Source organism: Aspergillus japonicus (assembly GCF_003184785.1).
Source record: "Aspergillus japonicus CBS 114.51 unplaced genomic scaffold BO86scaffold_29, whole genome shotgun sequence".
Lineage (NCBI taxonomy): Eukaryota > Fungi > Ascomycota > Eurotiomycetes > Eurotiales > Aspergillaceae > Aspergillus > Aspergillus japonicus.
This window is the reverse complement of record NW_020291666.1, coordinates 275,761-338,388: the sequence shown is the minus strand read 5'-3', so window position 1 is coordinate 338,388 and position 62,628 is coordinate 275,761. Positions and strand designations below refer to the sequence as shown.

Genomic DNA, 62,628 nt, shown 5'->3' with positions numbered 1-62,628 from the left:
TGTGTGTATCATGGCTGGAGTGTTGCATAGTGTGGGATATGGTATCGTGGTTTGTAGGGATGCTCGTTTATGGAAGGGTAAGATACATCACACATACTTCATTTCGTACTTCATTTTCATACTTCATATACCATCGTCCATCGTCCATCGTCATGAGCTAACGCCTATCATTTTTACTCTTCTTCCCTAAACTCCCTCCCCACCTAAGCAGCAGCACGACCCTTGGTCTCAGGCACCCCCATCCAAGCCGCACCCATCACCACCCAGACCGCACCGGAGAACCACACCGCCGCGCCGCCGGCAGCACCGCTCTGGAACGTCGTCACGACCGACGCAATCAGCCCGAACAGCCCACCCAGGAAACCCATCACGCCCAGACCGAAACCACGGAAGGGCGCGGCGAACAGCTCCACCGTGTACGTGGTGAGCACGGCCAGGTTGGCGGCCCCCAGGAACGAGAGGATGCACTCGAACGCCAAGAGCGCGTCGCGGGAGCGAGACACCGTCGCCAGGAGCATGAACAGACCCGTCAGGACCGCAATGCTGGCCCCCGTGCGCTTGCGTCCGAGACCCGTGGCCTCGATCAGGAAGCCGGCGAGGATCGGGCCGGGGATGGCGCAGATGGCCACGTACAGGTACCGGCTGTAGAGATACTCCGTGGTCACGGTGGTGGCGGTGACGGAGGCCACGCCCTTGGTGGCGAGGTACGTGCTGATGTAGGTCTTGTGGAGGATGAAGGTCAGGCCGGTGACGGACCAGAGGAGGCACAGTGCCGCAAAGCCGAGAGGGCCGGCGGACGACACCAGGGCTTTGAGGCGCGATTGCCGGCGCGACCCGGGCGTGCGGGCGTCCACGGTCGAGTCGATGCGCGCGAACGACGACTCGTCGAGCCACGTGCGCCGCTTGTTATAGGTGGCCATGTCCTTGACCAGCTGGGTCGCTTCGGCGTCCCGGCGTTTCGAGAGCAGGTATTTCGGTGTCTCGCGGAGCGGGAAGGCGAAGCGGCAGAGGTACAGGAACAGCGTCATGCAGCCGAAGGTCCACCACACGTAGCGCCAGCCCTTGTTGCTAACATGGTGGCAGGAGCTGCTGCTGCTGCTGCTGCTGGTACCGGATTGGGTGGCGCGCGACTGGTGGGAGAGTGCTGTCGCCGTGCTGACTTCGTCGGGGCCAGTGCCGCATGTGTACTCCGCGATGAACGCCCTATACTCGGTTAAACTAGTCTTCATACCAGAAAGAAGCACACTCACCAGCCAACCGCTGACGCCACAAGCTGTCCCAACCCCCAAAAGGCACCTTGGATGGTGACCAAGAACTGGTGCGAGGCAGGAACTGACTCCAGCAGGATCATCGCATCCACGACTTGGTTTCCCGCCACCGCAAAGCCAACAACGAACCCCACCACACAAAGACCCGTAAAGGCGGGCATTCCAGCTCCCACAAGCCCTCCCATGCCCATGAGGACGACAGTGCTGGTAAAGATCCACTTGCGGCCGAGGAAGTCGGACATCCAAGGCCAGGCCGTCGCACCGGTGGTGATCCCAACAAACAAGCTGATGAACAGGTAAGCCTCTTTGTTGTACGAGTAGAAGAATTGCGCCTCGTTGGCAGCGGACGGGGCGATGATGAAGAACGACATCAGCCAGAACTAGAATGTCAGTACCCTTCAACCTTTCACTCATGGTTCAGTGTCTGACTTACACTGTCCAGGAACCATCCGACACTGGTGATCACAAAAAGTAACCACTGGTACAGACCCATGCCCATGTCCAGCAAGGCCTGGTTCAAGAGCGCCGCCTTGGCCGCATAGACCGCGTCCGTTCCCGCCTGGGAAGTCGGGGTGTCGATCGTCGATCCGTAGACATTGGTGTGCGGTCGATCCGAAGGAGACTCCTTGGGGTGCGGCGCTTTCTCGACATCGGCCACCAGCGTGGAGGCAAAGGCACTCTGGGCCTCGATGTTACGCTCATGAGTCACCGGCAGGACCTGTTCCGTCGCCATGTCTGAGTTTTGTCGTGCTCTAACTGACCAAAAAGACGAGCAGAGCACAAGGAAACGGGGAAAACCACCCCGCTTTATGTAGACTGAGGGGCAGGTGTCGACCGGAGCCGGGCCCGACGAGTCACAGGCCCTCAATATCGAAGCATGCCTTATCTGCGGCCCAGTACGTAAAGCTCGACCGCGGAGATCTGTGGCTTGCTGCTCATGGTGACTTTGAGGGATTGGTCAAGCAGTAACTTACAGCCCGTTATCAAGGGCAAGCCAAAAAGCGCCGAGGAGATCTCCAGCCGATTGACCCTTCTTGTGTTCCACACGTTGCTTCCAATCCTCAGACGCAGGGAATCTTTAGAGATTAGTCCCATTGCCCTACAGAAACGCACAAATTCTCAACATTGCCCCGGTCAAGAGGGTAAAACTTCATCCCGCGAGCGGAGATCGGACACAAAAACGGCCCACACCCCCGAGCGGATGGAGCTGGCCCCAGCTGTCAAATAGGAATCGGGCTGCGAGTGGAGGAGTTGCTGCACGTCGGGAACACCATTGGCTGGCGATGCTTGTCTCTGCTGCCAAGATTTGCTGGGTGCTGAGGGTTGCGTTGCCTCTCGACGCTCGTGAGCCGTGGAGCTCGAGGGTCGTGCGATGGTGGTCGAGCAGTGGCCCACAAGTTCAAGTGAGTCCAAAGCTCTAAGTGCGTTAAAGTGTGGGCGGGGCAGACGCGATCCATCGCATGAGCACCGTCCGCAGACATGACTGTCCACATTTCTGAAGGCCCCGATTCATTGTCCATATCCGAGTCGAAGCACAAGCAGGCCAGATGAGTTGAGGTGCAGATGCGATGCGGAATCTAAACCCAGGCCGTTATCGGCGGTAACCGCCATCGGCCGAGATTGCCGTATCAGGCAACCACACCCCTCAGCCTGGAAGCCTCAGGCTTCAACCTCAAGATACATTATTAATCAACACTGTAGAAAACATCACGTCATGGGCCTATCATCTCTTTTACATACTATATCAAGGCCTCATTCGCACCATCCGTAGAGACAGACATGCCTCCCAAACACAACCACTGAATACAACATAGCACCCAAAATGACGCACATCCCCAACATCTTCATGCAAGTCCACCCATCCCATCAGCTACAATCCAACTAACCAACCCCCCCACAGCACCGGCGCAACCGGCTACATCGGCGGCGACGCCCTCTACGCCCTGGTCCAGAAACACCCGGAGTACCAGTACACGGTGCTAGTGCGCAGCGCCGAGAAAGCCCAGGCCGTGCAGGAGCAATACCCCTCCGCGCGGGTGGTCATCGGCGACCTCGATAACTCCGCGCTGCTGGAGAAGGAGAGCGCTGACGCCGATATTGTTCTCCGTACGCTTGTCCAATCCCAATCCCAATCCCTATCCCTATCGCTTATCCCCAGCTCCGGGCTTCCGGCTGCTATGCTAAACCCATAGCGAACCACCAACCAACCCACCCGTCCCCTCCAGCTAACAGGGTGTTGTAACAGATACCGCAGACGCCTCCGACCACGCCGGCGCAGCGAACGCCATCGCTACCGGTCTGGCCAAGGGCCACACCCCACAGAGCCCGGGGTACTGGCTGCACACGGGGGGAACGGGGATCCTGACGTACGCGGACACGGACCGGGACGTGTTCGGCGAGGGGAGCGACAAGGTGTACGACGACTGGGACGGGGTGGACGAGCTACTGCACCTGCCGGCGCATGCGTTCCACCGCAACGTGGACGAGATCGTGCTGGAGACGGGGGCGAAGCGGGGGGACGTCGTGAAGACGGCGTTGGTGTGTCCGCCGACCATCTACGGTACGTATCCACTCCTTTCCCTTCCCTTCCCTTGGGAGCCTCAGCTTTGACTTTATTCTCAACGTGTGTTGTGGAATTCTTGATGACAATTGACAACACCGACAGGAAGAGGGAGAGGCCCCCTCTCCCGCCGCGGCCGGCAAGTCTACGAGCTCGCGCGCGTGACGCTCGAGCTCCAGAAAGCCCCGATCATCGGCGCGGGCAAATCCATCTGGAACAACGTGCACGTGCACGATCTGAGCGATCTGTACGTCTTGCTGGTCGAGGCGGCCGTGGCCGAACGGGAGGGTCGTCAACGCGACGACAATAACAGCAACGAAGAGAACGAACGCTGGGGCGCGCGCGCCTACTACCTCGCCGAGAACGGCGAGCATGTCTGGGGCGAGCTGTCGCGGGCGGTGGCCAAGTATGCGGCCGAGCTGGGGTTCATCGGGCAGTCGAGGGCCGAGCAGATTAGCTTGGAGGATGGGAAGAAATTCGCGGGGTTTGAGTCGCTGAGCTGGGGGTTGAACTCGCGCGGGCGGGCGAGGAGGGCGGCTAAGGTGCTGGGGTGGACACCGGCGCGGCCGAGTCTCGAGGCGACGCTGCCGGAGATCTTGGAGGATGAGCAGCGGAGGTTGCTGAAGTGAAGATCTCCTCGGTGGAGATGTTGATATTGCTGAAGTTGAGAGAGCTCGACGTTTGGTTCAGACGGCGTGCGTGCGATGAGCTTTCAGGCATATAGTGCGGAAAGAAGATACACAGCAACTCTTACAGGTCGACCACGCTTGACATTACTCTGACAGGCAGTCTTACACATCTACAGATTACCAGGCACACTCGATGATCGATGTTATATGCTAGTATTATACGCAGCCGAAGCTCCATGCATGCAATAACAGCACCGCTCAGAAAAATAGACTAACCACAGACGCAGACCGGCAAACAGCCAGTAGATATGCAAGCCTGGACCCGATAACACAAGGAAAGAGAAGCGAGCGCAATCATTCGTAACATCGTAAACAATGGCAAACGGCCCGGATAGGGCCTACGTTGGTACTCCCAGCATCCGAAGACGCTCCCGTAGCGCTTCGACCTCCTCTTCGACCTCCCCCTCGCCCTTCTTATCCTTCAAGGAGATGGACCGATACTCTCCATCTCCGCCTGGCGCGCCGACGGTCACCCAAACAAACTTGCTGCCGCTGCTGCCTGCGTGGGCGCGTTCCTGGGAGCCCTCCCAGAAGATTTCAAGCGCACTGAGACCCTCAGAAGATGACGGCCGCCCTCCTAGCCGCCCTTGCTTAATCCAACCCTTCATGACCTCTTTGATGAAGATGATCTTTTGCATGAATAGATTCGCGTCAAGAACGTCGCGGATTCGGTCGTCCGCCGCACCGGCACTACCGCCATAGGCGATGCTGAGGAACGTCGAAACTTCGTCCGACGCTACAGCCCGTGTGTCAAACCCAGAGGGGTGCATTCTTCCTTTGGCGCTCAGGTACCGCGCAGCCGAAGGTGAAAGGTGATAGAAGTCAACCCACGGTGACGAACTTCTTGTACGCCCTGGAGAGATGACGAGTTTGGTGTGATCCGGGAAGTTGAACTAAAAAGCTGTCAATACGTGGCTCTGCTCGCTCGTGTGATAAGTGCTTACCTGAAATGCGCCGTCTCCAAATCCCCAGACGCCCACATTGCCCAGCCTCTGATAAAACTTGATGAACTGGCCTGGGTTGTCGGTGGCCAATTCATCTTCGACAAGGGTTTCGTCGCCATGTCGACCAAGAGACCCGATCATGTACTTGCCAAACTGATCAACCAACTTGACACGTTTGATCTTCTCCGCATCCGCACGCGCACAGTCAATGCCCGAGTTCGTGCGGACTTTGATACCAGAACCTGACGAGCCACTGGAGGAGCTCTTCACTTCGAATAGTGACGGCGAAATGGACGCTTTCCGAATCCCACCGCGGCATTCGGAAAAGTGCAGATCACAGTTCTCGTAGAATTCCACCGGCTTCCCGTGTCGTGGAATCAGTTGATCGGCTTCCGGGTAGACGTAGTGCCCATCCTCCTGGCTACGGGCTTTGCGGCGAATATGTCTTTCGCCGTCCCGTACCACGACGCCACTCGCTTGCTGGCTGTGCTCAGCCTTGAATAGACACCCAACGCTGCCATCATCCAGCACATAGCCGATGCCGTACCGATTGGTGTAATCTACCCATTTGATGACATACGAGTGAGGCGTTCTACGCAGCCCTGCCCTTCTTCGAGCCGCGGAATGGGGTATCATGTTCGCTAGCATATGTCTCAGGTCGGCATTCACGTCTTCCAGCGATGTCCTTGGAAGTACCTCGCAGGGGTCACTCGAGTGGAAGAGAGGATGAACCCCTAGCGTCGATCGTGGCTTGCTACCCGATGAGGTGGTTGCCTTGCTGCTAGAGCTGCTGGTCGACTGTGAAGACTGTGTCTCAGAACGCACAAGTTTTCGCTCCCCGGTCGAGCCTTCACTGGAGGACTCCTTAGGTTCTGACCTTGGCTTTGGTGCTTCAGTGGGCTCCGCCTTTGGGGCTGAACGGAGTGATGGCTGGCGTGCTTTCACAGGTTTGCTGTCTGCTGTTGCGGACACAGCGCGCTCTTTCACAACCGGCATCGTCTGGGTGCTTTCTTGGCTAGCAGCCTCCAGTCTACGGGACTGTGACCGCGTTTTGCCGATAGTGAGTATGCCGGGCCCATTGCTCGGCAACGCTTGCGGTGGAATATTTCGATCCAAGTCGCGCAACGAGCCAGAATAGGAGGCCGCCACGCCACGCCGCGCTCGGATAGGGCGTTCAGCCAGTCCACCCGTGGGAATCGACGTTGCAGCTGGAACGTGAGACTCAGCACCTCTTCCGTCAGAGACAGCCCGTGCTGTTGCAGCTGGAGGTTCGCAGATCGCGGGTATTTTCCGGACAGATCCTCTGCCAGTAGCAGCCTGCTGCCGGAGCGTCGCCGCGTGGCTCTGAGATTCCTTCCGTCGCTGCTGGGCAGCGGCCAGTGCTGCTTGAGTGCGGGTAAGTGAAGCTGCATTAGCATGTACAGATCCACTGCTTTTCCTGGAGAGCACACTGTCGTCGAATGAGGAACCGTCCTTTCGGGCCAAGAGAGCAGATACCGGGTCGCTCCAATCCCCGTCTGGAACATTGGGATATTTGTACACAATGTCTTCCGGCAACGGAATGACCGGCTGGAAACCTCTTTCCTCCTCAATCAGACACTCAGCATAAGCAGACTTCGCGCAGTTTCTGCCCGCAGCCTTGCGCGCAGAGCCATCCGGTTTTCGGCCCACTCCGCATAGCGTGTAGAACGCGGCTCTACATATGGCATATCGCTGACTTGGGTCGTCCACGTGTTCTATATATCCAGAAAGCTTGTCGTCGTACTCCAAACTATAACCCATCATCATGTGATCGCCACGAGGCTCGTCCGGTCTCAACCAGACAGGCCTGTTGAGACAGCTTCTCGGATCTAGACGTTTCGGTATACAGCCTTCGTACATGCTGAAAAACGGATGCTCAACCAGGTCATCCGGTTCGGGGCGTTCATCTTCTGACAGATTGAGACACGAGCTCACGAGGGTCTTAGCCTCTTCGGGAATGTGGTTGGCGCACTCGGCCCCTTTGGGCCAGACATATGTCAGGTTTCGAACTTTCTTGTAAATCTCTTCTTGCGTTTTAGATTGAAACGGTGGGTAACCTGTAAGCATAGCAAAGCTGCGCACACTTAGCCGGGGGGTTGTTCAACGTAGTTCAGGTTGCTTACCAAATAACACCCAATGACCAGATATCCACCTTCTGAGTGTGTCCACCCTTGCTCCGATCCAGAACCTCCGGCGCAATATAGTTTGGTGTACCGCATAACGTTCTTCTTCGCTTTTCGTCCTTCTCTGATACGATCATCGCTGCCAGGCCGAAGTCGCCGACCTTGATGTCCATGTTCTTGTCCAGAAAGAGGTTCCCCATCTTCAAGTCTCGGTGTGCGACATTCCGCTTGTGCAGATATTTCACTGCACCGCAGAGCTGGACCATAAACCGTCGGACCTCGGGTAGACTCAAGCATTTCCTCTTCCGGACCATATCCATGACCGATCCATTGGGGCATAATTCCAGGATGACATAGATGCAGCTGTCGAAGGCGAAGGCGCGATGGAACTCGACGATATGGGGGTGGCGCATTTTCGAATGAATCTGAAGCTCTGTTCGGAACTGCGCGGCAATGTCAGTTGCCATTCGACAATCAAGCAGCACGCGTTTGGTGTAATACCTTCTCTTGCATCTTCTTCTGGGCCATTTCAGACCGGACCACTTTCATAGCGAAGACGCGGCCATTGCGCAACAGGGTTCCCTCATAGCAGATCGCGAATCCCCCTTTCCCCAGAAACGCACCGGTCGAGTATTGCTCTCCATCCTCCTCGGGCTCAACGACTAACGACGGCGGTGGTGGCGCATGGTTCTTCGACGACGAGGATTTCTGAGCGGCGGCGGCGGCGGCGGCAGCGTTCTTATCCAGCACTTTCCGCTCCATCGACACCTTGGGCCTGATCACTTGGTTGGTGGATCGCGGTGACAATGCGTCCAACATGTTGCACTCACAAGACGTCGCGTCTTATAGTTGGGTATCAATGCTTGCGACCAGAGACAGACCAGCAGCTTCGGGCAAGTAAGTCGGGCGTAGCGAACATCAGATGGGGCGGTCGGAGTAGACGAGGAGGGGTGACTGGGACAACAAGGGGGGTATGGTGAATCGATTGATGCCTGAGTATCTTTGTAGAGGGTTAGTAACGTGAAGCGATAAGATGATATGCGCGTCGCCACTCGGGGAGCTTCAACGCCGGTTCATTGATCAACGGGTCGAGGGACTCTTTCAAGACAGCAGCGGCAGAACCACCGACAAGCAGAGCACGAGGACGGCAAAGACTTCAGGTCAACAACAAGACCTACCTACCGGGAGTCAACAAAATTATGAAACAATGACAATGACGCTCAAAAATACAAAGCCATGTATGTAACGCCGCACAACCCAAAGAGTTTTCGTGTTTGAGGGGGATGGGGGGGGGGGGGGGGGGGGGGGAGGGGGGGGCGACGGTTCAGCAGGTGTCCGGTAGGGATAAGTAAGTATTCAAGGAAGACCAAGGAGAAAGTTCCCCCGGCCGGCTGGGCTTGCCAAACGGATTACCCGAAACGGCAATCGATAAACATTGATCCGACTGCCGCAACAACGGCCACATTGCTGACATCAGCAGGTATTGTCTCGGCAATTATGCACCAGTAATGCTTACTTACTGAAGTGCGGGCACATGCTTGTCGATGCCTGATAATCCAGACCGATTTCCATCAATATGTGACCCATCCAAGCCGATAGCCAGCCGCAATGCATGAAGATCTCCAAACCACACCTCATTAACCACACCCTGCATGGATTCTATTCATACCAATCCCTTTGACTATTTCTAATCCTTCTTTCCCTATTGGATTTTCATCATGTCTCTCACTCTCAAACTCTCCTCCCTGGTCATCCGCACACTCTCGAAGCCGATTGCCGTAAGCTCCTCTCCTCTCCTCTCCCCATCTGACTCCGCCTCGCCGACCTATCCTCGACTGAATGACTACTTGACTGACCACCTGCGAAGAACCAACTCAAAGCACAGGCTCGCGAACATGAACGCTTCCGCCGGATCTGCGTCTCCATGGCGCAAGGGCTGCACCGCATCGACATGCGCCTCCGCCTAGGCAGCCTGCGCGACACGGCCGCATCGCAGAAACGGGCGGCGGCCGAGGCGGAGCTTCGCAAGCTCAAACCCACCTCCCCGACGGCCAAGACCGAGGCCGAGACCAAGGCGGAAGAGGCGGCGCTCGCCAAGGTCCAGGAGGCGGCCAAACCGGCGCCCAAGCCGCACATCCGGCCGCTGTCAGAGTCCAAGGCCATCGAATCCGGTGCGACGTTCATCAGCGAGACGTTCCTGTTCCTGGTGGCGGGCGGCTTGATCGTGTTCGAATCGTGGCGGTCGCGCCGGAAGGAGACAACGCGCCGGGAGGACGTGGAGAGCCGGCTGGCGGAGCTGGAGCAGACGGAGAAGGCGACGCGGGAGGCGCTGATCGCGCTGGAGAAGGAGCTGCTGCAGCTGAAGGCCAAGCATGGGGAGCTGTCCAAGTCTTCGAAGCGAATCCTGCCGCGCTGGGTGTGGGAAGAGCCGGAGGAGACGGCTGAGGAGGTCGAGACTCCAGGGTTGCTCACCCGTGTTGCGTCGTTGTTCTCGTTCGGGGAGAGCGCGGAACAGCAAGCTGAAGCGGTAGTCAGTGAGAGCAAGAGTGTCGGCCCGACATCGACCAGTGATGCGCAACAGTCTGCACCAGTGGCGTTGGCCACTCCGGTGGGCCGTGAGGGGAATGCAGCAGAGTCGAGAAAGGCTTAGTGGGCGCCTGGTTGTCTTGATGACGGTTCTGTATATATAATGAGATAGATATTGGGGAGATATATCGGGGAGAGTACATGGTTTGGTGTTACTTCTGGATACCCTTTGTATATTACCGCGTGGAAGGGAGGAGGTTGGACTGGTGCCGGTTCTAGATATATAGAAGCGGGATGCTGTCCCGCCTAGACTTAATCAACTCCTCTCTGATACAAACACACTGCTCACTGGCAGTCATCTATGTCTGACGGCTGCTCACGAATAATGGAAAATTTCACCGGCATTCCAGGGATTTTCAGCTCCTCTCTCCGCGAGCAGCCCATGTGGAAAGTCATAGGGCCGATCTTGTCCACTTCGACGGTTATGAGAGGTCTGCTACCATCATCAAGGACGAATCAGCAACTGATTGAGATCGAGATCAGACTCCACACTACGAGACATAGATTTCCAGTTCCCATTGCGACACAGTTCAGGGTCTCTCGCAATCCTTCTTCTAACTCCTACATCCCTTGAACCGTGCAATCGGCAGGACACTCTATATCGCTTGAATCAACTCGCACAGCACAGAGATCGCTGCTCTCGAAGAATTGCCGTAGCTTATCTGCTGTCAGATACACCATTCATCAGCGCAAGCGGTGTTTCCAGTCTCAATGGATGGGTGGCACTGGAAATAATGTGATTGATTCTCCCCGCACCAGAACCTCACCATGAATCTGAATATATATCTCGGTAGAATGTTCGAATCCCTCCCCGCTATGATGCCCATCATCCCGATCGCAGACGCTTCATGCCTCCTGTCCTCGATCCAGGAATACATCAGCAATCTCCAAGATATGCCTGGTCCACGTGCGAGCCCTGCACCGGTGCAGGGTATATGACGTTGGCCGTGGACGACGGCTCCACTTGCATTGAATGTCATCCAGGGTACGGAGCAGAGGAATGTTGTTGTCTAAAAGGCTACGCAACCCGCAGTCGGCTGGATTTCGTGTTTTGGGCACGTTTCTACTAGGTCTTGTTATGAGTGTAAGTACTGTCCATCCCTTCTTTCCAGAAGACAACCCTGAATGGTGCAAGTCTCTTGTGGTGGCCCAATGTCTGCGACAAGACTATTGATCCAGGGGTAGGATGAGGGATATATCCGAGCAGTGGGGCACGGCGAGATTGCTCCGACGGTGGTCAGGGTGGCCCGAAGGACGGTGTCCCAATGGTGATGGAGAATACACTTCGTGAATCGGACTGGCAATTTACAAGGAATTGACCCTTTCTGACTCCTTATCGGGCATTGTCAATGGGTAGAGAAAAAGTCCCAGAGACTGGCTAGAACGGCGAGGTGAGACGGACTGCAGGCGTGACGTAGTGAGGGGGAAGTAATCCCGCACTTGGGCAGGAAAACAAAAATAGTTCCAGCCACATATACTCAGTAGATGTGATCTGGGCTATCGCAGCTTGTATCCTTGAATAGTCCCGAATTTCACGACCTAGGAGGGAGACAAGATGGAAGAGTTTAGCGTCAGGGTCCGAGGCAAGCGGTTTGCGATGTGCGATTTGCCTCTAGGCAGAATCCACTTCCTAGAAGGACGTTTTGTTGTCCAAGACAGACAGAAAGAGGAAATGAATCCATAGTTGGAGATTGATTGCGCGTATTCGGCTGAGTAAGAAAGGCCCCGAGAGAAAAGTTAACTAATCCTAGTGTGGCGCAGGCCCCATCGGCAGCGAGGAACCGCCCATCAACTGTACTAGTTAATTCGTCCTCGACGGTCCGCAGTCAGTCAGTCGGTCATCTCCTCCTCCTCCTCCACACAGGCACCATTCGTCATTCTTCCTCCCTCTCTCCTCCGTATAGACCCTCTTTCTCTTTCCCCTCCCCCTCTCTCCTATCTTCTAGATCTACTCTTTACAATCATCTCTCCTTGAATTTCTGGAATGAACCATCCCCCTCATTGCGTTCATTCCTGATTCACTCCCAAACACGATACACTCTATACCACCGTCCGCACTGATAGGACAGATATCTTGACGCTTGGGCGCAAGTTCCGGGCTGATCGGAACCCACAAAACTCACAACAAATATGGTGAGTTGGATGCCTCCAGCCATCTATCACCGACGGACACCCTCACATTACCAATCCACTCGAACTCCGCTGACCCCGATCCTCCATTAGGGACACTCGCGACGTCCGGCCGGCGGGGAGAAGAAGAGGTTCGGTCGCTCCAAGGCGGCGGATGTGGGCGACGGACGACAAGCGGGCAAGCCGCAGGTCAAGAAGGCCACCTTCGAGAGCACAAAGAAGAAGGAAATTGGCGTTTCCGATCTCACGCTGCTCAGTAAGATCTCCAATGAGGCGATCAACGATAACCTGAAGCTCCGCTTCGAACACGATGAAATCTACGTAAGCCGGCCACCACTTCCCCTCCCCCTCCCCATCCCCCTCCCCCAGCCCAGTCGCACAGCCAAGCGCTGCGAGCATGTCTCACTAACCATGCGTCTCAATGCTCAAATAGACTTATATCGGACATGTGTTGGTGTCCGTCAACCCTTTCCGCGATTGTAAGTGCCGTTGCCCCTGAAACCTACCCTCCCCGCCCCCGCCGGTCGCGTGCCTGACCCTTTCCGCATAGTGGGGATCTATACCGATCAAGTACTCGACTCCTACCGGGGCAAGAACCGACTCGAAGTCCCGCCCCATGTATTCGCCGTCGCCGAATCCGCCTACTACAACATGAAGTCATACAAGGATAATCAGTGTGTGATTATTTCAGGAGAGTCGGGTGCCGGAAAGACGGAGGCGGCTAAGCGCCTGATGCAGTACATCGCCAACGTATCGGGGGGTACCGACTCGTCGATCCAGCAGACGAAAGACATGGTTTTGGCCACCAACCCGTTACTGGAATCTTTTGGTAATGCAAAGACGCTGCGCAACAACAACTCGTCGCGGTTCGGAAAGTACTTGGAGTTGGAATTCAACGCCCAGGGAGAGCCCGTGGGTGCCAACATTACGAACTACTTGCTGGAGAAATCGAGAGTTGTGGGTCAGATCACCAATGAGCGAAACTTCCACATCTTCTACCAATTCACCAAAGCTGCGCCGCAAAAATACAGAGGTATGTTGCAGTGGGGAGGAATCGGGTGGAACGCAGCTGACACATTGGGTAGACAATTTCGGTGTACAACAACCCCAGTCCTACGTATATACGAGTCGCTCGAAGTGTTTCGATGTGCCAGGGGTTGATGATGCGGCGGAGTTCCGGGATACTTTGAACGCAATGGGTGTCATTGGTATGAGCGAACCCGAACAAGACAACGTGTTCCGAATGTTGGCTGCCATTCTGTGGATCGGAAATGTCACATTCGCCGAAGATGATGCAGGAAACGCCGCCATCACGGATCAGTCGGTTGTCGATTTCGTCGCATATCTGCTAGAGGTTGATGCTGCCCAGGTCAACAAGGCGCTCACCATCCGTCTGATGGAGACTGCCCGTGGCGGCCGCAGAGGGTCGGTCTACGAGGTTCCCTTGAACACGGTACAAGCCGTGGCTGTCCGCGATGCATTGGCCAAAGCCATCTACTTCAACTTGTTTGACTGGATTGTGGGACGTGTCAACTCGTCGCTGACCGCCCGAGGTGCGATCACCAACTCGATCGGTATCTTGGATATTTATGGGTTCGAGATTTTCGAGAAGAATTCGTTCGAACAGCTGTGCATCAACTACGTCAACGAAAAGCTGCAGCAGATTTTCATTCAGTTGACCTTGAAGGCGGAGCAGGATGAATATGCGCGCGAGCAGATTCAATGGACTCCGATCAAGTACTTCGACAACAAGGTCGTGTGTTCGCTGATCGAAGACAAGCGGCCCCCCGGTGTCTTTGCTGCGCTCAACGACGCTTGCGCTACCGCACACGCCGATTCGAGCGCGGCGGACAACACCTTTGTTGGAAGACTCAACTTCTTGGGTCAGAACCCGAACTTTGAGAGCCGCCAAGGTCAATTTATTGTTAAGCACTATGCGGGTGATGTCAGCTACGCTGTGGAAGGAATGACCGACAAGAACAAGGATCAACTGCTCAAGGATCTGTTGAACCTTGTGGGTTCCAGTGGCAACCAGTTCGTCCACACATTGTTCCCCAATCAGGTCAACCAGGACGACAAGAGACGCCCACCGACTGCAAGCGATAAGATCAAGGCTTCTGCTAACGATCTCGTGGCAACTCTGATGAAGGCTCAGCCGTCGTATATCCGCACGATCAAGCCGAACGATAACAAGGCCCCCAGGGAGTATAATGTGGGCAATGTTCTGCATCAGATCAAATATCTGGGATTGCAGGAGAACGTTCGGATTCGTCGTGCAGGTTTCGCCTACCGTCAAACCTTTGACAAATTCGTGGAGCGGTTCTACCTTTTGTCGCCCAAGACATCGTACGCTGGTGACTACACGTGGACAGGCGATGCCGAGTCTGGTGCTCGTCAGATCCTGAAGGATACCAGCATTCCCACCGAAGAGTACCAGATGGGTATCACCAAGGTCTTCGTCAAGACTCCGGAGACATTGTTCGCGCTGGAGGCCATGCGCGACCGCTACTGGCACAACATGGCGATCCGGATCCAGCGCGCTTGGCGCAATTACCTGCGCTACCGGACCGAGTGCGCTATTCGCATCCAGCGCTTCTGGCGTCGGATGACCGGTGGGCTTGAGTTCATCAAGCTGCGTGACCAGGGTCACCAGGTGCTGCAGGGCCGTAAAGAGCGTCGGAGGATGAGTCTGCTCGGCTCGCGTCGGTTCTTGGGCGATTACGTCGGGATCGGCAACAAGGGTGGACCCGGGGAGATGATCCGTAACGGTGCAGGCATTAGCGGTATGTGTGGTGCGCTTTGCACTCGGCATGAACTCGGCTGACGAATCCAGGATCGGAGAATATTCTTTTCTCGTGTCGTGGAGAGGTTTTGGTGTCCAAGTTCGGACGGTCCAGCAAGCCTTCACCTCGCATTCTCGTTTTGGTACGTTGCACCTCCCAGATTTCTGAGCGTGGACTAACCAAAGCAGACAAACCGACATGTATATATTGTAGCGCAAACGTTTGTCAACAACCAGCTCCAGATCTCGTCGGAGACGACGGTACCAATTGGTGCTATCAAGTCCGTCAGCACGTCCAATTGCCGGGATGACTGGTTCTCTCTGGTGGTGGGCGGACAGGAGCCCGATCCTCTGGTGAACTGCGTTTTCAAGACGGAATTCTTCACCCATCTCAGCAACGCGCTCCGTGGCCAGCTCAACCTGAAGATCGCCGACCAGTAAGTGACTTCCTGAGTTGCGATGATGGCAGTTACTGACGCCGTGTAGCATCGAATACAACAAGAAACCCGGCAAGCTGGCCACCGTGAAGGTGGTCAAGGATCCAGGATCGTCGAACGTGGACAGCTACAAGAGTAGCACGATCCACACCAGTGCCGGCGAGCCCGCCACTTCGGTCTCCAAGCCCACCCCCCGCCCGAAGCAGGTCGCCGCACGACCCGTCACGACAGGCAAGTTGCTGCGGCCTGGCGGACCGGGCGGTGGCCCGTCGAAGCTGGCGTCGCGACCTGCCCCGGCGCGCCAGCCCCTACCTCAGCAGCCAGCAGCAGCAGCAGCAGCAGCAGCCGTGCAACCACCCCCACCAGCGCCTCAACCTGCCGCTCAGGCCCGCCCGGTGCCTCAGCCTGTGGCCGCCGTAGCCGCCGCGTCGCATGCCCGCACTGCATCATCCGGATCAGTACGAGCCCCCCCACCTCCTCCGCCCGCGGGCCCCCCCGCCCCGAAGAAGGCCACAGCCAAGGTCCTGTACGACTTCAACAGCGACCGGTCGAACGAGCTGTCCATCCGCGCCGGCGAGATCGTGCAGATCGTGTCCAAAGAGGGCAACGGTAAGCCAACCTCCATTTCGATAACCACAGCCCCATACTAACAAGACACCCCCCAGGCTGGTGGCTCTGCATGAACATGACCACCGCCGTCCAAGGCTGGACCCCAGAAGCCTACCTCGAAGAACAAGTCGTCGCCGCCGCTCCGACGCCCAAACCCGCGCCCCCGCCCCCTCCCCCGGCCTCCGCACGCGCCAGCCCCATCCCCGCGACCAACGGCGCCGCCGCGGCCGCAAAAGCCAAAGCCAAGCCCGCGCCCCCCGCGCCGCCGATGAAACGGCCCAACATGGCCGGCCGCAAGATGGCGCCGGCCCCGCCCCCGGCCCCCCGCGATAGCGCGGTGAGCATGAACTCGGCGCACGACTCGTCTGGGGGCAGCGGTCGGGCGACGCCGAATAGCGCGTCCAACGCCAGTCTGGCGGGTGGGTTGGCGGAGGCGCTGAAAGCGAGGCAGAATGCGATGCAGGGACATCATCAGGACGATGATGATGATTGGTAGGTCGTTTTGTCTCGGTTGGTGCGGTTACGATGAGTGGGAGATGCTGGTTGAAGAGAAGGGGGTAGTGGGGCAAAGTGTTGGTTGGTTGGTTGGTTGGTTGGTTGGTTGATTTCTTTTATACCCGGATAGCTGGGAGAAGTTCAATAGATGCGTTTTCTTTTCTTTTTTTTGTGCTGTTGATTGTGTGAGGTGAGTCGGGGTTTAGAAAATGGGACAGTAGATACGCATATGCATGTCTAGGAATACATACAGTACATATAACTGCAGATTCCCAAACCAGACGATCATCGATCGACTAGAAGGCTTTATCTGAACTACTTACTATGTTATGTGTATATGAGTGGCCCGGTGGGGGCGCGGCGGACGAGCCGACGTCCAGAAATTATCAGGATACCCCCAACCCCAAGCTTCTAGAAACCTTTAGCAGCAGAATGGCCAGTCGTGGTGGAATGGGTCGCTTCGCGTCGTGCGGCGCGGCTCTCCCGCAGGATCAAAATGATATTCGAGCCGGCTCGACCCAAGCACCTCCTCCACATCCACATCGAGATAATGCGCGTGTCCGTGCAGCAACGCCTCAAAGAAACGGACGGTACGGGCAAGGCCCAGAGTCTTCGGTAAGACTCTCGATGATTGCGGAATTGGTTGGTCTTTGGGTCTTTGGGTCTTTGATCTGAAGGGCTTGAAGTGAACAGAAAGGAAAGCTGGGAAGGAACCACCCGGCCGGCAACATCATCTACTATAGGAGGGAGGAACTTCACGTTAGTAGCCTCTAAGTTGACCTAACCTTGAAACGGATGGTGTGGTTCCTCCTGTGAGAAGTTTATGGTCGGAGATCTGAGATGTTGCAACCGCTGGCTGACTTCCTTGGAGCATATCAAGCACGAATCACGCAGGATCACGTCTGTCTTTGTAATTGGTCACTCACTATATGCGTGAAAATCCCAAGGCAAAATGACGCTCTCCATCCTCGTGGGCAGGCAGGAATTGAATCATACCACTGAGCTACATCACCCAGAAAGTAACAAGATACTAGAAAACAACAAAATGGGAAACCAAAAATCGGGTTCATAAATCATCAGGACCAGGTAGGATACGATATATAGGTACAACACCCCAACCAAGCTTATCCCACAAGCTCTCGCTGCCTGCTCCCCCCCCTCACATTACTCTCCTTTCTCCACCACCTCGTTTGGATCAATGACATCTGCAACATAAAAGATTATATCCAAGAAAAAAAAGTGAACTTCGCTTGCGCATGATTTCCGAGGGAGTTGTCCTCTGCCTCAACACACACCCCAAAAAAAAAAGCCAAAATGTACAACACAATAAACAATCATCTTAGCACGCATCGACTTATTTACCCAGAATATGGATTATGCTGATGGTGGTAAGGAGGATAGCTGGCTTGCATTTGCATGCGGAGGCGACGGTCTATTAAGAAGCGACGTTAGTACGCCCGGGCTCAAGGCAATAATAAATGAAATGGAAAAGGCGGAAGAAGTGGGGTATAGCAGGAAAGCCATGCTTGGGAACGCACCTTTTTCGAAGTCCCGCCACCGTTTCATCGTGATCTGACTGCTGTCAAACTCGCCCTCGCCCGCCTCGTGGCCCTTGTCTTTGCCGCCCGCCGTCTGCCGCGTGTCGCCCCAGCTGAAATCGTCGAACTTCCAATACGAGTACGTCGGCAGCACGAAATTCCACACGGGCAGCGACAGCAGATAGATCAGCATCCACAGCACGTACACCATCCGGTGGGCGGTTACCACCACCAACACACCCGGTAGTCCCAAGATCAAAGCCAACAGAACCAAGGGCAACACCTGGACGGGCCGGTGGACGATCGAGTTGATAACAACATAGAAGGTGAAGGCAATGGCGGCCGGAAGCACGAGTGTACCCACCAATTCGATGAAAATGACGAATTGCATGCTGAAACAGAAGGTGCCGCAGAGATCGCGCACCAACACCAACTCCATCAGGTTGTGCACGGTACTGTTGATCCACCGGCGGCGCTGGGAGAGCAGCACCATGAACTTGTCGGGGACCTGGGTCTTGCACACGGCCTGCGGCACGAAGATCTGCTTGCGCTTGGGGAAGGTTCGGAGCATGAGTGTCGACAGATAGCGGTCCTCGCCCAGGAGAAGCAGGTTCTTCTTGTGGAGGGTGTCCACGACGTTCTCCGAGTAGTGCTCGACCACGTCCGGGTTGGCGAGAATTGGGACCCAGTAGTTTTGCCCGCCCTTGGGCGCCTTGATACGATACATCGAGAAACATCCGGGAAGACAGGTCACACCGCCAAAGACCGACTCGAATGACTTGGCCTGATGGTGAGACACGAAGTATCTAGATGATTGCTTAGTTTGATCCCACAATAAGAGCTGAATCATAAAAAGAAGAGAAGCTTACTCGAAAACCTGGATCATTGTAACCCAACTGTCAGTCTTGTTGGCGATCTTCGTCTCCCCACACAATCCCATAACATCCGGATCTTTCACCATGGCCGAGATCATGTGCGTCAGACTGTCCGGAAACACCTTGGTGTCTGCATCCACACACAGAAGAACCTCGTAGAAGTCCGGCGGAATCCCGGTGACCAGCCAAAGCCCGTTGAACATCTCAAACTCCAGCTCCGTCATCCGTTCATCGAACATGACCTTCTGCAGAAAAGACATCAAAATGATCTGACTATCTCTCTTACCACGGTTACCGGGCTTGGACTGGTTCGCTTCGGCCGGTGTTCCACACTTCACAACAATCATCATGGGCACGCGCTGCTGCTTTTCCTCGGGAATGATCGAGTTTGTGCCGTAGTCGTAGAAACCAGCGTACACCTTGGCCATGTTGTGCCGCTTGGATCCGGTGGCCACGGCAACATAAGAGAAGGGCTGGACCTCGTCCATCGGGACGATCGGATCACGCATCATGCGCAGAACAATCTCTGGGGTGGAAAACTCCTCGCCTTTACCCTTAATCATTCCATCACAGATCACGATGATGGTTTTGTGGCTGTTCGGATAGTCGGTCATGGCAATTGAGTCCAGCGTGGAGCGGATACCCTCTTCACCTTCCGAGTAACAAGTCACCAGACATAGAGAATGAGCCAAGGGGAAGCCATACGGCTGCCACTCGGGAGGGGGCTGAGGAATGACCGCTTCATGAACGAAGCCACCTAGTCCAGCAGACTCCGATTCCGGCATCGCAGTTGAATATCGGGAGTCCTGAAGTGCCAAGCTAGATCGACTCGCCGAATTGGCATGGCGCGAACCATCAGCCGTCAAACTACCCCCGCTTTCGTTGTAGTTCTGCCTGTACACGGAGTTGCTCCCACCGGGCACCAAGCGGGTGGTCGAGTTCTGACTGGCCATCGTCACGTACTGGTATTTCTGCTTGCCCCCGTTGCTCACGGTGTAGGGACTAGAGAAGCGAGACGTGGTCGGCAAGAAGCTGGCCCTCTTACCGGGCCGCTCCAGCATAGTCTGGTCTGCGACTCGTGGGCCCGGGCGGTAGATGTCGTTTGACCAGTCCTCGATTTGCTGGTTTCGCGTCTTGGAGTCAGCTGCCATACTCGTCCGAGCCGGGGCGTATTGCTTGGCCAGGAACCACTGGAAAAGTAAGGCAAAGATGAACTTCACCACCACAATCGAGAGGATGAAGATCAGTGATACGTAAAGCACCACCTTGGACGCAATGCAGCCAACCGTGTCGGTGTCGATGCTGCCGACCTTGATGATCTGAGACAAACACTTGCCGATCTTTTTCTCTTCGCCAGTCTGCAGGTAGTACGTGAGATCGACCCCGCGCACGGCCGAGTTCTCACGAAGCTCATCAAATTTCTTCGGGTATTTGACTTGCGTTGTGTCGAACCACCGTATAAGGTCCAGATCCAAGACATTGCCAGAGTAGACGGCAAGATTCCTGCTCTTATTCTTGGTATCCTCCCACGTATAATACACATCACCGGAGCTTTTCAAGTTATAGAACGACTTGCGAGCCGACCCGGAAGTGTGGCAGGCCCAGCCGAGGTAGTAAGACTCCGTCATGTTCGGCTCGGACGAACCGTCCTGGTTGAACGCATGACACGGGAAGTACCACGCAAGGTCGCCATCCGAGTTTGTAGGCACATCAGATCCATCGGCAAGAGTGATCAAGCCCTTGCACTCTCCATTGACCTCTTGAAAGAAGAAGCTACCGTCTTGGCCTCCGTATTTATGCGATAAATCCCAGAGTACGTTAGTCCCAGCCGGGATGCCCGCGGCCGCTGGGTGCGTCGAGTGCGACAAGTCGTATGCCTGACCGTGGAAGATCATGTAGCTACTGCTGACTTCATTGACCCTAAGCCGAGTCGGGGGAGTGCCGCAAACGGTAGCCGTGAAACCGAAGGTGAGGAAACCGACGAATGCCCCAATCAGCAAGATGATACTGATCAATCCGATCTTCTCCCGCCAGGCGCTTCTCTGGGCCTTCTGCGGCATGCCGAAGCACCTCAGGATAAAATCGGGGGCCCAGAAGGTGATGATGGCGCAATAGGTGGTCCAAGGACTGGGTGGACGGACCTGCTCCAGCGCTTTCTGGCGTTCTCTTTCTGCAGCAGCGGCTGTCTTCTTGATTCTGCGAGATGATCTTCTCTTCTTGATGCGACGTTTCTTGGGGACTCTTTCCATCGGCTGATTGACATTTCCCTGAGTGACGTATACCCCTGTCTTCCCTTTGGACTCCGAGCTTCGTGAGCTGTTTGTGTCTGCTTCCTGTTCGCGACCCATCGTCGGCCCGTCCCCCGTCTGGGACGGGTAGGTTGGCATGTTCTGCGACTTCTGGCGATAGTGGTAATGAGGATGGTTCTGGTCCACTCGGGTGCGTTCCGGTTTCACAAAGCTCTTTCGATTCCTCGAGTCTGTCCCCCAGTCGCCCCTCTCCACATCCGCATCACTTCGTCTCCTGGAGCTGCGTGAGCGATGGTGCCGGTGGTGGCGATGTCCCGACGGGGAGCTGTCTTCGTGATCATGGTGGCCTGTCGACTCGCGGGTACGATGGCGCCTCCGCGAAGATTCGCGATACGAGTCAAATGTTTCTTCTCGTCGCGGGGAAGCCTTCCCCGGACGTTGAGGTAAGGACATGGCCCTGGTCTGGTGCCTGAGATTGGGGATTTAGATTAGTGATTCATTGCCATCGGTCGCAAAGGCGCAGGAGACTTCTGGAATGCATGCGAACAAGGCAGAACTGCCCACATGTTGGTTTTGCGCGTGGTTTGCATGTGAAATGCAGACAGTTGGGGAAGACATGATAAGATAGCATCAAGGAAAGACCTTACCCACCTTCACCTTAGCATAAACAACAGTTGTGAGTAATGGCTTTACGACAATTTATTCCGAATTTAGGTTCTTCGTAGGCAGAAGACGCTTCTCCCCGGAAATGCAGGCGATGCGCGCAGAGCGGGATACAGCTGCTGGCAGCTCCGTAGTTGGATGCTCGAAAATCCTCCGTGGACCAGCAATCCAGGAATGAATGTGGAGAAACAGGGAGAGATTTCTGGACAGAAAGCGAGTGCGGATGCGGATACAACAGGCGGGAGTTTTGCTGCCAAGGAACGAGTGACTGGAGCACACCAGTGAGGTGATCGAGCGAGCGCAATGGATGAAGAGTAAGTGGTGGAAAAGGAAAGGGGAGATGGGCGAAACCACGGCGCTGCGGGCGATAGTGCGGAGTAACCAGCAATGTGAAAGAGTCTAGTCCCTGTAGGCTAGATAACTTAGAGGTTAGTCGAGGAAATACGGGCACCCAAGATTGTTCAACCAAAGGTACCGCCCGTATCCAAATATTGAATCTTACTCTTACGCCGGGTCTCTTTCCCACGTTGCTTCAAAAGATCACGGGGGACCCGTTTCTTATCGTTGCCAAGCCAGTCGAGTCGGGCCCATCCGATCAGCGAAGGAAGGCGAGAAAGAAAGAATGCTGGTGGGGTTAAAAAATGGCAGGCAGCGGTGACAGATGATGGGAGGAATGTGGACGATGATTGATGTCTTTGGAGAAGAAGAATAAGAATAGGAGGAAATTGATGGATGAGATATGACGATGACTGGCCTGTGGCATGAAATCAGATGAATGAGATAAATCCTGCGTACGGAGGGAGTACTGTATGTTGTACGTACGTATGTACACAAACAGTCTTCCGATACTGTGCTGCTGCTGCTGCGGGCGGTCGCTAGGGGCAATGGATGGCCTGAGGCGTGTGCCCCGCTAAGCAAGTTAACAAGTAACTAACTTAACAGGTAACTTGTCAGCCAGACCAGTAAACAGCGAATCTTACCGGCCCACGCAAATCGCTGGGGGGCATAGCATCTGAAGAAAAAAAGTGAATGTCTATCAAAGCCCACTTTCTGCATTCTGTTCCTTTTCCAATTCTGAGACAATCAGGCAGAGACTGGTAGAGAAGAGAGAGAATGGAGAAGCATGCAGTCCAAGCTGAGGGATCCAAGGTCGAGAGCAAGACCCTGGCTTGATTGGGTTCTGTGCTCCGGCCGGACAGGCCACCGGGCTCGATCGGGTTTAGTGGGTTTCACACAAGAAGCTCCGCCCCTCTCGTTAGATAATCAACTGATCAATCATTCAATGCACTAATACTGTTACTAGTTAACTCGGTAAAGAATCAATTTCTGATTAGCTATTGTCACAACCAGAATCACTGGCTTTTTCTAGTATCTCCCGGTCTATTCTCATGTTGTTCTCATGTTGTTCTCAAGTGTCAGTGTCCAGTGTCAACCGTGTCAACATCGGTCAACCTGCAGATCTTACGGTCGGTCGATGACACATTGTCTCAGCATGTCGTCCGTACAGTACATACAGTACCTCATGGATAACTAAACTACCCGACCATACACATGCATCGTTCTATTTTTGAAGGCGAATCGGGTGGACTCGTCGCCACACTGCACCCTACCCGCAGGGTCCAGTGACTCTCAGGTTTTTTTCGGCTCCCGTTTTTTTTTGGTTGACATTATCGACGAGCAACGTCTTGCCGGTTAAAAATGGTCTCATCGTACCTGGTTACACCTGATAGGTCATACGCTGTCGCTCACCGTTTGCTCAGCCCGATGGGACGCAAAGTGGTTTCCTGGCTCCAAAGGCCTTGTCCGTGGGTGGCCTGTGCGTGGAGTGGTAATTTATCGATGGCTCCTGTCGTTGGGCTGACAGTCAGCTCGAGCATAAGAAGCCTCGAATTAAGGGGGGCAAAAGGCAAAAAATAACCAGGCTAAAGGACACTAGGAGTCTTGTTCATTGTCTGCGAACCACCAAGCAGACCGTCAGTGCTAGTGTGGATCCATCAACTTATACTTCCTCGCAACCCAGTCTCGAAGGCTAGGCCGCGACCCCCCGGCCGAACCAATTCTTCTGCTGCAAGTGTGATGGATCACCTAAGCGTCGCATCTGATGGACCCTGATCTTCGACGACAGGCCTGCATGTCGGCGTTCGGCCCTGTACTGGGATAAAGCACCCGGCAAACCGACCAACGCGCATCGAGGGTGGTTATCAGTTGTTATCTGGATTCGACCCTATAGTCCCTTCAGTTATGATGTCAACTCGACAGTTATCTTTAAATTGACGACCTCCCACTAGCAAACGGTCACTGCCCGAAAACCTGTGCGGATTGTTGTCTGGAAAACACAGCAGACTGACTTTTTCTTGGCTGTTACTACGCGATTGGTGTTATTCTGCTACTCTGCTCATCAGGGGTTTGCTACACCGCTTTGTGCGTATCGCGAACAAAAGCTTCTCTCGACAGTTTGAATATGCCTTGGGACTGTCTCTGGGGTCGATGCTTTTCTTGCCTTGTTACCGCTTTAAGGCGAACCGTGCACCACCGCCTTATCAAACACGCCCAACGCGCCATTGTCGAAGGGTTATATGCATTGCATGAGTACACACTCAGATCATGTTGTGTAAGAGGCAGTCTATCGCATCGACATCGTCAGCTTGGGCGAGTCGACCGATCGGCTAGCGATACGAGATGCGCGGAAGTATAGCATTCAATAGTTAACTATGTGCTTGCCGCTGACGAAATTGTGATTACTCCGATCTCCCCGGGAAACCTACGACCTACCCAGGAACAGGTCTCCAAGTTTTCATGAACGATTCGGCCAGATTTTGATACGTCCTAGCCGATGACACACATGTAGTCACTCTGCTGCGGGAGCCACCCGAAGAGCAGGTTCGACAACCTCCGTCGTTTTGCTGACTGGCGCTCAGGAGCAACCCGATGAACTTTGTCGTCGCGATCAAGCCTGGAAGCAGCCGGCAAGCGGGAGAATCACTACAGAGGTACTGGACCACGGTCACGCCAACAGGGCCGTCGGGGCTTTCCCAGCTGACTATACCCGGTGCGAATCGTGACTGTTAGCGATGGAGTGGCCGCCGTAGCCTAGCGCTGAGCTGCAGTAGTCATTTCCGGGAGGCATCTCATGACCCCGCGGCTGAACAGGCTAAAAGAGTTGTCACCGTCAATGCGATGCGAAAAGGGCTTGCTGGAGGGCTGGAAGCGCCTGCGATCTTCGTCCGAGGATCCTTTGCAATGGCGATGCCCCGTGGGGAAAAGGAAGCGGTTATTGGCACTCTTGGCAGGAATGCTTTGATAGGCTGTAGCGCCATGGTCCTAATATCGACCATTTTAAGGGGTATTAATAGTTGCTGACGTGGTAGTCTTTGGACGCCGTGACTTGCTCGGCAAGTGCGAAAAACTCGTTTGAGAGTCAGAGTCATGGCGACATCGCATCGGTTTGTCAGGCGGCGCAGAACGAGAAAGAGTCTCATTCGCCTGTAGACATGGATATGGATGAACAGCAATAAAAGGGCATCGATGACGCGACTTGTATCATCACAGATCACAGATCGTAGCAGCGAGGCCAGATATTGAATGGGAGGAATGCCCAGATACGGGGGGGGGAGAAGCGCATGGAGGAGGAAGCAGCCTGGAGTGAAAGAGTGAAACATACTGTACATTAGCAGCAGCAGCAGCAGCAGCAGCAGCAGCTCGTAATGTTTCCCACGCCTCTCCGGCGCTATTTTTATTCCGAGCCACTAAAGCCACTGACGAACTACTGACTAACCCTAGAGGGGCTTAGCTGGTTAGCTTCTTACTACTAGTTACTAGTAAGTTTGAGGGGCCACCGGCACTAAAAGAGTCAAAAGACAAAAAGAAACCACTGTGTTTTGTACTGTTCTGTTTCTCTGAGTACCTCCATACATACTGTATACTATACTGTACATACTGACTAGTCTAGTCTCTCTCCTCTGGTCCGTCCCTTCTCGCCATTTCCTCTCTTTTTCTCATCACCGCACCACACAACTCTTCCAAGTTCCTTTCAAGTTCCCCTCCTCTCTCTCCCCTTCTGGCCGTGTTACTGTCGTTTGTGTCTCCCTCACCCCCCCCCCCCAAGTTCCTGACTCTCGTTCGTCCTTAGTGAATCTCCTTTCGTTTTTTGTATAGGGCGGAATGAACTCTCGGAGGTACCGATCATCACCACGGTTCCTTCAACAGATTTGACTAGGTAAGCCTGTCTATTCTGCCCGGTGGAACCCCCCCCCCGATTTTCGTCTTCTCATTGACCCATCGTCTCCAGGTTCTCCACACCTCTCAGTCCCTGGTCGCCTGATAACCGGTGCACATCCCATCTCTGGTTGACGTTGTCTTTACATCCCATCAGTCGCTCCAGAATAATACCCTCAACTTCATTGACCTGCTTCATGGCTGCCTACATGACCAGCGCTTAGACTCAGCCAGTCTGCCACGCTTGGATCCTGCAAGGATTAAGAATCAGACACCCAGCTTGACAATTTGGAGAAATCAACTCGGAGGTTTACGTACACCCCGAAATAGTGAGGAGTCGCTTCAATGGCAAGCACTGAGGCCAGTAGGTATTCTCAGCCGCTGCCTTCCCCTCCTCCGGTCTATCTCCGTTCATCTCCGCCCTTTCTCTCGTCGCGTCACGAAACACCCCGACGACCCAGCTCGCATCACCAATTAAATATGGTTTCCACGCGCGAACAATCGCCGCCGTCTCGATCGCCGGCGACTGATGAAAAGACACTTCAGCCTGTACAGGTTCCGAGAGTGCGGATTCATGGCGAGGTCGACCAGCCGGTCCAGAATTTCCGCGACGACGAATATGCTTTGTCACTTACGGGCGCTGCCTTTTCAGACTTGGCGCTTGCAGAAAAATCCCCGACGCACGGGAAGGATATCGACAATGCACCTCCACGTGAGGGAGAACTATATCGAGCGCCGCGGCAGTTAGTATATGGCCACACGCCCACGAGCAGTGGCTCGTGGTCCGTGGTCGACCCCAACTCCAGAGAACAGCCCGACAGCCTTGCAACTACCAGCTCATCCTCCGTCGACCAACCAGCTCCAAAAGAGAATGAAAATGTTTCACCGCGGGAAAGTCTGGATAGCAGCGCAGAGACGCCAGAGGTCTACGAGCCCTTGCACTACCACCACCGTCCCTATGAGGTCCCTTCACAGTCCTCGGCCACTGGATCCGGGGAGAACGTCTCGGGCACGAGCGGCTATTTGAGCGCCAGACCCCGACCGCGGTCGACGTACTCGTTCACGTCCAGCGTCGGTGACGGACGCCATCGGTCCCCTCATCTATCCCCATATCTCCAGGGCCGGTCATCTTCAAGAGAGTCTGTTGCATCGCCCGACGTTCGGCCACTGTCTTTTGTCGATCAGCTCAACAGCCACTACCCCCAACCTGGTCCGGCTCCCGTGCAGTTCGGCAACTCCCAGCTGCAGTCGGCGATCGGAAATAATGCTTCGTTGCTGAGCCACAAGCAAACGTTTGACATGTACTTGGCCAATGTCAAGAAAACGGACGACCCGGCCGTTCAGTATGAGTTTGCCCTGTTCATGGTTAATGCCGCGCTGGACATGCCACCGGATGGACTTGGTGGTGATGCCTCTGCCGTGTACGGACGTAAAGCTGCAGAGATCACTCGGGGTGGATTGCTGAAAGAAGCCAAGTCGATCCTCCAGCGGCTTTCTGATCGGAGCTACCCGTTCGCGCAATACTACATTGCGGACGGATACGCATCAGGACTGTTCAGCAAGGGCAAGGAGGATTATGACCGAGCGTTCCCGCTGTTTGTGGCGGCCAGCAAACACGGACACGTCGAGGCATGCTATCGGGCGGCCCTGTGTTTTGAGTTTGGTTGGGGTACCCGGGTGGAGGCTGCCCGGGCGCAACAGTTCTATCGACAAGCAGCATCCAAGAATCACCCGGGCGCTATGCTGCGAATGTCCAAGGCCTGTCTTGCGGGCGACATGGGTCTCGGCAAACGGTACCGCGAGGGGATCAAGTGGTTGAAGCGTGCGGCCGAGTCCGCGGACGAGCAGTACAATTCTGGCCCGTATGAGCTCGGATTGCTGCATGAGACGGGCTATGGCGATGACGTGTTTCTGGACCCGTCGTACGCCGCGCAACTGTTCACGAAGTCGGCGGACCTGGGGCACGTGGAGGCCAGCTATCGCCTGGGAGATGCCTACGAGCACGGCAAGTTGGATTGTCCGCGCGACCCGGCTTTGTCGATTCACTTCTACACGGGGGCGGCACAGGGGGGCCATCCTCTGGCCATGATGGCCCTTTGTGCTTGGTATCTGATTGGAGCTGAGCCTGTCCTTGAGAAGGACGAAGAGGAGGCGTACGAATGGGCCAAACGTGCTGCCGAATCCGGTAAGTTGATTGCTTTGGCGTGGTCGGTTTCAATGCTGACTTTTGTGTTCGACAGGCTTGGTGAAAGCCCAATATGCCATTGGGTATTTCACGGAGACGGGCATTGGCTGTCGACGCGACCCGCTGCAAGCCAACGTATGGTACGTCAAGGCTGCCGAACAAGGTGATGAGCGGGCGAAGAATCGGCTGGCGACTATTCGAGCGGCCGCCGATGGGGTTGCACCAGGGCAAGGGGCTGCGGATGCGGGGCAGGGCAAGAAGTCGAGTGGGAAGGCTGGTAAGTGTGGTGATTTGACATAGGAATGAAGACGAGACTAAATGGAATATAGAGGGCAAACCGAAACGCTTCAGCATTTTCTAGTTCCTGCGTGCACGAGTATATCTGGCGGCTTTTACAGTTCTTTCACCACCTGCGTGGCCATTTAGCTTTTTGGTTCTTGGTTTTGGTTGAGACATTCGTTATACCAGAGGGATTTGGCATTCTACATAGCACAGCAGCACAGCACTTGCACTGATTTTTGGACACACTGGACTACTAATGAACCTGTATATTTTGGGATGCGTTTGGTGTATGTATGCATAGTCGGGTTCCACGTTTGTACCAGCATGAACTTTTGTGTGTTGTCCCGGGTTGTGGGATTCGAGATATACGGCGAATTGACTCTTCACATGCCCCGGCGACTTGATGCTTTGTGGGAGGCTGGTAACATGGGAGTATCTGACCGACTCCTGAATAGTGACATAGGTGTAGTAGGGACATACACACGGGGCATCTGACTCCTGAATAGTCGTACGACGATCCGCTCGCTTGGGTACCCATTGCGATCGACAGGTGAACTTACTCGGTGAAAGGAGATAGCCAAGCGACCGCACTCCACCGCAGCACTTATAGCATGGTTTTATGGCGAGGGTGAGATATGAGTAGATTGAGATGAGATCAAGCCTCGCGAATGTCAGGATGATGCCAACATGATATACGCTGTAGGTACTGTACTGTCATGCTTCAGCCCCTTGAAACCAAAACATGGTGGCTGCTCAGTGCACACTGAGTGCAGGACAGCTCCGTATATACGAGTACGTGCAATAATGTCCAACACGGGGCACTGCACCTGCAATGATCCTGCAGCACCGTTTCATCACTAGTGTACCCGCCAAGCGCAGAGACCCAGGAAACTATTGGGCTTTGGACGTGACGATCCCACTCTGATGGTGGTGGTGGTGGTGGTGGTGGTATGGAGCCTGGAGTTTGGGGCCGATCGGTCGGTCGGGGGGTTTGCCTGTCACTCGCGACGCCCGAGTTGCCCTGCTGTAGGGAAAAGTACGGAGAGCACTGTATTCGGGTACAGTAAGACTGGAGGCAGGAAACCAGTCACGTCGCGACTGGCCCCTCTCTCCCGCCCCCTCCTCTTCCCCTGCCGATCCACAACTTCCCTCCGCAGGGATTCCCGCGCCGATCCCGCCGATTACTGTTTCACGGGTTTGTTGCTGCTGCTGCTGTTGCTGCTGTTGCTGTTTACCGGCTACTTTCCCAACACCAGCACTACATCTCCCATTTATTCAAGATGACCAAAATTTCCAAAAATAACTCTAGTGACCGTAGACAAATCCAAAAAAATCCCCAAAATATTTTATGACCCAAAAAAGTGACCGACCGGACACTTATCAAGTACCGAGTCAAGAAAGCCAAGGCCACCCATCCACCCACCCACTCCACCAGGCCACCTCAAAACAGGAGGGAAGGGATCTACCACCGAACACACGCCTTCATAAGAACGTTGGGGTCCCTGCCCTTGCGCGCGTCATTGTGTTTTACCCCTACCTGACCTGACCTTGCCCAGAAGATCAATCACATTTTCCGGTTCCCGGTTTCTCGAATTCGTTTTTCATCCACACCACATTCTTTGCCCCAGCAGGACAGTTAACTGCCCACGTTGTTTATCGTCTGCCTCATTCCGGAGGTACAGTACTTGAATTCTTGCAGTTGAGTGATTGATAGCATTAACTGCTGGTATGTGTCATAACTTTTTGTTTGCCACTTTCATTCTTTGGGTTCGGTGGTGGTGTGGCGTCGGAGATTTTGCGTATCGGGGGGGTTTGGATTTGGGGAATTGTTGGTTTTGGGTGCTGTGCTTGCTTGTTTTTGCTAACGACAGTATTCTTCTCTTGCAGAATCCTTTTCGAATCTCCACAATTTGTCTTGAAAAATGCGTTTCCTCGCCGTCGTCGCCCTCCTCGCCTCGTTGACGGCCGCCCGGCCCGCGGAGAATGGGATGTTCAATATCGAGCTCTCGTGCGTTGGGGTGAGTTGTTTCTTCTCTTGGGGCTTTGTGTTGTGTTTGTTGAGGGGGGGGGGGGGGGGGATTGCTGGTTTGGTCTATGGGGTTGCGTACCTCATTCTATACGGGGGTTGTTTGAAGATTGCGGTGGGGATGGGATGGGTTCTAGGTATTGGATGAGACCGATCCAGATGATCCCTATTAGGGAGTCAAGTGTCTGTCCCCGATGGATTCCTCTGGACTCAATCCTCTCACGGACCCTGACCCTCCGGCTCCAGTGTGATGCGAACCCCCCGGCTGAACCCACCCTCCTCTACTTGTCCACAATGATGATGATATTTATATGGAGGATATACACTGACAAGCACCGCAGCTGAACGATAGAGCGTGTGTCGCCAACGCCACGAGCGGCATGGGCTGCTGCGTGCCCTTGTATTGCGGGGCTGATCATGTGAGTTTTTTGTTTTCTCCGTTGGGGATTACTGGTGAAGATGGGCTGACTGAGTTTGATTTAGCGGTGCCACCGTCCTTGATTCGGGGAGTCGTGGTTGTTAGGATGCGGTTCGTGGCTGAAGTTCAGGGAGTGGTTTGTGGGTTGTGAGGCTGTGGGTGATGGATCGAGGTCACGGTGGTCCATGATGGTACAGGGGTGATATCAGCTGTTGCAAGGCAATGATTGTGGGTTTTGAGGACTATGGGTAGGTGGATGGCTAATGGAGGAGGTGTGGTGGATCGATAGCGGATTAATGAGTGGAATTGACTGCGTCATGCTTGCGAGTGGGATTTGAGTGTTCGATAGGAACAGAATTCTTGATTCTGAGGATGATACCTGCTCGGCTGGGTGATGTTTGTCTTGCTGATTGAGGGATAGCGTACTGGAAAACGAATGGACTTGGTTTTCGTTGTATACTGGGACAGTTCTTGACCACATATACGGTACGGTTTAGCAGTCACGGGTAGGTCTGGCAATCTTGGTATCCTTTGTGACTCGTCAGTCTACGTGCTGAATTTTCTCCCTGAGTTGTTTTACGAGAAAGGGCATCAGTACTAATGTCAGTCCCAGGACTACCGTGGTCAATGACCAGCACTATAAACAAGGGTAGATCCGATCAGCACAGATGCCTCAAACTTTTACACACACGTACAGGACCATATGTTACTATGCATTAGCCATCCCCTACCTACAGCAAACCTTGACCTCAGCGGATCCATCACACCCACCCAGATATGCACATCTCCCTATTCGATAATATAATATCAATCCCACCCGATAAGAAAGAAGCACCTCGAAGATAACAATAAGCAATAAATGCAATCCCTAACCTCCAACACCCACGCAAACATACACATAAGAAGATACAACGAAGAGAACCACAAGCATGCCCATCTTCCTTCCCCAGAGCCCGAAAATGCTCTAATCCGTCGGAGGCCGGTACGAACCCCCGGTAAATCTGTCCAGACCACAAGTCAGCATCTCATCACCGAACCAACAACCCATAGTCACCCTCAACTCCAACCCCAGAGCTAGAAGAAACATACCGACTCCACAACAACCCAAACAAGCCCTGCGACGAATCGGCCGTGCTGCGCTTCGCCCACCCGGAGTCCACGTTGTAGCGCTTCGTGTCCTGCAGCCCGGCGAAGAGGCCTCGGCCTGCGGTTGCGTGCTGTGTCATTCGTGTCAGTCTTCCGTTCTTGGTCGGAAATTCTTGACGGGGGTTTGTGAGGTTGGGTTTCGGGGAAGGGGATGAAAAGGAAGGGGGGGGGGGGAAACGAACATGTTTCGGCCGGTCCTTCACCCAGAGATCGGCGCCGAAGTCGTTCTGTAGGCGGGCCTTGGATGTGGTGGTGTTGGTCATTTTGGCTTGGGTGGTTCTTCAGGATACCAAAAGTAAGGTAGGTGGAGGATGTGGTGATGTGATTGGTGATTGGTTGTAGAGGAAGGTAAGGTATACTTGGGATGTAAGTTGGATCAAATCCCGAGTGCTTTGCTTGATGCTTTGCTGGATGCTGATGCTGAGGTCGAGGGGATCCGGGATCTGGTTCGAAGCTTATATACTACTAACTACACTGTATCGCTCTGGTTCTACTATGCCTCTCTACTCTAGTTTTACTCCCGATAGAGGATGCGTATCGTCTCATCCGGCGGAACGCGACGAAGCGCAACCCGGATGGCACAGTTCCCGTGGGATCGGGCTCGCGTTTACAAGGATAGCATGAGGGGTGGTGCGATTCTTGGGCAGTGTTGGCGAGGTGAGTATGGCTGGATATCAAGTCGGAGGTCGTGTTCCGGGTGAGGTCACCTTATGCGGCCTGGTTGAACCGGTTGGGGCTCTTGGGGCTGGTGAGGGTTCCAGATTGTCCGGGGGACAGTACGAACGGGTATCACGAGGCTAAGAAGGCGTGGGTGCATGGATGTAGGTATGCAGTGGGCTGTCGGGTTTACATGGGGGATTTGCACCAATGGGGTGCGTGGGATTGGTGAGATTGGGTTGGTTGGCTGGAATGGACTCGTGGCGGTGGCTGGATTGGCTATGCGGTGTGCATGTATCGTATGCTTGGGCCATGTGGTTGTGGTGGTTGATGTGGTGGTTGATGTGGGTGTGGCATGATCGGATGGTGAGATGAGGTGAGGTGATGGTACGGTCTGGCTGGGGTCGTACGATGGGGTCCCGGGAGTTTGGGTCGGTGGTTTTCTGTGTGCTTCTTGGGTGTGTCGGAGGGTGGGAGTATATATTTGAGAGGCCGGGATGGTTCTTCTCTCTTGGAAGCTCTGAGATCGGGGAGTGTTTGTTCTGAGGTGGTGGTGGTGGTGGTGGTGGTGGTGATGGTGATGGTGATGCGATGGCGATGGTGTTGATTGAATCAACCATAAATTGCTGGCGACCAGGTCACTGACCAACCACTGCGGAAATTACAATGTCTACTCCAGCAGATCTATAGCTCTATAGCTTAGCAACCGACTCGTTCTAGGGAACTTTCTAAAGGTGCCCAGTGCAGTATGACTGCGACTGCGACTTCGCTCGGTCTTGACTCCGTGCACTCAAGCATCATGCCTCAGGCATCAAATCGGCATCCGCCAGCCGGGGAGAATCTTCCAGAATCCCACCATCAGCACTACCACTACCTGCGCCCCAGTCGGCTGCGCCCCAAGTTCCAACCGAGGATGCCCTGAATAGCACTGGCGGTGCACACATGAACAGTCACGCCCCCAGGATCCCTCTCGCATCCTTTATAACCCGCCTCCCACTGAATCAGGGGTAAACCACGTAGACTTGGCTGCCACCGTGTCTCACACCAGACCCGAACTATTGATTTCGCGTATTGGCGAGCCCGTTCAACTTCCCTCCTCCGCCAGCAACAGACTCAAGCCAAGCTCAATCAGGGGCACCTCGGTCCGCAGTGGAGGACCAGCACTGACTCGGTCCAGACCGGGCTGACCGGGTGTTGATCGAAAGAAGAAAATGAGCAGTGATCGTCAACATCCTAGAGAAAAAAAAAAAAAAAAAAAAAGTAGGTGCGGGAATCAGTAGACTCAAGAGCCTGTCGAAGGTTCTTGTACCTCGAACTGCTGGTAGTTATACTACGGATATGCTAGGTGACAATCCCTGAGGCTGAGGCGGAGGCTGAGGCTGACCGATCAAATGCAATCCATTCTCCGGATCGTCTGGGGTAGACTAAAGCCCGCTCCCCCCTCTCCCCCCTCCCCCCTTCCCCTTGGGACCCTATAAACGAAGGGCACGGCACGAGGAGGCGACTCTGACACAGCAAATTCCCTCTTTTCGCCGCCGTGGCTTCGGTAGTTCGGCTGCTGCTGGGTAACCTCTAGCTGTCACCGTTGAGATGGGCTGCAGTCTGCTCCACCAGAGCAAAAACATCATGGTCCTCAAAACCGAGGGGGCTGAAGGTGGTGATGGGGATCGGCATTGTGTTTTAAGGTGCCCTCCACGCTAGATTCACCTGCCGGAGCACCGATCACCATGGGTGTTGACTCTATTGACAATTATTGGCTGTGTGTTGGAGCAGAGTTATACCTCCGTCGAATTTTCAGGGGCGAGCGACTTGGAGGTCAGGATTTAGAATTGACTTGAGATGATATACAGAGTATCCTTTCCGTATTCCAAGTCTCTGGGCAACGCCATGAAGGTAGCCGAGCGGATGGGATGATATCTATCACTGTTGCTATTTCCAGGGATTGTGTCTCTGCCTCTTTTCTGGGCCAGCGGTTTCATCCAGTCTTGGAGGCCCAAGTGAAAACCTCCTGAAATCTCACGGCCCCCTCTTAGGCTGATGGTCCGTCGAATCCATTGGCCAGTGGGGGTGGAGGGCCGGAAATTAAGCTGTTGATGCATCCAATGGCTGGCTCCAGGGCTGAGGAAAAGAGCCCCGCCAAGTGACCCGATTGGGGAAAGCGTCCACAGCCAAAGTTTCCTGTTCCTTGCAGCCCGCAAAAACACAACACTCATCATCCATGGCTGAGCTGTGATCCATCACTGGCACTATGGCTATGGGACCGATAGGGGAACTTGAATCAGATAGTACAGTACTTACAATCAGATACTCAGTAGGTTGATGCTCTCAACTCTATTCTTCGATAGCATATGGGTTTGGTGTAGTTCGATTTAGAGTTTTCTTACTGTTCCACTCGATCAGTCAACAACTACTCCGGAGTCCGTACTGTACCTACACTCTATACCAGTACGTATGTACCTTGATAGATACACTCTTTGCTTCAATCACTGCAGCTCAGTCGTATAGCAGTCCCAAACAGTCCTGCACCATGCAGACACAGGAGGTTGGCCGAGATAGTTCCATAACAACCAGCTTCTTTACCCTTCTAGACCTATTTATGCTTGCCCCCACATCTTATCCCCCTTCCCCTCCATCCGAGTCCATCGTGAAACCCGCCACCAATCGTGGTCCGGCAGTGCCTGGCAGCCCTGAAAGAAGTTACACACACCGCCCCCCTTTTGTGACTTGGTGGATTTGTGTTGCTAACTTGCTCCCTAGTAGACTATCCTCTTTCCTCTTTCTGTCATTTCACTTTTTGTCCACAATTGGGGCCGTTTTGGCCCAGAACCTGCATTGGTTAGTGCCAATCACCAGCCATCCCGTCTCCAGGGGCGCCACCATCGATTTCGCTTTCTTTTCTACTTTCCACCGCCCCCCCCCCAATCGGCCCTTTCATCTTCTTACTTCTTCCCTCTTTCTCCCTCTTTTTTCCCTTCCTCCTCCTCCTTCTCTCACCTGTTCTTTCCTTCATCTCTCGAGCGTGTCTCGAATTGTTTTCCTTTCCACGGGTCGGACCTGACAATATACTAGAGGCCAACGTGCTTCCAGTGCTCTCCTTCCCAACCCACATTCATTGACCACCGCTTCACTCTTTCAGCGGGCCCTCATTGCGATTACCGGATTCGGAACATCACTAAAATCACCGCAACCACCGACTCATCCCTCTTTGCCAACCTCGCAAAATGAAGGGTGCTTTCCTTGCTACCGCGGCCGCCGCCCTCGTCGGTACGGCTCTGGCTGATGGTGCTCACCGTCGCCATGCCCACGAGCCCTTCCACCAGCGTCGTGCCGTCCAGGCCGGTGCTTCCTCCGCCTCCGAGGAGACCTGCGGCTGTACCACCGAGGTCGTCACCGTCTGGGGAACTCCTACCCGTGAGTTACTGTCGCTTTGCTCTGGTGAAGTGAGCCATCTAACCTCTTCCAGTCGTGCCCGTCTCTACTGCCACCGAGACCGTCGTCTCCGAGGTCGTCACCACCCTCCACTCCACCAGCTACACCACTGTGACCGTCGTCGCTACTCCTGGTGAGTCTGCAGGTACCGTCCCCGCTGGAGGCTCCCCCGGTGAGGCTTCTACCACCACCCCCGAGGGTGTTGAGGCCACTGGCGTGACTGGCGCCACCGGTGCTACCGGCGTCCCTGCCGTCGAGACCACCTCGGCCCCCGCTGCTGTTGTTGAGACCACTTCGGCCCCCGCTGCTGTTGTTGAGACCACCTCGACTCCTGCCGCTGCCGTTCCCACTTCCAGCGCCGTGGTGCTGCCCACCCCCGATGTTACCACCTTCGCTTCGACCGGTGTCTACACCATCCCTGCGTCCACCGTGACTGTCAGCGAGACCACCCAGGTTGTCACTCCTGCCGTCACCACTCTGGCTAGCGGCACGCACACCATCGGCGGTGTGACCACCATTGTCGAGACCTCGACCACCATTGTCTGCCCCTATGCCACCGTCAAGCCCTCGGGCACCACCGTCACCAGCGTCATTGAGCACACCACCTACTACTGCCCCGCCGCTGGTACCTACACCATCGCCCCCACCACCACCTATGTCCCCTCCAGCGCTGTCGTGACCTACCCCGCCGTGTCCACCGTCACCCCTGGCGTCTACTCCCACACCGCCGAGGTTGTCACCGTCACCGTCACTGACTACACCTACACTTGCCCCTTCAGCGGCTCCACCAGCTCTGCTGCTGTTGCCGTGACCACCCCCTCCGCTGCCGCTGCTACCACCACCGTCGTCCCTGCCACCACTGCCGTCCCCGCTACCTCCAGCGTCAAGGCCAGCACTGTCTCCAGCGCTGCCGCCAGCTCCTCCAGCGCCGCTGCCACCACTGGTGTCAGCGCTACCGGCCTGATGGGTATGACCTACACCCCTTACACCAACGACAACGGTTGCAAGACCACTGCCACCATGACTTCGGACATCAAGACCATTGCCGCCAAGGGCTTCACCCACATCCGTCTCTACTCCACGGACTGCAACACCCTCGAGGTCATTGGCGAGCTTGCTGAGGAGCTCGGTCTCAAGCTGATCCTCGGTGTCTACATCTCCAGCACCGGTACCTCGGGTGCCGAGAGCCAGGTCACCGCCATCACCGAGTGGGGCAAGTGGGAGCTGGTTAGCCTGATCGTCGTCGGAAACGAGGCTGTCTCCTCCGGATACACCGATGCCAGCTCGCTTGCCAGCTTCATCACCTCCTGCAAGACCACCTTCACCGCTGCCGGCTACACTGGCCAGATCACCACCACCGAGCCCGTCGACATCTGGCAGGAGTACGGCGCCAGCTACCTCTGCAGCGCCGTTGACATCCTTGGTGCCAACATCCACCCCTTCTTCAACGCCGAGACCACCGCCGAGGAGGCCGGTACCTTTGCCACTGCTGAGTTCACTCTCCTGAAGAAGATCTGCTCGGGCTTGAGCATCATCAACCTGGAGACCGGCTGGCCGAGCCAGGGTAACGCCAACGGTGCGGCCGTCCCCGGTGCCTCGGAGCAGGCTACTGCCATCAAGGCGATCCGTGAGGCCGTCGGTGGCGACTCCGTCTTCTTCTCGTACGCCAACGACCTGTGGAAGAGCCCCGGCGAGTTCGACGTCGAGCAGTACTGGGGTTGCATTGACCAGTTCTAAGCATCTGGAACTGGATCTGTACAGTTAAAGGCCATGTGTTGATTTGATTTGGCTTGGAGTTTCCCTTTTGCTTCCTTTTCTCGTGGGTCCAATCGTCGCGGGTGCATGACATACGATCGGACTGTCAACCTTTTTTTCCCTTCTTCGTACACTTGGACCAATTTGTAGTAGATATCATTTTTCTTTCTGACTGACTTCTGATCAATGTGTCTACTCACCGGGTGCATCCGCCTTTCTTCCGATTCAGAGTTGTATATGCTAATTTTATTACGGATTCACGATGAAAATACGTCAGACGACGCGCGTAGAGATTCGCTGTAGGGGTTAGATATGGGGACTGAAGCGAGTTGACAATTGCGTTGTTTTGTGGATTGAGTCCTGAGACGCTTGGACGAAGAGCTCGCTTCTGTGGGTGTGGAGTTCTGTGATGTAGCGATTGTACGATGACATTCTTTGGGTCCAAGTGCATGCATCAGTTTGACCGAGACTCATGAGGACGACCCTGAATTTCTGGGTAGAAGTATGCAAGGGACTCGATCAATGATCAATGATCAATGCTTGGGAGGGGTTTGTGCATCCGAGCTGATGTTGCGGTCAGAGACAAGCTGCTGACTAACCCGAGGTCCTAACAAAAGTACACTACACTACTTCCTGTAGGACTGTACTGTACAGACAGCCACTACTACTAGTCATTAGGTGAATTCGGAAAAAGGAAACAACCAAACAGAAGAAAGAAAGCAATCTTTCCCTGAATAATCATCTGCAGTGGATGAGATTTAGCCGACGATCCTTCTTCCTACAAGTACTTACTGAGTTGAAGTGGCATGGTAGGGAAACCACCTATAGGCAAGTACTGTACAATACGCAGTACCCCCACCACCACCACCACCACCATGTGACAGCCCCGATGCACGTTCGCTTTCCATCCAGTCTGTCCCGCCATTCCCCTCATTCCCTCATTCAGCCATTCCGTATTAGACTATTATTCCACTTCATCTTACCAAGTTGGTCTTCCTGCAACTCTCCACTTCCACTTCCACTTCCACTTCCTCTTCCTTTGCCCTTTCATTGCATTTGCCCACCTTTTTCCAATGGAATAAAATTCGAAGGCTTCTGCACATTGGCTTTCTATTTCTTTCCCCGTCTCCCTCCAATCCTTCCTTTTGCTTTTTCTTGCAACTCTGGGCTGCCGGTCTCGCTTGAATTCTTTCCCCCTCCCTCCCTCCCTCCCTCCCCCCCCCGGTCGCTCGCTCGCCTGTAGCCGGGGTTGTGTGTCGCCATCCACCTTTCAAACCACCGCGTGTGATTGAAGTGGCGTATCACCTGTCAACAATTTAAACTGCAGCCCTGCCCCTCCTGATCGGGCCTGTTTGCTCATATCTCCTCATATCTACTAGATCGAGGCAAAGAGGCGCGTCTGTCTCATTTCGCCTACCCGCTCTCCGGCTCCGCCTCGCATCGCCCTCACTGACCGTGATCGCGTACCGTGTCCGTCCCCTCCGTGTGGGGGAGGAGGGAGTTGTGCTGCGGGGTGAACAACCCAAATCGGCTGCAGAGCCAAGATCCCTCCCCGGGTGTGATTGCGATCGCGAAAAAAAAAAGAGAACGTGGACGACATCCCTTCGACCTGGTCCGTGGCTGTACTGTACCACCCGCCCCAGTGCCAATCAGCACTTCCCGTGCCCGCTTCGGCTGCTTATCAGTCAGTCAGTTCGCTCGCCACCAGTTGGTGCGGGCACTGAGTTCAGTTGGTGGCCCGAAAAGTAGGCGGTCGCCAGTCCCGTCGCCAACCGAATCACTCCGTTGCATCTGATGACCGGAATGCCTGGTCAGGTTGGGCCCGACTCTCCTTCTGTCTCGTCCAGCTCGTCCGTCCGTGCAGCTGGTTCCTACTCTGACCCTTCACTACGCCATGTCTCCAGATTCTCATCACAATATCTCAGCTTGTCACCACCCGTTGCCCGTGAAGACGTGATGCCGCCGCCACCACCGGATGAGGATCACCCGCCGGGCGCATCCGCAGACGCCGTCGCAGCCCCCGAGCCTGGTCTTGACATGAGCGATCCAAGCTTATCGGCTTTCATGGCCGTTCCGCAATATCTTAATGCCCCGAGCGACGCTGCCCCTGTCGCGGTGACGGAAATCGTCAACGCCGTGCTGGAGCCGCGGGAATTCTCCCACTACGGTCATGGTCGTGGAGCCGACCAAGCGACCCCACGCCTCGCCTCGTCCTCTCCCCCGGGAGAGTGGTATGTCTCCGATTCGGAGATGACCGATGCGCTCTCAGACGTTGGCGGCGTACCGCTGGGACCGTACATGGGCGATTATGACGATAGCCCCGGCGCAGAGTATGCGCATGATATCGCCTCGACGATCTCCGATCTCACCGACGACGATGAAACGACCGACCTGATCATGGATTACGAACCTTCGATCGCGGCGGAACGACTCCCCTCCCTGTCAGGGTTGGATGATGACCCCGATGACACCTACAAATTCTACAGGGACGATGGCGATGAGGAATCCGATTTCGAGGATGCTGAGGCGCGGGTCCGTCGCAGCACTGCAGCACTGTCGGAAGTGGACTTTGATGGATTCTATCAAGGATTGGATGCAGGCTACGCGCCGCAATTTTCAGGTCTTGGTCCCGGCCCTGCTCACGACGACTTCAATGCTTCATTCTCTGAGGGAGATGACTCGAGCGGCATCGAAGCGCCGAATGAGCAGCATGTCGCGGACCCTCTCACCGGGATGGGTAAGATTTCCCCTGTGTCCAGCGTTATCTACGGATTTCTAAACAGCCCTCACAGTGAAAGAACGAAATCTGACGATCGACCAATTCATCGGACAATGGCTTTGCCAGTCGTATACCGCTGCAATCACTGGATTTACAATGGGCCCTGCCCCCCTGTCACGCAGTGCTGTCGCTAGTCTGCTTTCGTGGATGCCGCCGGCCGAAATCGTCCGGCCGGCTGGGTATCGATGGGACTTCTTTGATATCCAGCAGATCCCTTGGAAGGAAGCTCTGCAGGTGAAACGGTCCTATGCACGGAGATTGCGAGACCAGTCGTATACGTCCTATCATAATCTGGAGTACTCGCGCCAACGGCCGGGCGCGCGACTGGCACGGGACGAAACCTATTTTCGCGAAAAGGCCATGTACACGGAACACAAAGCCAGCATCGAGCATTTTCAACTGCGGAACCTAATGTCCGCCGCGGCGTATAACACGGTGCACTTTGCGCACGAGTGTAAGGTCTACTCGTGGGTTCCCGCGTACGATGATCTGCGGTGCATGATCGATCTATCCAAACCGACCGTAGAATCCGGCCTGCAGGGGCCGATGAAGATCTCAACGATGCGATCGGCGCACGATATCACGATTGCGGGCGGGTTCGCAGGGGAATACGCTTTACGGGCCATGGGCACGGATGGGCCAGGGATCGCGGGGTACGTTACGCAAGATCCGAACGGCATCACGAATCACGTCGACATCGTTCCGAGTCGCAGCAGTGGATCGCCGCTGGGGGTATTTGCGTCGAACGACCGGCATCTCCGCGTTCTGGACTGCGAGACCAACACGTTTGTCGCGGACTACGAGCTCTCGCGCGCCATCAACTGCACGGCGACGGCGCCGGATGGGCGGCTACGGGCGGTGATTGGCGACTCGCCGGATGCATGGGTGGTGGAGGCGGACAGTGGACGCCCGGTGCATCCCCTGCGGGGCCACCGCGACTTTGGGTTTGCTTGCGCGTGGTCGCCCGACATGCGGCATATCGCGACGAGCAACCAGGACAAGACGGCGATCATCTGGGACGTGCGGATGTGGCGCATGCTGCAGAAGATCGAGTCGGACGTGGCCGGATACCGGTCGGTGCGATTCTCGCCGGTTGGGGGCGGGTCGCGGACGCTGCTGCTGTGCGAGCCGGCGGACCGGATCACGATCGTCAACGCGCAGACGTATCAGAGCCGGCAGGTGCACGACTTCTTCGGGGAGATTGGCGGGGCGGACTACTCGCCGGACGGCAGCACGATCTGGGTGGCCAACACGGACGAGCATTTCGGGGGGTTCATGCAGTACGAACGCCGGCAATGGGGCCAGCGGTATGGGCCGCAGGGGCTGCCGAACGAATGGTTGCGGGACGGGGAGCTGGATGAGGACGAGCGCTGTGTTCTGAGTGAGCGCGAGCGCCAGCAGCGGGTTCTGTGGAACCTGACGGACGAGGAGCATGAGGCGCTGATATTGTGACTGTAGAGAGAGGGGTAGGGTCATGATTTATGTGATTTTGCATTGTTTAGCGGAGATACCATTGAATTGTATACGCGTGTATACCGACTACTCAAGATACGACCATTTTTCGTGGGCATGTATATATATATGTATGTATGTATGTAGCCGAATTGCATCATGGTGCATGGGCAGAGCACAGAATGGCATGGCATACGTAGGAGTCGTAGGGAGGGAGTCCCTTGGACGAATACGAGTGGTGGCACTGGTGGCACTGGTGGCAGTGGCAGAGTGGCGTGGCTGAGGAGGTGCAGTGAAAATGAAGAGTGGATCCGCGACTAGGCGATGGGCGACGCAGTGGGCGATTCGACCCCGCCGATCTACACCGCTTCAGCCACAAGTGAGTGACCGTGACTGCCCCTCATTACGTACGTAAATAAACCCGCGGCCACCACCACCACCCTTCGTCATTCTCCTTTTCTTCTTTCTTCTTTCTTCTCCTTTTTGTATCTTCTTCCACTCATCTTGTATCTTCTGACCCTCACATTTACATTTACATTTACATTTACATATACATTCCCTCCCCAAGGCACAGATACAGTTACTCACAGTCAGTCACGCAACCATGTCCTTCTCCAACTTCATCTCCTCGGCCATCGAGCAGGCCGCCAGCAACTACGCTGGGGGGAACAGCGGCAGCGGCAGCGGTAGCGGCAACAACAACAACAGCGGGAACTCCCACCACGGTCAGGGTCAGGGTGGTTCCTACGGGGGTGAGCAGCAGGGTGGCTATGGTGGTAACCAGGGTGGCTATGGGGGTGAGCAGAGCTACGGCTCCCAGGGCGGTTCCTACGGTGGTAACCAAGGCGGTTCCTACGGCGGCGAGCAGGGCGGCTACCAGCAGCACCAGCAGCACCACCAGGGCGGATACAGCGAGGGTGGCTCTTACGGTGGTAACCCAGGCGGCTCCTACGGCGGCGAGCAGAGCTACGGCTCCCAGGGCGGCTACGGCGGCCCCCAGGGCGGCAACTCCTCCTACGGCGGTGGCTACGGCGGCAACGAAGGCAGCTACGGCCACAACCCGCCCTCGCACAACCCCAGCTACGGCAACGCCCCGTCCTACGGCGGCAGCCGCCCCAGCTACGACGACCTCTCCTCGGCCACCAACCACGCCGAATCGCACAGCGCGGGCACGGGCTCGTCGGACCTCTTCCAGAAGGCGCTGGGCTACATCACCAACCGCCATTCCTCTTCGTCTCAGGAAGATGACGACGACATCGACGAGTCCCAGATGGTGCAGTCCCACCAGGCCGTGTACAACTCCCACGAGGGCCAGCAGCACGACTCCAAGACCCTGGGCGCTGGGGCCGCCATGCAGGCGCTGAAGATGTTTACTTCCGGGGGTTCGGGCTCGAGCTCGAGTGGTTCCGGGTCCGGGTCCGGCGGACAGAGCGAGTTCATCGGCCTGGCGATGGCGCAGGCGAGTAAGCTTTGGGAGGAGAAGAGTTCGAGTGGGCAGGCGGTAAGTTCTTTTTTCCTTCTCTGGGGTTAGGGTGGCGGCCGGACGCGTGCTAATCTGGTGTTGGGGATAGTCCGGCGACAAGCAATCCGCCATCAACCAGGCCGCGGAGATGGCGTTGAAGATGTACATGAAGAGTCAGGGGAGCGGGTCGAGTGGTACTGGTGGTCCCGCGGGATTGTTGAGCTTGGCGAGTAAGTTCTTGTAAGGTCGCGGGTCGCTCTGGCTGGTGGTTGGGGTTGAGATTGAGATCAGGGGGTGCGGTGCGGTACTGCTTGTCGCTTGATGCGCCCTGCTTGCGGGCTGGATGAGTGTGGATGTGTTCATGTGTGCATGCAAGGTGCGGCTTGTGTTCTTATGCGTTAGGCACGTGCAGATGCTCGTTAGTGGATCATGTAAATTGAATTGAACTTGATAGTTTGTTTATATACCTCGGATCACCCCCGGTGTGCCTGCTTTGTATTGGGTTGGTTTCGAGTAATTATGACTTTTTTGTAACTGTCGATCTAGCGGTCGAGGACGAAGAGCATGCTTATCTAGCAGTTTATACCTTGTCAAAGTCATCGGAAAATTAGTACTCGGGGAATTCTTCCCCCTCCCTACCCTGGCTATCAAGGTAGCAGATGTCTGTTCCATCAAGAATATGTAGATCGAGTTTATGGATAAGCGGGCGAAGAAAGACGCTGTACCTATACAAGATATCTATCGCATAGAAGCCTCCCGAACACTGCTCTCGACACTGCAACAGAGGATAGGCTGGGAAGAGCCCAGGCGGGCGTTGTATACCTATATCTCTCTTCCTCATTAGATTTCCGAATCCTGTCCGTATCAAGGACAAGGGGGCATCGTGTATATGCTCGGTGGGAGGTATGTGGAGTACACCTAACTCTCTTACTCTCTAGTTTCTCTCTTTTTCCCTTTTTCTTTTTCTGTTGCTTCTTTCATTCCGAAAATCACCATAACTATGATGGATGGGACTTAAGCGTGTCCACTCCCCCCGCCCCCTCTCCCTCCCGTGAATCAGATCTAGCAGTTGCTTCTGCTCTCCCTGACTCTCTTTGACAGGCAGTACCGTCGGATTGGATTTGAGAATCGAATAGGCTAATGCCCATACGGGTGCTGAAGAAGCTTCCAACGTGGAAAAAAAAGGAAAGGAAAGGAAAGGAAAGGAAAGGCAAGGGTAAAATGAAAGCAACACACGCGAATCAGGACCGTAGAGCTGAACGTATACACACACTACACGTACTACCTCAACCGCACTATACTTCCCATGACCGGTGCGGCCTTCTCGGAGTACCCATGACAATGATGAAGCGGGCTCGGTGATTCCACCCGTCAAAAGTCCGCGGCTGGTCGACTTTCTCGCCCAGCCATCGGTTTCCGGCCCAGGGATGACAACAGGCGAGAGACGGTGCCGCCTGTTAGTCTCAAGTGATATTATGATGATCCATGGATCCGGGTTGGGAGGGGGAAGACTATCATGCGTATAACGTTCATGAACTACTCGCTGTAGTCATCGAATCCCGGAAGAGTCGGGACCGAATTCTCACTGACCTAGGGGTGTGGTGGCAAGCGCGCTAAGGGCCGTGGAAAAACACAGTGCCATTTGGGGATGGGGATTATGGATTAGATTATGAATCAAATCTCAGGGTGGATTAGAACTTTTGATATTAACCTTTCTCCAACAAGCGGCGGGACAAACAGTGTGTCTTCCGCTCAGCATATATTATACACCCCGAAAAAGCTAAGCTACACCTCCGAGCACTCCCTTCCTGAAGCGTTGCACTCGCAGAAGTCCCGCACAAACACATCGGCCAGGTTGCTCGGCATCCAGGTGACGCCCAGCTCGGCGGTCTTGGCGGTGGTGTTGCGGTCCCACACGAGACAGGGCGAGGAGAGGAAGTTGTTGACGGTGGGTTCATCGGAGGTCTCCACCGTGAAAACGGGCAGATTAAAGAAGCAGGTGGGCACGGTGGAGGAGGCGGTCAGGACGTCAATCGTGACGACGCCGCTGTAGGTGCCCGTGGTGTTCTGGCAGGTGTAAGAGTTGGTGTACAGGGTCTCGAGGTCGACGCCGTAGGTGTCAGTCAGCTTGGTCAGGTCATCGCTGCTGATCGGGTCGGTCATGATCTGCTTGACCAGCTCCCACCCGGCGCCGGGGTACTCGAGGGTGTAGCAGTAGCCGTCGATGACGGTGCCGCTGGTGATGGAGGTGCACTTGCTCGTCGAGTACGCTCCCTTCAGGATGTAGTAATTGGCCGAAACTAGCGCGGTGCCCACCAAGTACTGGCGTAGATAGTTGTTGAAGGTAGACTCGATGTCAGACGCCTGCGTGCCCGTGAGCTCGAACATGTACCGCCCATTGAGAAAATTGGCGACTTCGAAGGCGTAGTCGCCCGAGCGCAGGTCCGCAGGCCAAGAGGAAATGTCGCCCGTCTCAAAGAGCACGATCGTCGTGTTGACCACGCTCTGGTACATGGTACTGTAAAGTGTTTGCACCGCCGCCTCCAGCGTGGTTGTCTCCGCGTCTGTAGTATCGGCGCTGGAGATGTCGGAGCCCGCCAGCGAGAAAATCCCACTCAGCGTCCCGATGAGTGTAGTGTCCGCTTCCGCGTCCACCCCCGGGATAGCGCTTCCCAGAATGCCCATGACGCCGCCGACGTTGGTGAGAATTGTCGCCCAGTCGGGTACCGTGGCCCCCGATTTGACCGGGAAGTCGTCCACGATGGCGTCGATACTCAGCGTCTCGTTCTGCGTGGCAAAGTCGAACAGCGACCCGAGTTCGGTGATATATTGGTACGCGTTAGCCACGACGTACTCGGCCCAGTACTCCGCCGACACGTTATAGTCCGAGCAGAAACCCGTGGGGAAGGGGCATTCTCCGTCAGGGTAAACATCACACTGGGTGGCCCCCGCTCCCGTGCTCATGAACATCGTGCGAGTCCATTCAGTCGCTGCATAAAAGGGTTAGCAACAACTTCGCTCCACAGAGAGAGGCAACAACACATACGCGACTTCAAACTATCCTCCACTAGCCAATTGATATACGCAGCTACCCCTCGTTCCTCACTGGCTTGCAGGCCGCTCTCATCACTCGCACTGGGCTCGGAGCAAGTCTGGTTTGTGGAGATGAACTCGGTCTCATCATCGTCTACCTCGGCCTTGAGCTCGACCAGGTACTCGCCAAAGGCCGTAGAGTCGGTAGGCGAAGTGATAAAGGACTCGAGATCGATTGCCCACTCGGTCGTGCCACCCATGTTCAAACCCTGATAGTAGGTAGTCCGTGTGCTCTTGGTGGTATTGGTCATGTATCCGACCCACTGCGTCTCGTTGTAGACGATGATGTCAGAGTCACTGCCACTGTCGAAGAGAACCTGCACGGTGGGATTGGTGGCGATGATCTCGTTGATCTCGGCGTTCGCGATGTAGCCCGCGGTTTGGGTGCAGCGGCCGGGCGTGGCCCCCGAGTCCGGACCCACGTAGGTGCACTCCGGACCAGTGCAGTTCGCTGTGGTCATCTCGAAGGACCGGCCGTAGCTGCTCACTCCGACCATCAGCTTGTTGGAGTCCGCCCCAGCTTTGGTCACCATGGACAGGGCATAAGTTGTCTCCGTCAGGTTCACGTGAGAGCGCAGGCAGTTGCCGTCCGCACAGCCATCATCGGCCGAAGTGTTTCCGTAATCCCACTGCCCGTGGAGATCATACGTCATGTACACGATGAAATCGACGATATCGTTGATATCCGCGACGGGAAAGCCGCGAAGATACCAGTACGAGGCGGGCATCGCAATTGACAGGGTCTTATCCGTGCCAATGGCCGAGCGGACTTCCTTCAAGAATGCCACATAGTTCGTGCCATCCTCGTCGCTGCCGGCGGGGATTCCCGGAATATCAGGCTCCCCAGGATACTCCCAGTCAAAGTCCACCCCGTCAATGTCATACTGAGACACAAAGTCCCCGATATTTTGTGCCAAGAGAGCGCGGTTCGTGGAGGTCACGCCCTCTCGGAAGATCGTGTACGTGTCGCTGGAGGTAGAGAAATCCCACCCTCCAAAAGAGACGACTTTCTTGACGTCCGTGAGGTTCAGGAACTGCTCAAACTGGTCGGTTTGATTAATGCTGATGGAATAGTCGGAGTTAATGGTCCCAAAGGCGAAGATAATGTGAGTATACTTGCTGGTGTCAATCATGCTGGCATCCATCGTGAGACAGCTGCGCTCGACGTTGAAGGCTTCGAAATAGCCAATTGCAAAGAACTCGTCGGGTGCTGTGGAATTATTGACAATATCAAGGCCACAGTTCGAGATGCATCCATTCGTGTCGGCTTCCGCAGTACCTGGAGCGCCTGTGGTGGACTCGGTGATAGTACAGAACTCCGGGGTGGTGCCACACTCGCCCCAGACATCACAACAAGCGTTGAGCGAGCAGGGATTCAGCGTCGCCCACTCGTCGTAGTCGGTGCCATTGGCCGTAGTACCAGGCACCTGGGGGCCGCAGGTGGCGCCCGTCACTGGGGCAGGGAAGGGGGGATCCCCGCTACTCAAACAGATGTTCTCTCCCGCCTGAAGGTCATCACACCCCAGCCATCCCCATGTGTGATTGTTGAACGAGTCGATATCATCGACGGTCAGGCTGTTTGATGCAGCAATCGTGGAACACGAGTCTCCCGACTCCACCAGGTACGTGTAACAGGTGCCATTACTGTATGGCTGGGGCGAATAGTCTGGTAGGTCTCCCGAGGAACAGCACACGTACTGGCCAACTGCCAGGGTGGAGCAAAGATCGGAAGCGGTGTTGTACTCGTAGAATTCCGTGGAGCTGATGCCGCATTCCGTCACCAAGCTTGTACAGGAATCTCCCGAAACCACCTGCACGGTAGAGCAGGTATCGTCGCGAGCAGTGAGCGTCCCGGAGCTGGAGGAGTTGGAGAGGAGCGGAGCAACAGTGGTCAGCGTGGCGGTCAGATTAGTGTTGGAGTTGGACTCAAACCCCGTGACACAGCCTGCCTCACTCCACGTCTTCACCAGTTGCTGCACCGCAGGAAGATCTCCGTCCAGATTGATGGCCAATCCAACCATATAGTTGGCAGTAGATCCACAGGACTGTAGAGCCATTTGGTTGAACGGCCCCTCGGAGGCAATAGAGGAACGCATCAACTCCGCTACGGTAGCAGCGGTGGTAGAAGGGTCATATCTGCCCCCAATATAGAGTCCAACTACAGCCTGCCCGGAGTACGCAAACATGAAGTTTCTGTCCGTGTCAGACTCCATGTACGCTTCCATATCAGTCAGAGCCCTCTGGAGCTGGTCGTCGGCCGAGTCGACGGCAGATCCCCAGGTACCCAATTCAAAGCTCACAGAGGACGCAGTCGAAGTAGCATTAACCGCAACTGCGGTCCTCTTAGCTACAGAAGAGGTAGAAGTATCTTCCTCTTCCGTGATGCAGGCGTAGATGGTTGAGTGAGTCTGGGAATAATTCAACGGGTTGTAAATTGCAAGGTCGAGCAGCATGGGCTGGCTGCAAGCAGCGACGCGACTGACTGAATGGTAGGGAACCTATTCAAAAGGATTGGTGCTCAAGGAGCAAGCCTCCGGACAAGAAGTGGTGCTTGCTGTAGCTGCGCCAGCAAGGGCGCCTGCTGCCAACCAGGCAGGCACATACATAGCGCTCGTGGAATATGAAAGAAGAAATAAAGAAAGGTGTTAGATTTGAATCAAGAGCATGGTGAGTTTGTAAAGAAAGTCTGGTAGAGGAAATGAATGAAAGATAAGAAAGAAAGAATGACTGAAGGTAGAGACAAATGAGTGACTGAAAGATGAACTGTTGTGATAGACCCCAATATTGGCAGAGCAGCGCCCTTTATATACACAGAACTCGCTCAGACGGTTCCTGGTCTGCTCTCGCGATATCGAACTATTGCAGCTTAGGGTATGCCTGTGCTGCAAGTGAATGATTTTACACTAAAATGCCTCGTCTACTGCGAACTATGTGGACACAAACAATATACACCTAAGCCCCCTTTGCCTTAGCATAGAATACACTTGAAAAACAGTGATCCGCCCACCAGGCGCAGGCTCATGGTATGCTGCTGACTCTGAGGTACAATGAGTAAGAGACAAGCATTTGATATTCGAAAGGTCCTTCTGTTCTGGCATAAATAATGAACGACGATACTGGAGCACCTGTGTGGTATACATGAGGCGACTTTCCTTTGGCCTGCATCTTCGAACCTACATATTGACAGAACTTTGGCCCGATACAAAGAGCTCCGATGATACTCCTAGGGTAGTATCTGCTCGATATCAAGACCGAAATCGGCATACGAAAATTGTCATTGTGGAGAAAGGGGAAGTGGAAAGAGGCAATTCGGAGCTTGCTGACCCATCTGATAGAAGTAAATTGGTAGACAGGATCAGGTACCGAGCAAAACAGAAGAGAAACCCAGCACAATGAATGGTACCCTATTCCTTAGTCAATGGGTCGGTGATATACTACTGAGTGGTTGTAGTTAGTAACTTAGGTAACTACTACCTTACTCAGTGTAAGCGAGCCCTACGGCTGTAAGTTAATACCTTAATCTTAGGTGAGATCCGAAGCTAACCCGACTGGGAACTTTCCTCCTAGATTAGATGATCTGCTGCTTGATTGCCTGATTCAGTTAGAGGCATACGTCAGCCTCAAGGTTCTATCCGGCTGTTCCGCTCTGGGATCGATCTTGCGAATCTTTGTTGCGGATCTTTGCAGGGTTCATGCACCACCATCGCAGGAATCAGGGGACTCAGGGACCAAACAGGGTCCTTGTTGCCTCACTCACGCTTGAACATCACGAGGTGGTGATGAGTATCCCTCTCGAAATATCGGATGCCTGGGCTCATCACCTCTACTTCCTCACGACCGTGAGACCCAAGGTTCACAGGCGCGGCCATGCTAAGCATCGCACAGCTTCTGGCCATAGAAATGATTTCCGATGCAATTCTGCTAGGGATTAGTCTCACTAGCTCGTCAGACCAGGATCGGTCTAAGAACAATTTCAATTCTATTAAGTAACTTTTTGTGGGACTACTGTCATTAATAGCTGGCGTCGGCGAAAGCTTATGGCGAAAATTTTGTCGTCGATCTGAGACATTCAGCAGGATCTCGCAGTCCGTTGAATTTAATGGAGACACTGGATAGCTTATATTGCGGTGTGTGAGACATTGGCGTAGCCATGCAGCGATGAGTTTGGAAGCAAGGGTCAAGGGTTGGAATCTTCAGACCCTTCTTCCGGTCCCTGAATCATAACAAAGGAGCCTCAGGGGTCAGAATCGACAAGATCTTCAGATTAGGTAACTGTAACGACTCTGCAATCTTGATTGGGCGTTGAGCGGGTGTCAACGGGGATATATAGGACCCGATATCGGCCCTGATTTCTGTTTCCGGACTGACCTTTGCGTGTAGATATTTTACTTGACCGCAGTGATAGGAACAATCCATTGACAATCCATCAATAACGGACAGCTCCATTGGACTACTTTAGGCCGATTCGTGACGAGGTAATGCTAAACAATTCGTTGAGAAGACGGACGTCTGGCAGACTAGTACAAATAGACATATGCCGGCCTAACCCTGCCTCTGGCTCTCGGGCGTGCTCCGAATCCAGTCAATTGAATACTTTACCCGACATATTTGACCAATTTCTCGTGACAGTATAATATAGGTCATAGATGTCATCTTCAGTCAATGAAATAAGTTATGATAGTTATGCTAAAACTAGAAGTCAACAGTACGGAGTCACCGAGCCCTTCTCGGGTAAATAGCCGAGACCAAGCACTAAACGGCAAGGCTTGGTTCATGGCTAAGCTACCACAGAAGTTCACGACCCCACTGGACCAAGCACTGTCTAGTCAAAGGACGAGAAATACCTTATAACTGACTCGAGGCCCAAACTGCCCAGGGTTCCTCCACAAGGGAGACACAATGCGCGTCTCTGTATCGGCTCAGGCTGTGATCTTCAGCCTCACCTTTCCCTCCCTCACCACCGCTGCCGATGATGCAAGCTACAATGCTTCCCTGCCCTTTCGACCCAACAACGTGACACTTCTTCACGATCCGTACTATTGGGTGGGCTCGTACTACAATGGGACTGCCGAGTTGGAATTGAGGCCCTATACGGGCTTAGCTGCGAACGACAGCGCCCAGTGCCCGTTGCTCGCCAATACTACGACCACCGTACAATATGACACGATCCTCGCCCTGACTGAGCCAAGCATATTTAACAATAGCAGCGACCCCGTGAACGCCTTCCTTATGCTTTGGGACCCTGGCTTTGACTTTTCTACAATCACTAGCTTTGGCTGGGAAATGGTTGATCTCCCCTCCTTACAATGGAGCTATGTTTCTTCCCAGTTCGTCGCTCTTTCCAACCCCAAGTGACTCTGTTACTCGCCCTTATGACGAAGATTTGAAACCACAGAGGGCTGACTAGAGGGGGAGGTAGACCTACGTATCGTTACTACGAGGACGGCGAAGATTGGTTCTATTGGGAACTGAACACAACTACTCAGAGCCCACCATATCGTCTCTCGAGCACCATTAACACATATGACGAGGGCTTGGGATCTCTCAGAGCCAACATGACCAACTGCACCACTACAGAGATAGTTCCCTGGTACATTGATCCAGGCCCCTGGGCCCAGGTCAATAACGGCATCTACGAGCCTGAGTGGCCGGCTATGACAGTTAGCCTGGAGTTCGACGGCGAGACGGCAAACTACACGATTCGCGGGTACTTTGAGAGTCATCGAACCTACGGCAAAGACGAGGATCGATTCTACGGGGACCCTGCCGAGGGGCAGTTCACGTTGCGCTTTGCAGGCGTCCTGGATGCCTACCATTCGGACATCCTGGCCAACGACACCGCCACCCCGACCTGGCTGCGGACTGTCGGGTTCAACAACAACTCGCTGAATATTGGGTACACGGGGGCTGCGGGAAGGACAATGCTCGCCGGGTCGTCGGCGGCAGCGGCCCTCGCCGCATTGGTCCTGACACAGGTGGTGCAGCTCCTCTTTTAATTGATCTCTTTTCTTTTTCTCCTTCCCATTGATGGCGCTCTAGAGCTAGATTCCTGAGCAGATCCGCGGAAAACCCCGTCCTCCAGCTGTATAACTCTATCTTACGATAATTTCCTGGGAGCTAGAGACCAGATAAACTATGCATGGCCTGCATCGGTGGGACAGAATATGACTAGCGAAGCTTTACACACAAAGATTGCGTAACACCAAGAGATGCTTAGGGCACACTACCCAGGTGCACCATACACAGGCAATGAAAGGATTACTGTGGCAGTCACCATTCTTGGCTAGAGGGGGAAACACTTTCTAGCCAAACTGGAAGGAGTCCGTATTGAAGCGCTGGGTGAAATCAACCCTCGTTAGGGCGCTCGACTAGTGGAAAATCCAGAATTTCCATTTCGCTTCAACCAATAGTCCAGCATTACTAGCTCCGAAGACTAGACCCGATGGAACAGATTACACTTCAGCCAGGGAGCTTTGTGCTTTGTACTTAGCATCGATTTGCCTGCGGACCGTGGGCCTCACCGTCCTGAGGAAGTAGAGGCGCTGAGCTCAGGAATCTAAGATCTCGCGGGCCAGGGTCATCAAGAATCCGTCGTATCTGGCCGGAGAGCAAGGGATGCAAGCGGAATGGCTCTTATACATAAGAGGGAATTGCCTGAGTACGGGACTTGATATACCAGTACCGGAGTCCTATGCTGCAAGGTAGATGGTTATAATTGTACTAACCGCAATGACCGCGAAACCCAAGGCACCGCTGGCGCGGCCTTTGACTCTTATAATAGTATAACAGTTAGATATTGTAAGAATACAGCTATAAAAAAGAATTAAACAGTCTTAGATTATAATAGTCAAATTAGTAGTATATATAGATTAGATATAATACTCAAAATACTAAAATATTAGATACACTTAACAAGGAGTATTGAGTATAGCTGTTATTAGCTACTGGCTAACTATTTTAGTGTTACATGAAGTAAAATATTCATCTAGACATAGTCTATTATTCTTACTATTAATCAAAACAGGGAGGCTGCTCTTCTATTAAGCTGTACTAGAGGGAGTTAATATACTTTTATAGCTCTTAAAACTAGAACAGTAGCACGACTGTGATAAGATTCCTATTTCCAAGGCTATATAAATGTGACAAAATTAGTTAATACTTCTGCTGCTGAAGTCTGTTTGGAAAGGCTGTATATAATTTATTGCAAACAACCTACCAGTAAGAATTCTAGGGGCGAGGCTGCAGTTGGACTGTGTTTAGTTTAATTTTTTCACTAAGGTGTTGTCTAGAGAGTGATTGTTGTTCAGCTTTCATTCTCTAATAGCTCCGGGACTATCCGATGAAGCTGATCACCTAGAGATATGATCCATAAAGCCTAGATATTCTTCCAGCTTCCAGACTATCTACTGATCTTTCAAGCTGTGTTCAGGTTCTAGAGCTGCTTGGAGCTTGATACCAATGAGAACCTATATAAACTGTACAAAACGATATGCACCGCTTCCTGGATTGGCGAAGAATTGAAAGTAACATGTGCTTTGCCTGTATTGTTTATAAATAGGCTTTTTAAAACTTCGACCAGATAATCCTAGCTGTACTTGTTGACCCAACCCCTGGTTTTTATACTGCAAATCCCCGGGGGCGAATTGCTCAAACTCCTCGGCTAACTCTGCTGGGGTGTAGCTACTGAATGATTACAGGTCTCTGCGCTGGCTGAGCTCTGCCATGATCTCCAGAAGCGGTGGATGCAGGTTAATGCGAAGAGTTTATAACCGTTAATTTATAATTCAGATAATAGAATAATTATTACGTACAGCTTATTGATATGTAGATCTGTCTTGGGTCTCTTGTCTATAAGCTCGCTCCATAAATGGCCCAACGCATAGCGGAGTGATGTAAGGGGACCCAAGTGGAATGGGAGTATATGTGTTTGGTAGGCAACTTGCCCGTTAAGAGCAAAGCTGAGCAAGCAGCGGCGCCTGTGCTCACAGCTTTGATCATCGATCGCAACATCTAAAAGGTGGATACTAAAAACCCTTTTTATACAGATATTGTATTTATAGAGATACTGTATACCTACAAATTCTAAGGTATAATTATCGTACATTGTTTTGACTTTTTATACTAGGATTGTTTAGTTTGCATGTATTGGTAATGCACAGTGTGTCAATAACAATTGCCTAAGGCAGAAGTACAAGTTACCTCAGTGGGGCCAGAGCACTTACTCACTAGCCTCTGTGCTTGCATGATATCCATCTAGATCTTGGCCGTCCTCTACTCTACTCAACTCCGAGGCATAGTCTTAACCGACCATTGTCAGTTCTTTTCTTCTTTCTTCTGGTTGGTGTTCCCTAGGGAAAGTGTTCCGCGTCGAGTGTAGGGCACAGCGAAACGGACAGCTGAAGACGATCATTCTCTGATGATATGTATCGAACGAACCCTACCACACTGAGTGTCGAGGGAAAGAAGTCAATCCAATCTCATAATCCCCTGCCTACAAGAAAAATCAAATTACGTCTTCTAAGTTCCTGCACAAGAAGCTTTACGCTGACGAGATCCGACAATAGAAAGAATACAAGGAACCCAAGGAGTTTCCGTGACGAGCTCGATCTCAATGCCGATGACCATGGTGGTGGTGACGGTGGTTGTCGAGGTGCTTTCTCTACGCGATTGTTTAGTATCCAAAGTGTCAGACTGAATTTTATCCTTTCGAGAGTGTAAACAACAGTCGCACCAGAAAAGAGAAGAAAAAAGCAAGTAAAGCAAGGGAGAAATCACACTTACACTCAAAGCATTACCAGTGCTGCTACCACTCGCCACTGAGAGCGCCGGCGGCGTGGGAACACCGATATCAGAGCTCGTAGGCGACCCAACCACCACGACCACGGCTGAACTGGCAGTAGTAGAAGCAGCCGTCGCCGACGGCCGGCGACGACCACCACTACTGCAGACACCATACATGAAATGCTGGGACGGGAACGTGGAGAGGGCGGTCTTCTTGTAGAGCTGGCAGTCGCCGCCTCGCGCGCTGTACAGCCACGCGTGGCACTCCGCCAGGCCATCGCAGTAGCCAGCGCAGGCCGACCCGTTGTCGTACCGAGTGGCCAGCGCGAACGGGGCGCCGCTGAACACCGCCATCGTGTTCGCGGAGACCTGGTCCAGGCAGCTGTTGCCTGAGACACGGCCGACTGCCTCGCTGAGGAGGACAAGGGAGAAGAATGATGCAAACCTCATTGTGGGACCTGCTGTGATAGGAAGAGAAAAAAACAAAAAAAAAAAAAACTTATGGCGGCGAAGCGAAACTTGGCTGAACTTTGGGAAAGAGGGGACGAATATGGATCTCTCCCAGGGCGAGTGGGTGAAGCTCTGGCAGCGAGATTGATTGATAGATATAATAATGACAGTCAAGAGTAGAATAGGTAGGGAATTGTCCGACGTGGTAGAAGAGTTTTCGCATTTCGCAGTCAAAACCGGGGCATCGGGTCTGCTGAATCTGTCACGGTGACCTCTGTTCCTCATCTCACACCCTTTTGCATACTTGCGCAAGGTTAAATTGATTATCCATTCATGTCTCGGAGATGCACATTGCCATGTATCAATGAATACAAGCCTTTTTTTGTTTTTTTTTTTCTCTCGACTTTGGCACCGGGCTGAAGGTCTCATTTCGGGACTACGGCGAAAGGGTTCATAGCACGGCTTCTCCATCATTCGGCAGCCCCTTCCGCTGGGATCACCTCCGGGAAAGGATTAAGCCAGCTGAATAGACAAATGACCAATACAATGGATATTGGCGTGAAAACTATCGGAAGCATGGAGCGGTTTCGTGGCTGTCGCTACTCCATCACCTATGGTTAATTTGTGGGTGGGGGTCCACCACCGTTGAAATGGGACTACTAGCTTTTCAATAGTTCCTATGCGTCGGTCCGGTAGCGAGATAAGGAAAATTTTATCTACTAGTCATAACCTTCGAATCAGATCTCAAGGTCTTGTATGTTCTCCGGGCCGGAGCGGAGGTTTAGAGGAATAAGGGATTTTAAGGGACCGGCCGATCCGGCCGGATTGCGGAGGCGATAAACTATCCTCTGGATACGAAGTTCGAAGAGTACTCATAGTGGCTTTCGCAATGGAGCCGTTAGTTTCCGAAGATAAATAAGTAGTCACAGACCTCAGGGCTAGCGTCCCCGGTAGCCAAGAACGGACAAGACCCTGTCAGAAAGGCTTGTGAACAGTGAACACGCACCGAACACCCCACCCCCACCGGCCCCACTGTCCTCGGCGTTCGTCTTTGCATGTTTAGTGCGTGAAAGAGCCTAAAATTTCAACACTTCAAGTGCCTGAGGAGCAATTCCTCCTCTCTCTACCCCTTTTATGGAGCTCCAGTCCAGTTTCGGGCACTCTGAAGCAATGTACCATGGGTTGGTGCGAAGCAATATTGGTCGATAATTACATATTTGAAATCAAGGCGCTAGCAGATTGAAAGTTCTTTGTTTTATTTCTGGGAAAGCACGACAAAACTACCCCTTATCATATCCCCGGATTTGACCGTAATACTATCTAACAGCTAGTAGTTGAAATAGTCGTAGTATTTGCCGTTTTCGCAGAGGGGCCATTTGTGTCTCAGGGCCCGATCCGGAGGGAAGGGCACGCTGGCCCCGCGTTCGATCACGGACAGAGACACCCCCAGCGTCCCGAATTCCTCCTGCAACCCACGTAGTCGGCCTTCCCAAGCAAGGTCCGGCTCAGGGGCCTTCTCCTCCCTCGATCGCGCCGGCAGTCCTCGGATGTGGCTCTCGTGGTGGACAAATTGACAAAAGAGGCGTTGCAGGGCTGGCAGCCCCCGCTCCTCCCGGCGATACTGGAGTAGGCCTTCGAGCTCGTTCCCCAGCGCCCACGCGCCCTGCGTTACGCAATCTTCGATGTACAGATTCTGCAACGAGCGCGGCAATAGTGTTCGAAGGGGTTGCGCGGGTTCCAGTGCGCGGCTCCCGTGGAAGGGGAGCAGGTTGCTCCATCGCATATGCACCGTGTGCAGATTCGGAAAAACAGAAAGATCGCCGAAGAAGGTGGGCCGGGGACTCTCCGCGTCCTGCGTGAAATCGCGTCCCCGGCCAGCAAAGGCCACGTGCAGATGACGCAGGGAGGATCGAGACTTTTGGAGCGGACGATAGAGCTGCGAGACATCCACCCAGCTGCGCCAATGCCATGGCTGATCCATCTCCACGGCGAACGACTCAAGGTTTGGACACCATTCGAGGAATTGGGGTAGGTTGGACAGGGCATCGTGCGGCCCTTCCAGGTCGATGTGCGTGAGTGAGGAGGAGCTTGGCACCAGATCTCTGAGAAGTTTACGGGGCAGTGAACTGTTGCATGGATTGCGGACGTAGAGTGTGCGGACAGACGGGATGCGTAGGTAGGGAAGCATTCGCTTTAGGGGCACGGCCTCGATAGCCCCTTCCCCCTCCCATGCCGGTCCATCGCGGAGGGAGACCTGGGAGAGGCGCGTGAGGATCCCAAGCTCGGGGTTTCTCGCCCAGTGGATTACCCGGTCGAAGTGTGTGGTGTACCCCTGCGTCTGTGGGATAGTTTCGAAATTGAATTGCATGCGTTCCTCCGGCAGTCGAATGGCTAATCTCTCGAGGTTTCGGACCTGGACTAACAGCAGTGCCAGCCAGGCATCTTCGTAGTTCCAGGGCTCATGGTACATGTCTTGTCGTTCTCGATCAGGGCGGAGATCTCTTCTCCAGGCGCGGTATTTGCGTCGATGCTTGCGTTTCGCATCGCCGTATGGCAGCATCAAAGCGCGAAATTTCTCCTCCGGCACGGCCGGGAGTGGAGCACAAGACCTCCATTTCTCACAATGACTTGGGTACAAAGTCAAGGAGCGGACCAAGGGTGCGAGACGTGGATTTTCGATCATCGCCTGGGAAAACCGGCGCACGGGGTTTTTGTGACTCCCATCCACGAGTCTGTACCCATCGTCCCAGTAAGCATTGAGAGGAAGGACAACTCGTTCATAGAGAGAGGAGATAAAGAGTTCGCTGTAGTCCTTTGATACCAGGACCAACTGCGAAAGATCTCGGGTGTCGAGGAAAGAGACCACCTGGAGAATCATCTCTCCGGGGAGTAGGACGAGCATTATGTCAAGATACTTGTCTAGAAGGTCGTAGGACAAGGACGAACGCACTTGCAAGTCGCCGATGCTAGGTGTTGAGTAACACTTGGTAGTCCACCTACAAGTATTATGAATTTAAGTATCAAATGGATGTGCCAGTCTAGGAGAAAGTCCCTGTTCAAAGGGAAAGCAGGCACGAGAAGGTGGGGCTTGGGGGCCGTGGCTCGGCTAAAACTCTTAGTGTATGAAAACTGTGAATAGGGGCAGACAAGTGAATATTCGCGGAATTGTTTCGGAAGGCAAGGAAGACTCTAATTGTATATTACTACAGTTGCTTCTCGAATACCGAGAGTCACAAACATGTTGGATGATGGATGTGTGTTGAGCTCTGTTTTCGTGCCGCAAAAGTCCCAGGTATGATGTATCAAATCATAAACCACCCCCAAAGCCACCAAAGTAAAAGGAAAAGCCATGGCCGTGTTTGCCCCCCCTAGATGGAACACCCTTTCCCCAAACCTCCTATGCTAGCTAATCTGGGCCCGACAGCTAGGAACCGCATTGAGGACATTTCGATATGTTGCAAAGGAGCGCAGGATGTTCTGGTGGTGGCCGTACAACTTGTTTTTCCCGCCATTTCCCCAGTCCTTGTACCGATTCTGGAGGGCTGTCACCTTTGAGTTGCTTCGTGAGGCTTGAACCTCGGCTGTTTTGACCCAGTCAATGACCTCTGTGTGGAAGGCTGGGGCGATGGGAACTTCCTGGGTCTCTGCGAGCAAGCGTGCTCGTGGGGGTACTGTCCGATCACCGCCTGCGTGTGTTCGCAGCTTGGACCGGCGCCCACGGTGCCAGAGGACACGGGCGTTCAGGGCTACCCGATCACCGGCGAAGATGCCAGTTACAGCGGACTGTGCTCCTTCGATTGCAACCACGGCTACTGCCCGAGCACGGCGTGCGGAACCGTGGAGGTGGCCCTCACCATCCCCACAGTCTCGGACTTCGCGCCCCCGGCCTGCACCGCCGGCGAGGGCAGTGGCGACTTTGTCAATCTGTGCGGCTTTGGCTGTGCCCACGGCTTCTGCCCGATCCACGCCTGCAACTGCACCGCCACGGGCGCGTTGGACCTGTTCGCGGTGGTCAACGCCAGCGTCACCGCCCATCTGACCTCCGGACTGGACGACTACGGGCTGTGTGATTTTGCGTGTGAGCGAGACAGATGCTACGACGAGTGCGAGCTGGGGGACGCCTGGTCGGCGGAGGACCAGCTCTCCTGCATCGACGACGACCCGAGGAGCTGGTGCGAGGTCCAGTCGCCGTGCGACTACAACCTCACCATCTCCACGATGGCCGACCTCAACCTCCAGTCAGCCGAGATAGCGGACGAATGCATCCCGTTCTACATGCTCGATGTGCTCGACAACATGATCGACGTGGTGGTGGCCAACTACACCGACATCCTGGCCCACAACGACTACAACGAGACCCTGAAGTACTACAAGCGGTACGTGGAGAACAACATCACGAGCTCCCTGGCCAGCGCGATGGAATGGGACCCGGCGGGGCCGGGCCTGGCGTACTTCGACTGCATCATCGAGGTCGAGGGCAAGAACGGGACGGCGGCGCCGTGCCCCAACATGGCGGCCACGGACGGGCACGCGTCGTACAACGTCTACTTTGAGGCGCGCAACACCACCGCGTTCGAGCGGTGGCTGCTGGCGGACTACGGCATCCAGCCGAGCTGGGTGCGGTACGACGGCCGCCACGCCGACTACAACATCTGCGTGGGCCACCTGAACCCGGACTGCGTGGCGTGGACGGACAACCTCTACGGGCTGCCGCGGAAGGCGGCGCAGGTGAACATCACGGACCCGCGCACCGTCGTGGCGCAGGCCCTGCCCCACCTGGACGGCCTGCGCGAGAACATCCTGGCCGCGCAGCTGCAGACGCTCGTCGGCGCCTGGCCCGGCTTCAGCGACGACATCGTGCAGAGTGTCTCGCTGGCCGTCGTGCTGCTCCTCCAGGCCGTCAGCTCCATGCAGGAGGTCGTCACCGTCGGCAAGGAGGAGAAGGCCTGGGAGCACCGCGAGATGATCGAGGAGATCCTCGGCGCCATCTTCCTGGTCGTCCCCTTCCTGGGCGAGCTCGACGCCATCAGCGACGCCCTGGCCGACGTCGCGGAGATCGTCGCCGTCGTCGGCGACGCCGCCATCGTCGCCGACAGCATCTACGAGATCGTCGACGACCCCGACAACAGCGTCATGACCATCCTGAATACCCTCCTGCTGGTTGGGCAGCGCTCCGCCGACGAATACGCGTCCATGGCGGCCGCGCGGCGCGATATCTCCGACGAGACCATCGAGGCCTTTGGCCCGGTCTTTCAGGAAAAGAACATCCAGGTCGAGAATATGGTCAAGGACTGTGTGGCGGCATAAAATCAGAAAGCAAGAAAGATAGAAAACCAGGTCCGTGGCTCAATTGCGGTGCCGGAAGTATCAGATTGGAGGCCGCTCACGATAATACCTGGATTAAACAACAGAAACAAAAATTGAAAGAAAAGAAAACCCCCTTCGAGAAACAATAGGTGCTGCTGGGATAGTTACTAAATCTTCCCTGAAGACCTTGGACCCTCTCTATTCGCGTAAAAATTTGAAAAACCAAGGGAGAAATGATTGATCACTTGGCGCGCCAGGAATGTGGAAATATGCGGCAGAGCCTCCAAGGTGGTCGCCTCCCTCCCTCTTGCCGTCATACAATTTTTCAGCCCTCTCGATTCCTGACAGACCGCGGGTTCCATGGTTCGATGAGCTCGGATGGCGCTTTGCCTGGAGTACGTATCTGCTTGACTATTGGCATTGAGGCCGGTAAGCGTCTGTGTGGGGGTGAACGGGTTTAAATGGGAGGAATGGGAGGCGGGGGATGAGGATCAAATTTGTTTGAGACAAAGGGAGCTGGTAGAAAGTACCAAGCAAGTAAGTCAAAAACACAACTCAGGTGGTTTGGTTTGATGATATAGCCTCATTATCTACCTCAGTACTATACTACTACTACTACTACTACTACTACTACTACTACTACTACTACTACTACTACTACTACTACTACTACTACTACTGGGCGGCAATTGCAGTGAGTGCTAGATATACGCGGCCGTAGCCCTATATTACTTTAACGGGGCCGTCCGGAGCTGAGTGCCTGAATAGGAAATCTACTCCTAGCTTGAATCGATCTGCAGATCAATTTTTTGTCTCGCAATCAATGCCTAGGCGTGTGTCCGCTTCTCTCTCTCCCTCCCCTCTTCTCTTTCACTCTCCGGCTGTTCCGCATTGGATCCGAAAATCTTGCAAAATGAACTCGGGGCTTGGAAAGGGGTTCATGCACGACCATCGGCGAGGTCAGGGACTCAGCTTCCAGGGACCAGATTGAGTTCCGAGTCCTTGTTCTTCTACGTACCAGTCTCAATTCTTGTACAACCAAAGTTCTATACGGATTTCCTTGCTTGCATCAATCCACATCAACGGCACTCGCGGGATCCTGCTTGCTGTTCTTCTTCGCCAAGTGTCACTTCACAAGCATACAAGCGGTAAGCTATACAAATCGGAAGGCTCAAAATCTTTTTTTTTCTCTTGATCACCTCCCTGATACACCCCAAAAGCC

At 54.3% G+C, this 62,628-nt stretch overlaps 21 protein-coding genes across 21 annotated transcripts in view; 12 read left to right on the top strand and 9 right to left on the bottom strand.

The window, feature by feature from the left end:
- Window positions 1–51, top strand: part of BO86DRAFT_108595 (GNAT family N-acetyltransferase) — a 1,522-nt gene extending 1,471 nt beyond the window's left edge. Inside the window, exon 2 of the mRNA XM_025665906.1 lies at window positions 1–51. This exon is cut by the window's left edge and continues 331 nt beyond it. The gene's annotated coding sequence lies outside the window, so the exon portion shown is untranslated.
- BO86DRAFT_431693 (MFS general substrate transporter) lies at window positions 30–2,244 on the bottom strand. Its single transcript, XM_025675770.1, has 3 exons — window positions 1,702–2,244; window positions 1,251–1,648; window positions 30–1,092 (listed from the first exon to the last, which is right to left on the bottom strand). Exons 1-3 carry the CDS (start codon window positions 1,999–2,001, stop codon window positions 204–206), a joined length of 1,587 nt encoding a protein of 528 aa, XP_025527032.1. The 5' UTR covers window positions 2,002–2,244; the 3' UTR covers window positions 30–203.
- A 748-nt stretch (window positions 2,245–2,992) lies between these two features.
- BO86DRAFT_363756 (nucleoside-diphosphate-sugar epimerase) lies at window positions 2,993–4,693 on the top strand. The gene is made up of 4 exons (XM_025669985.1): window positions 2,993–3,116; window positions 3,169–3,374; window positions 3,514–3,828; window positions 3,934–4,693. The coding sequence occupies exons 1-4, from the start codon at window positions 3,091–3,093 to the stop codon at window positions 4,455–4,457; spliced, it is 1,071 nt and encodes a 356-aa protein (XP_025527031.1). The 5' UTR covers window positions 2,993–3,090; the 3' UTR covers window positions 4,458–4,693.
- A 23-nt stretch (window positions 4,694–4,716) lies between these two features.
- On the bottom strand, window positions 4,717–8,889 carry BO86DRAFT_389848 (uncharacterized protein). Its single transcript, XM_025672238.1, has 5 exons — window positions 8,788–8,889; window positions 8,107–8,605; window positions 7,606–8,048; window positions 5,462–7,556; window positions 4,717–5,410 (listed from the first exon to the last, which is right to left on the bottom strand). The coding sequence occupies exons 2-5, from the start codon at window positions 8,422–8,424 to the stop codon at window positions 4,856–4,858; spliced, it is 3,411 nt and encodes a 1,136-aa protein (XP_025527030.1). The 5' UTR covers window positions 8,425–8,605; window positions 8,788–8,889; the 3' UTR covers window positions 4,717–4,855.
- A 293-nt stretch (window positions 8,890–9,182) lies between these two features.
- Window positions 9,183–10,425, top strand: BO86DRAFT_340326 (OPA3 family protein). The gene is made up of 2 exons (XM_025669042.1): window positions 9,183–9,383; window positions 9,473–10,425. The coding sequence occupies exons 1-2, from the start codon at window positions 9,324–9,326 to the stop codon at window positions 10,253–10,255; spliced, it is 843 nt and encodes a 280-aa protein (XP_025527029.1). The 5' UTR covers window positions 9,183–9,323; the 3' UTR covers window positions 10,256–10,425.
- Window positions 10,426–10,496: 71 nt separating this feature from the next.
- On the top strand, window positions 10,497–11,166 carry BO86DRAFT_363747 (uncharacterized protein). The gene is made up of 3 exons (XM_025669984.1): window positions 10,497–10,622; window positions 10,675–10,927; window positions 10,986–11,166. Exons 1-3 carry the CDS (start codon window positions 10,517–10,519, stop codon window positions 11,128–11,130), a joined length of 504 nt encoding a protein of 167 aa, XP_025527028.1. The 5' UTR covers window positions 10,497–10,516; the 3' UTR covers window positions 11,131–11,166.
- Window positions 11,167–12,048: 882 nt separating this feature from the next.
- BO86DRAFT_389846 (class I myosin myoA) lies at window positions 12,049–16,894 on the top strand. The gene is made up of 9 exons (XM_025672237.1): window positions 12,049–12,324; window positions 12,415–12,642; window positions 12,755–12,800; window positions 12,872–13,354; window positions 13,407–15,104; window positions 15,155–15,246; window positions 15,293–15,540; window positions 15,590–16,149; window positions 16,206–16,894. The coding sequence occupies exons 1-9, from the start codon at window positions 12,322–12,324 to the stop codon at window positions 16,643–16,645; spliced, it is 3,798 nt and encodes a 1,265-aa protein (XP_025527027.1). The 5' UTR covers window positions 12,049–12,321; the 3' UTR covers window positions 16,646–16,894.
- Window positions 16,895–18,018: 1,124 nt separating this feature from the next.
- On the bottom strand, window positions 18,019–21,759 carry chsF (chitin synthase CHS3; the record flags this gene model as incomplete). The annotated part of the gene is made up of 2 exons (XM_025668059.1): window positions 18,019–18,988; window positions 19,052–21,759. 2 exons carry the CDS (start codon window positions 21,757–21,759, stop codon window positions 18,019–18,021), a joined length of 3,678 nt encoding a protein of 1,225 aa, XP_025527026.1.
- A 4,288-nt stretch (window positions 21,760–26,047) lies between these two features.
- Window positions 26,048–28,787, top strand: chs3 (putative chitin synthase activator (Chs3)). Its single transcript, XM_025665905.1, has 3 exons — window positions 26,048–26,185; window positions 26,258–28,369; window positions 28,425–28,787. Exons 2-3 carry the CDS (start codon window positions 26,530–26,532, stop codon window positions 28,667–28,669), a joined length of 2,085 nt encoding a protein of 694 aa, XP_025527025.1. The 5' UTR covers window positions 26,048–26,185; window positions 26,258–26,529; the 3' UTR covers window positions 28,670–28,787.
- Window positions 28,788–30,541: 1,754 nt separating this feature from the next.
- On the top strand, window positions 30,542–31,614 carry BO86DRAFT_389841 (uncharacterized protein). Its single transcript, XM_025672236.1, has 3 exons — window positions 30,542–30,669; window positions 31,019–31,096; window positions 31,161–31,614. The coding sequence occupies exons 1-3, from the start codon at window positions 30,574–30,576 to the stop codon at window positions 31,176–31,178; spliced, it is 192 nt and encodes a 63-aa protein (XP_025527024.1). The 5' UTR covers window positions 30,542–30,573; the 3' UTR covers window positions 31,179–31,614.
- Window positions 31,615–32,059: 445 nt separating this feature from the next.
- Window positions 32,060–32,504, bottom strand: BO86DRAFT_314598 (uncharacterized protein; the record flags this gene model as incomplete). Its single annotated transcript, XM_025668051.1, has 3 exons — window positions 32,060–32,096; window positions 32,185–32,312; window positions 32,424–32,504. 3 exons carry the CDS (start codon window positions 32,502–32,504, stop codon window positions 32,060–32,062), a joined length of 246 nt encoding a protein of 81 aa, XP_025527023.1.
- Window positions 32,505–32,951: 447 nt separating this feature from the next.
- On the bottom strand, window positions 32,952–33,613 carry BO86DRAFT_107855 (uncharacterized protein). Its single transcript, XM_025665904.1, has one exon. It carries the CDS (start codon window positions 33,516–33,518, stop codon window positions 33,039–33,041), a length of 480 nt encoding a protein of 159 aa, XP_025527022.1. The 5' UTR covers window positions 33,519–33,613; the 3' UTR covers window positions 32,952–33,038.
- Window positions 33,614–35,814: 2,201 nt separating this feature from the next.
- On the top strand, window positions 35,815–38,546 carry btgE (putative cell wall glucanase (Scw11)). Its single transcript, XM_025669041.1, has 2 exons — window positions 35,815–36,309; window positions 36,362–38,546. The coding sequence occupies exons 1-2, from the start codon at window positions 36,120–36,122 to the stop codon at window positions 38,062–38,064; spliced, it is 1,893 nt and encodes a 630-aa protein (XP_025527021.1). The 5' UTR covers window positions 35,815–36,119; the 3' UTR covers window positions 38,065–38,546.
- A 1,233-nt stretch (window positions 38,547–39,779) lies between these two features.
- BO86DRAFT_107769 (WD40 repeat domain-containing protein) lies at window positions 39,780–42,323 on the top strand. The gene is made up of 2 exons (XM_025665903.1): window positions 39,780–40,819; window positions 40,875–42,323. The coding sequence occupies exons 1-2, from the start codon at window positions 39,877–39,879 to the stop codon at window positions 42,311–42,313; spliced, it is 2,382 nt and encodes a 793-aa protein (XP_025527020.1). The 5' UTR covers window positions 39,780–39,876; the 3' UTR covers window positions 42,314–42,323.
- A 469-nt stretch (window positions 42,324–42,792) lies between these two features.
- Window positions 42,793–44,239, top strand: BO86DRAFT_389838 (uncharacterized protein). Its single transcript, XM_025672235.1, has 2 exons — window positions 42,793–43,814; window positions 43,885–44,239. Exons 1-2 carry the CDS (start codon window positions 42,918–42,920, stop codon window positions 44,017–44,019), a joined length of 1,032 nt encoding a protein of 343 aa, XP_025527019.1. The 5' UTR covers window positions 42,793–42,917; the 3' UTR covers window positions 44,020–44,239.
- A 1,321-nt stretch (window positions 44,240–45,560) lies between these two features.
- BO86DRAFT_419595 (uncharacterized protein) lies at window positions 45,561–47,329 on the bottom strand (the record flags this gene model as incomplete). The annotated part of the gene is made up of 2 exons (XM_025675132.1): window positions 45,561–46,765; window positions 46,822–47,329. The coding sequence occupies 2 exons, from the start codon at window positions 47,327–47,329 to the stop codon at window positions 45,561–45,563; spliced, it is 1,713 nt and encodes a 570-aa protein (XP_025527018.1).
- Window positions 47,330–47,341: 12 nt separating this feature from the next.
- On the bottom strand, window positions 47,342–49,351 carry BO86DRAFT_278468 (glycoside hydrolase; the record flags this gene model as incomplete). The annotated part of the gene is made up of 1 exon (XM_025667295.1): window positions 47,342–49,351. A coding segment is annotated over one exon (2,010 nt), but the record flags the coding sequence as incomplete, so codon positions are not given.
- A 2,416-nt stretch (window positions 49,352–51,767) lies between these two features.
- On the top strand, window positions 51,768–52,864 carry BO86DRAFT_431662 (uncharacterized protein; the record flags this gene model as incomplete). Its single annotated transcript, XM_025675769.1, has 2 exons — window positions 51,768–52,195; window positions 52,288–52,864. 2 exons carry the CDS (start codon window positions 51,768–51,770, stop codon window positions 52,862–52,864), a joined length of 1,005 nt encoding a protein of 334 aa, XP_025527016.1.
- A 2,612-nt stretch (window positions 52,865–55,476) lies between these two features.
- On the bottom strand, window positions 55,477–56,099 carry BO86DRAFT_400327 (uncharacterized protein; the record flags this gene model as incomplete). The annotated part of the gene is made up of 2 exons (XM_025673701.1): window positions 55,477–55,527; window positions 55,650–56,099. 2 exons carry the CDS (start codon window positions 56,097–56,099, stop codon window positions 55,477–55,479), a joined length of 501 nt encoding a protein of 166 aa, XP_025527015.1.
- A 1,327-nt stretch (window positions 56,100–57,426) lies between these two features.
- BO86DRAFT_431659 (uncharacterized protein) lies at window positions 57,427–59,093 on the bottom strand (the record flags this gene model as incomplete). Its single annotated transcript, XM_025675768.1, has 1 exon — window positions 57,427–59,093. Exon 1 carries the CDS (start codon window positions 58,999–59,001, stop codon window positions 57,427–57,429), a length of 1,575 nt encoding a protein of 524 aa, XP_025527014.1. The 5' UTR covers window positions 59,002–59,093.
- Window positions 59,094–59,696: 603 nt separating this feature from the next.
- On the top strand, window positions 59,697–61,406 carry BO86DRAFT_314637 (uncharacterized protein; the record flags this gene model as incomplete). The annotated part of the gene is made up of 1 exon (XM_025668053.1): window positions 59,697–61,406. A coding segment is annotated over one exon (1,710 nt), but the record flags the coding sequence as incomplete, so codon positions are not given.
- Between the last annotated feature and the right edge of the window lie 1,222 nt (window positions 61,407–62,628).

Excerpts from the sequence above, each read along its gene's own strand:
- BO86DRAFT_431693 (XM_025675770.1), bottom strand. The coding sequence starts at position 2,001 with ATGGCGACGGAACAGGTCCTGCCGGTGACTCATGAGCGTAACATCGAG. Across the intron at positions 1,649-1,701 it reads TCGGATGGTTCCTGGACAGT|TTCTGGCTGATGTCGTTCTT; the intron begins GTAAGTCAGACA and ends CTGACATTCTAG. Across the intron at positions 1,093-1,250 it reads GTGGCGTCAGCGGTTGGCTG|CAGCAGCTCCTGCCACCATG; the intron begins GTGAGTGTGCTT and ends CAGCAGCAGCAG.
- BO86DRAFT_363756 (XM_025669985.1), top strand. The coding sequence starts at position 3,091 with ATGACGCACATCCCCAACATCTTCAT. Across the intron at positions 3,117-3,168 it reads CACATCCCCAACATCTTCAT|CACCGGCGCAACCGGCTACA; the intron begins GCAAGTCCACCC and ends ACCCCCCCACAG. Across the intron at positions 3,375-3,513 it reads TGACGCCGATATTGTTCTCC|ATACCGCAGACGCCTCCGAC; the intron begins GTACGCTTGTCC and ends GTGTTGTAACAG.
- BO86DRAFT_389848 (XM_025672238.1), bottom strand. The coding sequence starts at position 8,424 with ATGTTGGACGCATTGTCACCGCGATCCACCAACCAAGTGATCAGGCCC. Across the intron at positions 8,049-8,106 it reads AGAAGAAGATGCAAGAGAAG|TTCCGAACAGAGCTTCAGAT; the intron begins GTATTACACCAA and ends ATTGCCGCGCAG. Across the intron at positions 5,411-5,461 it reads TTGGAGACGGCGCATTTCAG|TTCAACTTCCCGGATCACAC; the intron begins GTAAGCACTTAT and ends ACAGCTTTTTAG.
- BO86DRAFT_340326 (XM_025669042.1), top strand. The coding sequence starts at position 9,324 with ATGTCTCTCACTCTCAAACTCTCCTCCCTGGTCATCCGCACACTCTCG. Across the intron at positions 9,384-9,472 it reads CACTCTCGAAGCCGATTGCC|AACCAACTCAAAGCACAGGC; the intron begins GTAAGCTCCTCT and ends CCACCTGCGAAG.
- BO86DRAFT_363747 (XM_025669984.1), top strand. The coding sequence starts at position 10,517 with ATGGAAAATTTCACCGGCATTCCAGGGATTTTCAGCTCCTCTCTCCGC. Across the intron at positions 10,623-10,674 it reads CACTTCGACGGTTATGAGAG|ACTCCACACTACGAGACATA; the intron begins GTCTGCTACCAT and ends GATCGAGATCAG. Across the intron at positions 10,928-10,985 it reads TGGGTGGCACTGGAAATAAT|AATGTTCGAATCCCTCCCCG; the intron begins GTGATTGATTCT and ends ATATCTCGGTAG.
- BO86DRAFT_389846 (XM_025672237.1), top strand. Across the intron at positions 12,643-12,754 it reads TCGAACACGATGAAATCTAC|ACTTATATCGGACATGTGTT; the intron begins GTAAGCCGGCCA and ends ATGCTCAAATAG. Across the intron at positions 12,801-12,871 it reads CGTCAACCCTTTCCGCGATT|TGGGGATCTATACCGATCAA; the intron begins GTAAGTGCCGTT and ends CTTTCCGCATAG.
- chs3 (XM_025665905.1), top strand. The coding sequence starts at position 26,530 with ATGGCAAGCACTGAGGCCAGTAGGTATTCTCAGCCGCTGCCTTCCCCT. Across the intron at positions 28,370-28,424 it reads CAAACGTGCTGCCGAATCCG|GCTTGGTGAAAGCCCAATAT; the intron begins GTAAGTTGATTG and ends TGTGTTCGACAG.
- BO86DRAFT_389841 (XM_025672236.1), top strand. The coding sequence starts at position 30,574 with ATGCGTTTCCTCGCCGTCGTCGCCCTCCTCGCCTCGTTGACGGCCGCC. Across the intron at positions 30,670-31,018 it reads TCGAGCTCTCGTGCGTTGGG|CTGAACGATAGAGCGTGTGT; the intron begins GTGAGTTGTTTC and ends CAAGCACCGCAG.
- BO86DRAFT_107855 (XM_025665904.1), bottom strand. The coding sequence starts at position 33,518 with ATGGTTGATTCAATCAACACCATCGCCATCGCATCACCATCACCATCA.
- btgE (XM_025669041.1), top strand. The coding sequence starts at position 36,120 with ATGAAGGGTGCTTTCCTTGCTACCGCGGCCGCCGCCCTCGTCGGTACG. Across the intron at positions 36,310-36,361 it reads CGTCTGGGGAACTCCTACCC|TCGTGCCCGTCTCTACTGCC; the intron begins GTGAGTTACTGT and ends AACCTCTTCCAG.
- BO86DRAFT_107769 (XM_025665903.1), top strand. The coding sequence starts at position 39,877 with ATGACCGGAATGCCTGGTCAGGTTGGGCCCGACTCTCCTTCTGTCTCG. Across the intron at positions 40,820-40,874 it reads GGACCCTCTCACCGGGATGG|TGAAAGAACGAAATCTGACG; the intron begins GTAAGATTTCCC and ends CAGCCCTCACAG.
- BO86DRAFT_389838 (XM_025672235.1), top strand. The coding sequence starts at position 42,918 with ATGTCCTTCTCCAACTTCATCTCCTCGGCCATCGAGCAGGCCGCCAGC. Across the intron at positions 43,815-43,884 it reads AGAGTTCGAGTGGGCAGGCG|TCCGGCGACAAGCAATCCGC; the intron begins GTAAGTTCTTTT and ends TGTTGGGGATAG.